This window comes from Somniosus microcephalus, chromosome 7 (assembly GCF_052327205.1).
Source record: "Somniosus microcephalus isolate GS21.2 chromosome 7, FLI_Smic_1.0, whole genome shotgun sequence".
NCBI classification, from domain to species: domain Eukaryota; kingdom Metazoa; phylum Chordata; class Chondrichthyes; order Squaliformes; family Somniosidae; genus Somniosus; species Somniosus microcephalus.
This window is the reverse complement of record NC_140993.1, coordinates 259,348,136-259,420,224: the sequence shown is the minus strand read 5'-3', so window position 1 is coordinate 259,420,224 and position 72,089 is coordinate 259,348,136. Positions and strand designations below refer to the sequence as shown.

At 47.7% G+C, this 72,089-nt stretch overlaps 1 long non-coding RNA gene across 1 annotated transcript; it reads right to left on the bottom strand.

Annotated features, from left to right (window-relative positions):
• Positions 1-23,690: 23,690 nt before the first annotated feature.
• Positions 23,691-48,983, bottom strand: LOC147115255 (uncharacterized). Its single transcript, XR_015079097.1, has 4 exons — positions 48,840-48,983; positions 33,825-33,932; positions 31,769-31,928; positions 23,691-24,102 (listed from the first exon to the last, which is right to left on the bottom strand). It is a non-coding gene; the product is annotated as an uncharacterized LOC147115255 (long non-coding RNA).
• Positions 48,984-72,089: the final 23,106 nt, after the last annotated feature.

The following is a 72,089-nucleotide window of genomic DNA, read 5'->3' as shown; positions in this document are numbered from 1 at the left end:
CCTCACAACCTTCTGTGTCAACAAAGTATTTTCCCTGCTCTCTGTCCTAAATCTCTTGCATTCAATCTTAGATCTATGTCCCCTTGTTCTAACCCCTCAATCACACAAAACAATCTGTTTCTATCTACTCTGTCCCATCATTTCATCGAAAACTTCTATCAGATCACCCCCTTTAATCTCTGTTCTAACGAAAAGCCACAGAGAGAACGGAAATAAAAAGCAGGTCTCAGTAAAAGTGACCATGAAGCTGTCGGATTGTCGTAAATACCCAACTGGTTCACTGATGTCCTTTAGGCTTTGGGTGGGGGGGGAGGGGTGGGGGGGGTAAGGGTCTGCTCCACCGCACTTGCGCCGCCAGGTTGGGCTCGCGGGGAATTTCATGGCATGTTTGTGCGGGGAGTGGATTTGAGGTCTGGAATGGCTTTTTTCCACAGCCCTTATGTATGACTGGCGTTGCAATCTTCTGGCTTGAGGGGCATTGTGAGCATGATCGGCTGATAAAATAGCACATTATCATTCTCCTGTGATCCCTGCAGCACCTCTTCCAGATAACAGGTAATCTTCAACGCTTTAAATGCTACATTGAGATGGAATTGCAGCTGCAGAATGAAGCTAAAGACGTACAGCTGTTTCTGCAGCACTCACTAATGTTTGGTAAAGGAGCAAAGAAAGTACTTGCATTTCCATAGCGCCTTTCACAACCTCAAGACGTCCCAAAGCGCTTCACTGCCAAAGTACTTTTGAAGTGCAGTCACTGTTGTAACATAAGAAACGCGGCAGCCAATTTGCACACAGCAAGATCCCACAAACAGCAATGAGATAATGACCAGATAATCAGTTTTTTTTTTAGTGATGTTGGTTGAGGGATAAATATTGGCCAGGACACTGGGGAGAAATCCCCTGATCTTCATTGAACTAGTGGCCATGGGATCTTTTATGTTGACCTGAGGGGGCAGATGGGGCCTCAGTTTAACGTCTCATCCAACAGTGCAGCGCTCCCTCAGCACCGCGCTGGGAGTGTCGGCCTAGATTTTGTGCAAAAGTCTCTGGAGTGGGACTTGAACCCACAACCTTCTGACTCAGAAGCGAGAGTGCTACCCACTGAGCCACAGCTGATGGAGGGGTTTACGCCCATAGCCTGGAAGGAAATCTATATAATGACAGAAAGACTTGCATTTATAACAGCTGCGATTTACCCTACCTCGACGGGTCTGAGGTGGGCGATGTCGGTGGTGGGTTTCGGCCCTACTGCTGGCTCCATCCCGGCCTCCAAAATCACTTTCTGATGATCGGGCTTGTTAAACCCGCTGACGTAATAAAGACTCACGACGCACTTGGTTGAACATAAAGCAAGGCTTTAATCAACTTGTAACAAAACATGGAGGTCTAGTTAGTAGTCACTAGCTTTCTGTTTCCAGATTGTCTCTGGCCAAGTTGGGCCCACGCCCGAGTATTTATACTCCTCGGACGGCGCCCTCAGCTGGCCGTCCAGTAGTACTTCCTGAGTTACTTCTTGTAGAAGTTGCGATTTATGACACCCGCCCAGCGCATTTTGCCAGCCAATTGAAGGAAGCGGGTCTGATGACGTCATTTATGACGCGTCATCAGCCGGTTCCCTTAAAGGGACCATGGCCAACTTTAGTTTGACATTTGTGCTGTCAGTGTTCTACAAAATTGAGGTGCTGCAAACACTGACAATCACTGCACAGAGGTGCACGGCTGCACCCAGGCTCTTCCAGCACACAGGGAGGTCCTCTTCCCTTCCCAGGACACCAACGCAGCCTGGTTGCACATTGCACAGGAGGGCACAAGCAGACATATGGTCAGGAGGACCAGGCTGCAGTGGCGCAAACCTTTCAATGATCTCAGTAGATCACGAAACGTTAGTACAAAGCCACACTCAACCTCATCCTGCTGTGCCACTCATCACATCCCAATCACTTTGCCTTCCCTGCCCTACTCCTGCACATCCTTACTCACAACAACTTACCTTGCACCTCCACCCATCCCTCTCTAGCTACATTATTACATCCCCATCTCACTAACCACCCCTCACACTCACCCTCATCCTAGTGCAATCTTACCAACTAACAAAACACAGGGGTAGGCACTTGGATGTTTTAGCGAATGTTCATGTGAAGTTTCTGTTAATGTGCTGTTAAACATTGAAATCTTTTTTTTCAACACTTTGCGTTCTTGGACAGATTTATGTGCATCTTTGGAAGTGGCTTAGTGAGTTGCAGTGAATGGTGAGACATAATGGTACCCCCCACAATGGTGGTGAGTGTGAAAGGAATGGCTTGGACATTGTAGGGATGTTTTATGGTGTTGGTGTGGGGTGGTGTCAACCTGGCGTATCATGTGGCAGCCAGGGAGTACAGCGTCAAGTGAAGTAAATCTGGCCATGGTGAGGCCTTCCCTGGCCTCCCGGGCAGCAGTGTGGTCGGGTGCTGATGCCCTGTGTCCTGTGCAGCATCAGGTGATTGCGGAGAAGGTTGGTGGTGATGTTGGTGCTGCTGGTGTACCTGGTGCTGCTGGTGTTGGGGCTGATCATGATGGGATTCTGAGGACCAAGGTGAGAGAGTTTCAAGGGCACCCATGCTGATGGAATAGATGGCAGGTGAAGTAGAGATGACAGAAGTGATCTATCAATGGTGGGAGAGGTAATGAGGTCAGAATGGACGGAGACTTGTGTAAAGACTTGCAGCATGGTGAATCTGTAGTGGAAATGCAGTTTAGAGAAGCCAGTGGTTAAGGGAACATTTCTCAATCAGCTGGGAGCTTTGACTTGACATTTGAAGCTGTCAACTCATCAGCTGATTCAATGGCCATTGACCTCCCGCCTCAGCTTCACAGTCGAGGTCTAGGCACAATGGGAAACCGGTGGGTGATCTGTCAAATCCAAAAAGCTGGGAAAAAAAACATTGATAAGTAGTTGTAAACAAGCTGGCAGACCTGACATCGGGCGAGTCCAGTGTGTGCATTTGGACAGCGTGTTCCCGACCCGCTGTCAATCATTTAAAATTTACCAGCTGACCCGCCACCCATCCCGTCCGCTGAGCGCTAGCAAAATTCCGGCCATAGTGTCTTTCACTAAGGCCGGCCCAAAGCACTTGACCACCAATGAAGTGCTTTTGAAGTGTAGTCACCGCTGAAACGTAGGAAGTTGCAGCCAATTTGTGCACAGCAAGCTCCCACAAGCAGCAACCAGATAATCTGTTTTAATGATGTTGGCGGCGGACTTTATTTGCAAACGTCACACTGGCGAACTGCTGATTATATAAAATATTAGAAAGCTTTTTAAAAAAAAATAAAATCCAGTTAAAATTGCTAAAGATACTATCAGATTTGAATGGCACTCTCTCTTTTCTTCTCCTTAGGCAGTCCCTCGGAACCGAGGATGACTTGCTTCCACATTAAAAATGAGTTCTCAGGTGACTGATGAGTCCGATACGGGACCTACAGTCTCTGTCACAGGTGGGGCAGATGGTGGTTGAAGGGACGGCTGGGTGGGATGCTTGGGTTGACGTGCGCTCCTTGCGCTGCCTGCGCTTGGCTTCCGCTTGCTCCCGGCGAAGAGACTCGAGGTGTTCGGCGCCTTCCCGGATGCTTCTCCTCCACTTTGTGCGGTCTTGGGCCAGGGATTCCCAGGTGTCTGTCAGGCCTGGACAGACTAGATGCAGGAAGGATGTTCCCGATGGCCGGGGAGTCCAGAACCAGGGGTCATAGTCTAAGGATAAGGGGTAAGTCATTTAGGACTGAGATGAGGAGGAATTTCTTCACCCAGAGAGTGGTGAACCTGTGGAATTCTCTGCCACAGAGGGCGGTGGAGGCCAGTTCATTAAATATATTCAAGAAGGAGTTGGATATATTTCTTAAGGCTAAAGGGATCAAGGGATATGGGGAGAAGGCAGGGACAGGGTACTGAATTTGGATGATCAGCCATGATCTCATTGAATGGCGGAGCAGGCTCGAGGGGCCGAATGGCCTACTCCTGCTCTATCTTCTATGTTTCTATGTGTCGGTGGGGATGTTACACTTTTTCAAGGAGGATTTGAGGGTGTCCTTGAAGTGTTTCCTCTGCCCACCTGGGGCTCTCTTGCCGTGCCGGAGCTCCGAGCAGAGCGCTTGTTTTGGGAGTCTTGTATCGGACATGCGGACGATGTGACCCGTCCATCGGAGCTGATTGAGCGCTCTCTACTGGTATCATCACACTCCAAAGGAAATGATGGGATTAGGCCCATCAGAGAGAAAGTATGTCATGGTAACAAGTGGCACCCATACAGCTAGGCAGGAAGTCTACCAACTCACCTTAGAAGATTCCTCATGCATAAATAGAGGGCAAGCAACAGTCTTTACTGCAGCCCACTGCATCCGCCAAAGGACAGAGGATAGAAAACTGGGTCTGCAATTGGGAAAGTCTTAAGAGGTATTTATTTGTTGGTACGTTTTGCTTTTTAGACGTCATGATTTGTCAATAATCTGTGGTTATAAATGCATTTTAAAATTTTGCATGCATTCTGATTCCTCTCTACCTCTCTCCTCCTTTAAGACACTCCTTAAAACCTGCCTCTTTGAGAATTTTTGTCCCTCCCCCCGTTATTGTGACACTCCTGTTTAATCGTCCCCATCCTGTCATTTTTTTCCCTTTCGCTTTTAGTCTGCTCTTTAAATCTGTCCGAATTTAATCCAGGAAAATTGGGTATAAACAGCCCCGGCTGCATTTCAATCACCAATAGCCATTCTGGCGGTAACAAAGGCAAAAGAAGAAAAAATAAATAAACTAGGTCCCCCCGACCCAGGGTTGAGCTCAGCTGTGGTGCCTCTTGCTGTCGAATAGCCCACAACACACACACACTGCGCAGGTCCAGGTACAAGAGTCGTCACTTGGGCCGAGGTATTGGAGGGCTCCTGGCAAAAGTGGCCAGCGTGAATCCCACCTTTTGAGAGGCGGTAAATGGGAAACAAGTAAGGCCGAGGCCTCCGAGCGACGCGGCAAGCACGTCGCCCACAGCGTTAGGGGGCGGGGGCAACCACACTCCCTATTCAGATGAACTGTTGTTCACTCTCCGTCCGTGGCTAAGAGAACTGGTTGGAGGGGACAGGTTGAAAATGATTCACTCGATCGCACAGTTATTGGCAGCAATTTATTATCACTGTTACATAAGTGCACACCGAGTCAAATACTGATCAACATTTGGCGTGTTTGTGAAAGAGTTCCTTTTTTGCGAAGGCATCTGCCAAGCACAGTAACTAGAAATGGCACACAGATAGGAGTCAATCTCCAACTTAACTGGGGGGTGGGGGTAGGTGGTGGCAGACATCGGGCTCTGAAGCTTGTTAATTACCAAACGCATTAATATTTTATTAGTCTCTTATCAGTAATTAATCAACCACTTTGATGTAAAGTTCAACTTGCAAAAGCACTAGGAAATTGTCCCTCAGAAATTAGCCAGCTTTCAGCAATAGGTTGAAATTCACAAGATTTGGGTTAATCCCTTAGAGTATTTAGGATTTTTTTTTTAAACGACACTGTGTAAAGACCTTAGCAACATAAAGCTGAACTAATACTGCTCAGGTGCACAATTCAAATGAAAATGCAAAACAGAATGCTCTTCTACAGTAAATATTATCATCTTTATTCACTCATTAATTAAGTTGCTTAATTGCTGCTGTCAAAAGACCCTTGAGTTTGCAATTGGGGTTGTTGCGTTGCTTGTGGAGAAATATTGTTTCATTTGCTTTTCCTCTGCTGGGTAGACAGAGAGAGAGAGCGAGAGAGAGAGAAGCACATACACACATGTGCGTGCTTCATTTGAAGCTCTTCATAAAGAAACCAGCAGAGTTTACACAAGAAAAATCGTTTACAATAAAAAACAAAATGACCAATTTTATGAAACCCATCACGTTTTATTTCATCGGCTGATTGATACGCCTTCAGCTGTGCATTATCATTTTAGTCACTCGTCTAACCGTTGCTGTATGAAATCCATTTTTATGCAAAGTGGTTCCTTTTTAATGTCGTTCCCACGAGGGGTCTGTTTAATGGAAAATAGACTCAAGCCTTTGTGAATTCTCTCCGTTATAAATATTTTTACTTTCCTTTTAATAGGATTCTGTTATTTGTACGTTTTTTTTGTCTCGTGTGTTCCTTTTCTTCCTGTCGGAATCTTCTGGGAAAAGTGTGTGTTTCGAATGGCCAGTTCAATCCCCACCCCCTCCCCTGTAACTACAAGTAGCAGGCTGCCCAGCGAACTGAACTTACATGTGTAGGGACAAGTGTCTGCAGTAGCGGGGGGTCAGATTGTGTGCTCGCTGGTGAGCTCTTACTGCTGTCGTTACGGAGACCGGAGGCTTCACTGGTCGCTAGGCCCCACTTTAGGTCACACTTTTTATGTTTGCCTGGGTTGAGGCAGAGGTCAGCGGGGGTGAGAGAAAGTTCAGGGAGAAGTTGACTGATTGCCACCCTGCCACGTCTAGACCCCGGAAAAGTCACTCGAGGTTCAGACTGCTGCAGAAAATGCCTCTCAGCAGCCAGCCAGCCAGCCAGCCAGCCATTGATGAATTGGCCTGTGCCCTTCTGTGGACAAGACTGGCAGTGCTTGCTCATTTTTTTTTTTGCACAGCTGTTGAAATACGGTCCTTTCAAACAGATGTGCTGCCAGGTTAGCTGCTAAAGACCGGCAGCCACCCAGTGTGAAAAAAAAAAACCGATTGTACCTGGAAGATAAATGAAAAACAATGAACCTTGTCGAAATAACTGTGTTTTTTTTTCTCTATTACTGTAGAAAATAAATTAATAATTCAACCTGCTGCTTGGCAGAAGATGGACTCTTCTCTGTGGAAAATAAAATGCAAACCCTTTGAATAATTAAAATGCTGATTAAGTAGGGACTGGGACTGAGAACATACTGTTTCCAGTAGAGCACGTACCTGTAGGCTTTCTGCTGGTCCTGCTTGATCTTTTTGTAGATAAGCTTTATACTGGGATACGGCAGGAGCTAAAAATATCAGAGTGCAGTGTTTGTGCACCAAGGGTGTTGTTATAGTTGCCGTGATGGAACATTGAGCTTCTTACTTCTGTGGCTCCCAGATTTTATGTCAGCGCTGAAACCTAGGCCAGACTGCTCTCAGATGTGCAATGTGCTTTGTCAGTGTTTATCCTCTCTTTTAATATCATGCCAGCTATGCTAGCTGGGGCTGGGGGTCTTTTAGGATACATGGGCTAGATTTTTGCTGAAAATTCAACAGCGTCTGAGCGACGCACGGCATCATTAATGCGCATATTGGCCAGCAACTTGTGGTGAGGAACCCTGCGGATCGCAGATCGCCGCGGGTTGCTGGACAATTTGCGCCGCTCCACCGTCAGCCTCGCGAAAACGCCATCTTGACCTCAGCCTCCCCGTGAGTTTCATGAAGTTGCTGCATTTGTGCATTAATTGCCCATTAAACTCGCCACAGAAAGTCAAGTCTAGTAATTATCAGCGTAAGTCCCCTTTTCACGACATGATAATTGTTAATGGCTGCCAATCAACCCCTCTGGCCCAGAAAGTGAACAATTAAAAGTGCAGCGTCTCATTCCTTCAGGTTGTGAATTGCTTTAGGAGACTTTAAAAATGTTAAATAAAATAAAAATTCTTACTTTTCCATTCTGTCTCTTTTTCTCTCTCTCTCTCCCTTTTAATTCAATCTTTCTTTACACACCAAGGAAAACATAGCCCCTGTAGTCTTGTTGATATTGTGTACAATAAGATCACAGCCACGAATATGGGTCATGATAATAAAGATGAAGAATGGCGAGACTGGGTCCTGAAACAAGAGCTCGCTGATGAAGTGTGCTGGTTGGGTTCGAAATCCCTTTCCGACTCTCAAGCATTCTTGTGTCGTAAGGGGTGGGGGGGGTTGGTGGTGATGGTGTCTGTTGATTAACATTGGATAACAATCCAGCCGCATCGCAGGAACCATCAAAGCCGGGAACCTGTAAACATGTTAGGAGAGCCCTTTATATAGTTTTAAAACATGGTGAACTTTGCATAATGTCAGGTTGGAATGCGTTCTGCTTCAAGGCTGTAACCCAATCATGGGACATCAGAAGAGGTCACGAGAGTGCAGGTCTGTGAGTGTCATCTGACTCCTGGGATAATGTTGCAACCTATAATTCACCTTAATATGACGGCTCCTTTTCTGCGATATATGGTGGTTTTGTTATTTTTGTGTGTGTGTGTGTGTGTGTGTGTGTGCTCCTGAGCAGTAGCCGGGCTACAACGTCCACCGTATCCGTGGAATCTGCCACTGGCCCTCACAAAAAGCCTCCTACGCATGAGGGCCGTTATCATGCCACATAAAAGGGGCGAGGGGAGGGGCGGGGGGGCACAGCAAGACTATGATGAAAGACCTAAGCTACACTAACATTACGTGAGCAGGAAGGGTCAGTGATAGTCATAGAGTCATAGAGTTAAACAGCACAGAAAGAGGCCCTTCAGCCCATCGTGTCCGCGCCGGCCATCAAGCCCCGTCTATTCTAATCCCATTTTCCAGCACTTGGTCCATAGCCTTGTATGCTATGGCGTTTCAAGTGCTCATCTAAATGCTTCTTGATGTAGGAATGCTGCTTTTTTTGAACAATAAGGGAGTGATGGGTTATGGGGAGCGGGCAGGGAAGTGGAGCTGAGCCCAAGATCAGATCAGCCATGATCTCATTAAATGGCGGAGCAGGCTCGAGGGGCCAAATGGCCTACTCCTGCTCCTATTTCTTATGTTCTTATGTACTGTACAACTGGAAAAACTTCACCCCCCCCCCAACCACCACTTATTTCTGTACAGTGCGTTGGATGAAAGACCTCGGCGAGGCCTGATGCTCTGTTAAATATGTTTACAAGAACACGGAGATTTCCACACCTTAACAAAGAAATAAAATCATTCCTGTTTACACAGCAGCACAGACAAGTTTGACTTATGTAGGTCAGGTAGGTACTTGTTCTACAATTCCTTATGAACTAAATGGTCAGATTTAAGCAGAGGTTACAGGAAGCAGCTGGTTATTACGTAGAATTTACAGCATAGAAACAGACCATTCGGCCGAACTGATCCATGCCGGTGTTTATGCTCCACACGAGCCTCCTCTCACCCCTCTTCTTCATCTCACCCTCTCAGCATATCCTTCTATTCCTTTCTCCGCCATGTACTTATCTAGCTTCCCCTTAAATGCACTTAAATTCTCTTCGAAACGCCTGCTTGTTTTTGTTTTCCTGAATTGAGAAAATAGACGAGCCTTTTATTGTAGAATGTCTGCCTTCCTGTTCTGTGTTTGGAATGGTGTGTTAGCTATTGGCAGATAATACATGTTCCCCATGACAACTTTACCCATTGTTAATGTGTAAAAACATCAGCACTAACAGAGCTTTTAGAGTAATCACCTGCAAATGCTTTCCAGATATGATCATTGGTGTCACTGACAAATAAAGTGGCATTTCTGTGGTGCCAAGTGTGTGACTATAGGAACCTTCATATTTTTTTGTATACATCTGTCATAAAAACAGATAGACTCACCAAATGGGAATGCTTGCTGTCTATTCCTTAATTTAGTTAAAAGCTTATGACTTCTCCAACATTTACTCCAGTGTTTACTGTAATTTTTGTATTTTAAATTGTTCCAAAATGCTACTATACCCAACTCACCATGAAGATTTCCCCTTAAACAGGCAATAAATTCCTGGCTGAGCCTTTTGGTTTCTCACCTATGCTTTTGTCACCTCCCGACACGACTGTGGCAATGCTCTCCCAGCTTTCACCCTTCATAAACTTCAGCTCATCCAAAACTCTGCTTCCCCGTATCCCAACTCACACCAAGTCCTGTTTACCCATCACTCCTGTGCTCGGTGACCTACCTTGGCTCCTAGTCCGGCAATGCCTCAAGTTAAACATTTTCAACTTAGTGTTCAAATCCCCCCCATGGCCTCTCCCCTCCCTATTTTTTTTTAACCTCCTCCAGCCCTCCGCCCTCCGCGATCGCTGCATTCCTCCAACTCTGGTCTTTTTTGCATCCCTGATTCCCATCGCTCCACCATTGGCGGCCGTGCCTTCAACTGCCTTGGCACTAAGCTCTGGAATTCCCTCCCTAAACCTCTCAACTTCTCTCTCCTACTTTAAGATGTTTCATAAAACCTACTTCTTTGACCAAGCTTTTGACCATCTGTCTTAATATCTCCTTATATGGCTCAGTGTCATTTAAAAAAAAATCACTCCTGTGAAGCGTCTTGGGATGTTTTACTACGTTAAAGGCGCTATATAAATACAAGTTGCTGTTAGGATGACTTGAGGAATCTGCACTGGCTCAAGGCTTGGTTTCTGATATAAACTGCACATCAGGCACTTTCAAGATATTAAAAAAAAACAAATGGCCAATGGTGGAAATCCGAAATAAAAACAGAAAATTCTGGAAATACACAGCTGGTTTATTGAGGGAAAAGAGGGGCCATGATGTTTTGGGCACCTACCCTTCATTGCAGTCAAATAGTCTTCAGTACTGGTGAAGAGCGCTCACCTGAAACATTATAACCTCTGCGTATTGCCAGCGTTTTCTGTTTTCATATCAAGCACTTTCCTGTAGGTTATAGCACGGCCAACCTTAGAGTAAAGCTCCCACTTCATTTGTAACCGCGTGCTTCAACCAAACAAGCGCCCCCACTGTGCCCATGTTGACGTTTGTATTATTCTTGGCAGCCAATCACATTGGCTCCCTGCGCCAAATTGCGGTGAATTAGATGCGGTTTTGTGATGCGGAGCTGCATCCGCCATGGGTGGATGGTGTCGCGTAGGGATCAGCCACGATTGAATTGAATGGCGGAACAGACTTGAGGGGCCAAAATGGCCTGCTCCTGTTCCTATGTTCCGACTTGCTCAAACTCATTTCATTCCATCAGTCAAGGGTAGATTCAAACACCAGTGAAACAAGAGTTCTCACCCAGTATAGCATTCAGTCCCTCCGATTTATTGAATTTTTGTAACTACATTCCTACTTCTCTCAATCTGCTTATTGGAGTCCCTCAAGCCTGGCTTCCACATATCAACAGTATCGAAACCGTATTGGTAAAAGTCATAAACAATATCCTGTGCAAGTGTGCCTCCTTATCTCTCCTAATCTTTGCCATGTCAGCTGTGGCTCAGTGAGGTAGCATGCTTACCTTTGAGTCAGAAGGTTGTGGGGTCAAGTCTCACTTCAGAGACTTTAGCACAAAAATTTAGGCTGGCACTCCAGTGCAGTACTTGAGGGAGTGCTGCACTGTTGGAAGGTGCTGGCTTTCGGATGTGAAGCTAAAGTGGGGCTCCATTTGCCCTCTCCGGTGGGCATAAAAATCCCATGGCACTATTCTGCAAAAGATCAGGGGAGTTCTTCCTGATGTCCTGGCTAATATTAATCCCTCAACCAACATCACTAAAACAGATTAGTTGGTCATTATTATATTGCTGTTAGTGGGAGCTTGCTGTGTGCAGATTGGCTGCTGTGTTTCCTACATTACAACTTTGACTACACGTCAAAAGTACATCATTGGGACATCCTGAGGTCATGAAAGGCGCTTACAAATGCGAGTCTTTCTTTTCTTTCATCTGCCTCATCCACTTTGCCATCCTTCTCCAACATCTCCTCTGCCGGCCACCTTCTGGGGCCCTGGTTTCTCTGGGTTCTCCTCTTAATTGAGCTCAAACACCAGGCATTACATTGCTGCCAACTGTTTCTCCTCTTCCGCTCGCACAGTCTTCTCTAGTGTATCCTAGCGGTCAGTCGTTGGCCCTCTTGTCTCTTCTATCTACACACCATTCTTTAAGACATTATCCAGAAGCATGTGGACCTTGGAACATGTGGTGACATATGTGCTGACACCAGTTCTATTTTGCTGCCTTCTCCAGTGACCCAAAGGTAGTTGCCACACTCCTAAATTGCCTAATTTCATGACCTGAATCAGCCAGAATGTCCTTCATCTGAATGTTGGCAAAAACGAGTACATCCTCTTCAGCACCTCTGGCCTCTAGTCCATTGACCTCCTCAGCTGCTGTCTTGAACTGAGCTAGGAAGTGTTGGAATTTTCATGTCCTGCTTGGCCACGTGATCATTTTCCTCCCCCGATATCCAAAACCATTTTCTTCCACCTCTGCAGCACTGCCTGCCTCTGGCCCTGCCTCTGCTCTTCTGCCACCAAAACCACAGTCACGAATTTCGTGACTTGCCTTATCCAATGTCCTTGCAGCTGGCCACCACTGCAGTCATGTTCTCATGCGCACTACGTACCAAACTCCCATCACTCCCATATTCTCCAAACTCCATTGGCTCTGGTAGGGAATTGGTTTGAAGGTAGGAGACAGAGAGTAGGGATAATGGGTATGTACTCAAATTACCAGGAGGTGACTAGTGGTGTCCCCCGAGGATCTGTACTGGGGCCTCAGCTTTTCACTATATTTATAAATAACTTAGATGAAGAAATAGAGAGCCATATATCCAAGTTTGCTGACGACGCCAGGTTAGGTGGCGTAGTGAATCGTGTAGAGGGGAGCAGGAAGTTGCAAAGGAACATTGATGGATTAAGTGAGTGGGCAAAACTATGGCAGAAGGAGTTCGGTGTGGAGAAATGTGAGGCCATCCACTTTGGACCTAAGAAAGATGGATCGAAGTATTTTCTAAATGGTGAGAAGCTCAGAACTGTGGAGGAGCAGAGAGATTTGGTGGACAGGGACAAATAAATAATTTAAAGGGTTAATGGGGGATTGGAATGCAAGGGGCAGAAGTTATGTTACAATTATACAAAGCTCTGGTCAGACCCCACCTGGAGTATTGTGTTCAGTTCTGGACACCACACCTCGGGAAGGATATATTGGCCTTGGAGCGGGTGCAGTGTTGAATCAGCGGAAAGATATCGGGGGTTAAATTATGAGGACAGGTTGCATAGACTAGGCTTGTGTTCCCTTGAATATAGAAGATTAAGGGGTGATCTAATTGAGGTATTTAAGCTGATCAAAGGAGGTGATAGGGTAGATAGAGAGAAACTATTTCCTCTGGTGGGGGGAGTCAAGAACAAGGGGGCAGAACCTTAAAATTAGAATTCGGCCATTCAGGGGTGATATCAGGAAGCATTTCTTCACACAAAGGGTAGTGGAAATCTGGAACTCTCTCCCCCAAAAAACTGTTGAGGCTGGGGGGGGGGGGGGTCAATTGAAAATGTCAAAACTGAGATTGATCGATTTTTTTTAGAAAAGGGCATTAAGGGATACGGAACCAAGGTGGGTAAATGAAGTTAAGATACAGATCAGCCATGATCTAATTGAATGGTGGAACAGGCCTGAGGGGCTGAATGGCCTCCTCTTGTTCCGATGTTCCAATCTACCAGCGGCAGATGCTTATCCAGCCATTGTTCTCCAATTGTCCACTTGGCTCCCTCTGCCTCGCCACCTGCCTCCCTACTTTTGAAAACCTCAAAGTCCTTGCCTTCATTAGCCGAGGTATAGAATATAAGAGCAGGGAGGTTATGATGGAGCTGTACAAAACGCTAGTTAGGCCACAGCTGGAATACTGTGTGCAGTTCTGGTCGCCACACTATAGGAAGGATGTGATTGCATTGGAGAGGATGCAGAGGAGATTCACCAGGATGTTACCTGGGCTGGAGCGCTTCAGCTATGAAGAGAGACTGGACAGGCTGGGGTTGTTTTCCTTAGAGCAGAGAAGGCTGAGGGGGAACCTGATTGAGGTGTACAAAATTATGAGGGGCATAGATAGGGTAGATAGAAACTTTTCCCCTTAGTAGAGGGGTCAATAACCAGGGGGCATAGTTTCAAGGTAAGGGGCAGGAGGTTTAGAGGGGATTTGAGGAAAAGCCTTTTCACCCAGAGGGTGGTTGGAATCTGGAACGCACTGCCTGAAAGGGTGGTAGAGGCAGGAACCCTCACAACATTCAAGAAACATTTAGATGAGCACTTGAAATGCCATAGCATACAAGGCTACGGACCAAGTGCTGGAAAATGGGATTAGAATAGACAGGGCTTGATGGCCGGTGCAGACACGATGGGCCGAAGGGCCTCTTTCTGTGCTGTATAACTCTATGGGGGAAAAATTCCCCTTAAGAGGGCGCTAATGGGGCGCAAAGCAACTAGCGCCCGGGCGTGGCGATGTTTGCGCCGCTCGCGAAATTAACTAGACATTTTGCGGCGGCGCTAAACACTACCGCCACGATCTCCTGCGCCGGCAGATTGTGACGTCAGTCGAGTGCGCAACGCCCCGTTAGTGCCCCAGACCGGATATTGAGTGGCGCCCCCTGCCTTACCGCCTGCCGCTAGCAATGACAGGGGAGCGTTTTTCAGTCAGGAAGGGACTGGGGGAGCGCTATTTAAAGCCGACCGCTTCCTGCCTTTTTTTGTCGGTGACATTTTTGCACCACGCATTCTGAGAGAGAGAGACTTCTGGAGAGATTCAACGCTGTGTGAAGGAGTTTTGAGTACTGAGCAGCACTTTGCAGGTTTATTTTGATTTGCCCTTCTTTGCTTCGCCAGCGCTCTGAGGTAGCGCCTCGCTCCTCGGCCTTTGCACCTTAAGACAGGTGTGAAGAGCCTGATTTAGCGCTCCAATCACCTCCAGGGGCGATAAAAGCCAAGTTTGCTGTCGGAGGCGATAATTAGCGCCAGGCGCTAAACTTTGCGCACGGCCGATAATGGCGCCCCAAACGGGGCGATACTGAATTTTTCCCCTTGTGACTATGACTCCTCCACCCCTTGCCTTTTGGGTCCACATTCAAGGTTCTCCATTCACCCTCCCCCTTTTCCTCTTGCTCGATGTTCATCTACAGCTCTTGCCCCCCTAAATGCTCTGAGAGGTTGTCCTACACACAAAAAGTGCTGTATCAAGGCGGGCTGTTGGTAATTGTTGGCGTTGCTGCTTTTCATTGCTGTGCTGTTCATACTGCTACCTGTCAATCGTAATGTCACCCATGTCAGGGGATCTGAACCAGCAGTGTTTATGTTTTAAACTGGCTGTAGATCATATATTCCCTTCTGCGATCTCTATGCGTGGATGACTGTCTCTCAAGTCATTCTATTTTGGGAGGAAAGGAAGTATTTGCAACAACATTCTTTTTAAAAACAAAAACAGTGAAAAATGCTGGGAAACACTCAGTGGGTCGGGCAGCATCTGTGGAGAGAGAAACAGAGTCAACGCTTCAGGTCGAGGTCCTTTCCATCAGAACTGGAAGATGTTAAGAGATGGACAGCTTTTAAGCAATTGCAGAGCCAGGGGAAAGGGGGGCAGGTAAGGGACACAAGGCAAAGGCCTGTGATAGGGAGGGGGCAGAAGTGATTCGATTACAAAAGGGATGAGGCAAAAGAGGGGCGGCAACGGGACAAGAACGGAAACAAAAGTTGGGTCGAGAGGAGATATAAATGGTTGCAGCAGAAGAGCAGAGGGGGAGGGAAGCGATTATTACCAATGTGAGTTTTGAATCAACAGTAAGTACAGGAAACTTTTTTTTATCCGGCACCGAGGGGACCGACGTGGTGCCGGTTCATCAAAAATTCCGGCTAACCGAAAGCTATAGTAAAAGATACGGAGAGCTGAGAGCTCCGTATAAAGCAACAAACCCTGTTGCTTAGCAACAGGTTCAGAACAATGGCCACAAGTTCCAAGCGTCTCTGTAGCTTAGCAACAGCTGCAGCCACACCCTTGCACAGCAACAGATCGAGGAAGGCAAGTACAATATGAAGTAAAACTTACCTGAACCTACTCCTGAATTTTGCCGGTTAACCGAGATTTCCGGTTATTTAGGTGCCGGTAAATCGAAAGTTTCCTGTATGAGAACAAAGTGAAAATGAATTGAATCATATGCATACATATATCTTTTCTTTAATTTCTACTTTTTCTCTCTCTCTCTCTCTTTCTCTCCCTTCTCACTGTTCTCTTGAGGAGGGTTTCTGATCCTACTCGGCACCAACAACAACACCTTGCATTTATCTAGCGCCTTTAACGTAGTAAAACGTCCCAAGGCGCTTCACAGGAGCGATTATCAAACAAAATTTGACACCGAGCCACATAAGGAGATATTAGGGCAGATGCAAAGAGGTAGGTTTAAGGAGCGTCTTAAAGGAGGAGAGGGAGGTAGGGAGGTGGAGAGGTTTGTGGAGGAAATTCCAGAGCTTAGGGCCTCGGCAGCTGAAAGCATGGCCGCCAATGGTGGAGCAATGAAAATCAGGGATGTGCAAGAGGCCAGAATTAGAGCAGCACAGATATCTCATTCCAAGACAGTCGGGATCATTTTAGGAACTGAATGTGTGGAAAACCTATGGCCGCGATTTTCCCTACCTCGGCTGGTCCATGGCGGGCGAGGTTGGTGGTGGGTCTCGGCCCCACTGCTGTCACCATCCCCGCCTCCATCATAACTTTCCCCTGATTGAGCTTGTTAAGCCCACCCAGCGTGTTTCCCGGTCCAATTGAAGGAAGCGGGTCTGATGACGTCATTTGATGACATGTCATCAGTTGGTTTCCTTAAAGGGACCATGCACAAATTTACTTTTGACATTTGTGCTGTCAGTGTTCTACAGCATTGAGGTGCTGCAAACACTGCACAGAGGTGCACGGCTGCACCCAGGCTCTCCCATGAGTCACAGCACACAGGGAGGTCCTCTTCCTTTCAAATGGGTGGAAGAGACCTGCCCAGGAGACCAACGCAGCCTGATTGCACATTGCACAGGAGGACACAAGCAGGGATGTTGTAAGGAGGACCAGGCTACAGTGGCGCAAACCTTTCAATGATCTCAGTAGATCACGAAACGTTACTACAAAGCCAAACTCAACCTCATCCTGCTGTGCCACTCATCACATCCCCATCACTCTGCCTTCCTTACCCTACTCCTGCAATCCTTACTCACACCAACTTACCTTGCACCTCCATCCATCCTTCTCTATCTACATTATGACTTCCCCATCTCACTAGCCACCCCTCACACTCACCCTCATCCTAGTGCAATCATACCAACTAACAACACACAAGGGTAGTCACTTGTGTGTTTTAGCCAATGTTCATATGATGTTCCTGTTAATGTGCTGTCAAACATTGAAATATTTATTTTCAACACTTTGCGTTCTTGGACAGATTTATGTGCACCTTTGGAAGTGGCTTAGTGAGTTGCAGTGAATGGTGAGACATAACGGTACCCCCTGCAATGGCGATGAGTGTGGAAGGAATGGCTTGAGCATTGTAGGGATGCTTTATGTTGTTAGTGTGGGGTGGTGCCAAACTGGCACATCATGTGGCAACCAGGGTGTGCAGCGTCAAGTGAAGTAAATGTGGCCATGATGAGGCCATCCCTGGTGTCCCAGGCAGCAATTTGGTCGGGTGCTGTTGCCCTCTGTCCTGTGCAGCATCAAATGATTGTGGAGAAGGTTGGTGTGGTTGTTGGTGCTGCTGGTGTGCCTGGTGATGCTGGTGTTGGGGTTGATTGTGGTCAGATTCTGTGGACCAAGGTGAGAGAGTATAAAGGGCACCGATGCTGATGGAATAGATGACAGGTGAACTTGAGATGACAGAAACGATCTAACAGTGGTGAGAAAGGTTGTTCCAATGAGGTGACACTGGATAGAGAGTTTGCTCCAAACACTTGCAACCTGCGTAAAGCTCAATCTCTCTTCCAAATGCAGTAAGCAACAACTTCTGAGCTTGGAAAGTAAACAGCTGTGAGATGGGAGCTTTTATAGCACATTTCAAGCTGTCAAGTAATGAGATGATTCCATGGCCATTCGACTCCCGCCCAGCTTAACAGATGTGATCCCCGAGCAGCATGGACTCCGTGGGCGAGCTGGTAAATTCTGAAGGTGGGCTCAAAATTGTTGTTAATCCTCTGTTAACAAGGTCATAATGACCTGAATTGTCTCCCCCGCCGCTGCGTGTTGGGTCTGCTCAGCGCTGACAGACCCGACATCTGGTAAGGGCGCATGGCGGCGGGTTTAATTGAGGTCCCGACCCGCTGGGAAAAAAAACACTTTCCCACCCGACCCGCCACCGATCGCGTCCGCTGACCCCCCGAAAAATTTCCCCCTATGTTTCTATATATTTGTGTGTCTATATAACATAATTTATCCATCCTGAATTATCCAGGAAGTTTCTGCTTCACCTGCACAAGCTCCATACTTTGCACGCCAGCCTTCGGACTGCATTGCTGCCTTGTCAGGTGCAGTGCAGGAAGGAAATGTATTTGAAAGTCTGGGAGCCAACGCAGGTGATGCTGGATCGTCCTCGGAGACACGTGTAGGAGCTGCAAGGGTTATCTGTCTGCAGTGGGTAAGGCAAATATGACATATTTATTTTCCATCCAGACCAATCAAAAAAACACTTCAATGTCTCGAAGAAATGTCTTTCTAAATTGCTTGAGTGGAAATGTGCAGCTCTCATTCACGTTCATACTCCATCTACATCCCCCCTTCTACAGCAGCAATGTGACTCTCCAGAAGCAATGCCATGGTAGATCGCTATTCTTTGCCTGCACACCATGTGTGCATGTACCTGCGTGTGCCTCATACGTGCATGTGCACCATGCATGTGTATGCGTGCGTGTGTACCATGCTTGCATGTGCACTGTGCATGGATGTTCGTGCGTGTGCACCATGCGTGGATGTGCATGTGTGTGCACCATGCGTGTGAATGCGTGCATGTGTACCGTGTTTGCATGTGCATGCGGGTGTACCATGCGTGCGTGTGCACTGTGCGTGGATGTTCGTGTGTGTGCACCATGCATGTGTGTGCACTGTGCGTGGATGTTCGTGTGTGTGCACCATGTGTGCGTGTGCACCGTGCATGGATGTGCGTGTGTGTGTGCACCATGCGTGCATGTGCACTTTGCGTGGATGTGCGTGCGTGTGTGCACCATGCATGCGTGCACCTGCGTGTGTACCATGCGTGCGTGTACACCGTGCATGCCGTGCGTTCGTGTGCACCATGCATGGATGTGCGTGCGTCTGCACCATGCGTTCGTGTGCCTGTGTGTGTACCATGCGTGCGTGTACACTGTGCATGGATGTGCGTGTACACCATGCATGGATGTGCGTGCATCTGCACCATGCATTTGTGTGCCTGCGTGTGTACCATGCATGCGTGAGCACTCTGCGTGGATGTGCCCTGCATGTGCACCATGCTTAGCTACCACACTTCAGGGGTCACACGTGCAAATTTCTGTTACATTTTTTTAATCCTTAGTTCACCTGTGCATCTTTTAAGATTAATCAATTAATCTCTAGTCGTTGATATGGTGAGATGAAGTAAGGTGCGAGAAAGCTCGTGTGGAGCATAAACACCAGCATAGACCAGTTGGGCCGAATGGCCCATTTCTGTGCAGTAATTTCTATGAAACCCTGTCTTACAAGTCAGTGACGTAACACATTAGAGCATAAGTGCAGCAGAATCACCTGTCGAATATACTAGAGAAAAATAATGTGGGATTGGAAAGCTCTGACATTGCTGAACAAAGTCCTTTATAAACAGACAGACAAAGTGGGGAGAGGAGGAGGGAAGAACACAAGGGGTCGAGAGTGCAAATGAACCAACTTCTTTTCCACAAACAGGATGGAAAGGGGATTACATTGAGAGTGAGCAAAGCAAAAGGGACAAACAGAAATTATGAAGGGGAAATAAACAGGGAATGTTTTCAAGGCTGGAAAGTTGGAAGAGAAGCGGCAGTAAATTAGAGCTAAAAATATAAAACAACAAGGGAAACGGGTTTCAGTATTCGCACATTTTCTTTTTATCCCTGGCGTATTTATTCTTTGCAGCATACATCTAGAAGATTTCCACAGAGGTGCTCTCAGTATTAACGGTCATAGTCATTAGAGTAATATTTAGAGCAGAATTGTGTTGGTGGTACTTTTCTTTCGAAGCACTGGGGATTAATTGGGAAAAGCTGTTTACTTTATCTTTCCTCCTGTCTTGGGGATGACTAGGCCCCGTCCATCAGGACTAAGCCTGAACAGCAGGCCACAACAATACATGTTTTTACCAAGCTCAGTATACAAGAGTTCAAAGAATGCAAGAAAAATGCATTTATATAGCGTCTTTCACAACCTCGAGATGTCCCAAAGCGCTTTCCAGTCAATGAAATACGTTTGAAGTGTAGTCACTGTTTAAATGTAGGAAATGCAGCAGCCAATTTGCACACAGCAAGGTCCCACAAACAGCAATGTCACAATGACCAGATAATCTGTTTTAATTTTAATCTGTTGGTTGAGGGATAAATGTTGGCCCAAGGACACCGGGGTGAACGCCCCTGCTCTTCTTTGAAGTAGTGCCATTGGATCTTTTATGTCCACCGTGAGAGGGCTGACAGGGCCTTGGTTTAACTTCTTATCCAAAAGACGACACCTCCGACAGTGCAGCGCAGCTTCAGCACCGCACTGGGAGCGTCAGCCTCGATTTTGTGCTGAAGTCTCTGGAGTGGGACTATGAACCCACAACCTACTGACTCAGATGCAAGAGAGTGCTACCCACTGAGACACAGCTGATACTGTCCTAAGGGCATAGAATATACAGCACAGAAACAGGCCATTCGGCCCAACCAGTCCATGCCGGGCAGAAGGAGGGAACTAATATAATCAACTACCTGTACTACTAAAGAACTTTTATGCAGGCTTAAAAGAAAACAAATTGACCTTGAAAACACATAGCAAAGAATCAAAAGGGATGCTTTTTCTTTAATAATTATGCACACAATATTGGTTATAATCCAATTAAAAAGTATATATGCCATTAGAACATGAGTGGTTAAAACTGTTGTGTGCTTGGCTTCCAGCCAGAATGCCATCAGCTGGAACCGGAGCTCCTGGTCACTAATAACGGCTTGTCTCAGTGGAGAAGCAACAACAACTTGCATTTATATAGCACCTCAAACGTAGCAAAACATCCCAAGGCGCTTCACAGGAGCGTTATCAAACAAAAATTTGACACCGAGCCACATAACGAGACATTAGGACAGGTGATCAAAAGCTTGGACAAAGAGGTCGGTTTTAAGGAGAGTCTCAAAGGAGGAGAGAGAGGCGGAGAGGTTTAAGGAGGGAATTCCAGAGCTTGGGGCCTTGGCAGCTGAAGGCATGGCCGCCAATCATAGAATCATAGAATAGAATCAGGGAATGGTTACAACACAGAAGGAGGCCATTCGGCTCGTCGAGCCCGTGCCGGCTCTCTGCCAGTGCACTTCAGCGAGTCCCACTCCCCCGCCCTTTCCTCGTAGCCCTGCAAATTTTTTTCTTTCAGGTACTTATCCAATTCCCTTTTGAAAGCCACGATTGCATTCCAGATCCTAACCACTCGCTGTGTAAAACATTTTTTCCTCATGTCGCCTTTTGTTCCTTTGCCAAGCTCCTTAAATCTGTGTCCTCTGGTTCTCGACCCTTCCGCCAGTGGGAACAGTTTCTCTCTATCTACTCTGTCTGGACCCCTCATGATTTTGAACACCTCTATCAAATCTCCTCTCAACGTTCTCTGCTCTAAGGAGAACAACCCCAGCTTCTCCAGTCTACCCACGTAACTGAAGTCCCTCATCCCTGGAACCATTCTTGTAAATCTTTTCTGCACTCTCTCTAAGGCCTTCACATCCTTCCTAAGATGCGATGCCCAGAATTGGACACAATACTCCACTTATGGCCGAAGCAGTGTTTTATAAAGGTTCATCATAACTTCCTTGCTTTTGTACTCTATGCCTCTATTTATGAAGCCCAGGATCCCGTAAGCTTTTTTAACCGCTTTCTCAACCTGCCCTGCCACCTTCAACGATTTGTGCACACATACCCCCAGGTCTCTCTGTTTCTGCATCCCCTTTAGGATTGTACCCTTTAGTTTATATTGCCTCTCCTTGTTCTTCCTACCAAAATGTATCACTTTGCACTTTTCTGCGTTTAATTTCATCTGCCATGTGTCCGCCCATTCCACCAGCCTGTCTATGTACTCTTGAAGTCTATCACTATCCTCCTCACTGTTCACAATACTTCCAAGTTTTGTGTCATCTGCAAATTTTGAGATTGTGCCCTTTAACCCAAGTCAAATCTTTAATATATATCAAGAAAAGCAGTGGTCCTAATACCGACCCCTGGGGAACACCACTGTATACCTTTCTCCACTCCGATAAACAACCGTTCACCACTACTCTCTGTTTCCTGTCACTTAGCCAATTTTGTATCCATGCTGCCACAGTCCCTTTTATTCCATGGGCTTCAACTTTGCTGACAAGCCTATTATGTGGCACTTTATCAGATGCTTTTTGGAAGTCCGTGTACACCACATCAACCGCATTGCCCTCATCAACCCTCTCTGTTACCTCATCAAAAAACTCAATCAAATTAGTTAAACACGATTTGCCTTTAACAAATCCATGCTGGCTTCCCTTAATTAATCCACACTTGTCCAAGTGACTGTTAATTTTGTCCCTGATCATTGTTTCTAAAAGCTTCCCCACCACCGAGGTTAAACTGACTGGCCTGTAGTTGCTGGGTTTAACTTTTCACCCTTTTTTGAACAAGGGTGTAACATCTGCAATTCTCCAGTCCAATGGTGGAGCGATGAAAATCGGGGATGCGCAAGAGGCCAGAGTTGGAGGAGTGCAGAGACCTCGGAGGGTTGTGGGGCTGGAGGAGATTACAGAGATAGGGAGCAGGCGAGGCCACGGAGGGATTGGAACACAAGGGTGAGAATTCTAAATTTGTATAGAAGCACGGCAGCCCATCTTTACAGTACTGAGTAGCGTTGAGAATATAGATGTCAACATCCTTTTTAATTGGTACTATGAGTATAGAAGCTTAGGGTACTAGTAAAAAATTAATTAGCCTCCAGCAAGACTATAAATGCAAAGAAATTTATTTTCCCACAGAGTAGTCGATCTATGGAACAGACTGTCAGCTAATCCAATTGATGCTGTGTTGATTAATTCCTTCAGAAAGGGATTGAGAATGGGTTTGAAGCCCATAGTGGTAAATATAGAAAGGAAAGAACTTGCATTTATATAATGCCTTTCATGACCTCAGGACGTCCCAAAGTGTTTTACAGCCAATGAAGTATGTTTGAAGTGTAGTCACTGTTGTAATGTGGGGAACTCGGCAGCCAATTTGCGCACAGCAAGCTCCCACAAACAGCAATGTGATAATGACCTGACCATCTGTTTTAGTGACGTTGGTTGAGGGGTAAATATTGGCCCAGGACACCGGGGAGAATGCCCCCTGCTCTTCTTTGAAATAGTGCCACCGGATCTTTTATGTCCACCTGAGAGGGCAGGCGGGGCCTCGGTTTAACGCCTCATCCGTAAGGCGGCACCTCCGACAGTGCGGCACTCCCTCAGTACTGCTACTCGGAGATCGACAGAGAAAATGAAATATTTATGGTATATTATCAATGCTGCCAGGACCATGGGATGTCATTTTTGAAAAGCAAATAGCTGGGCTTCAATAACGTGTGACCATTACGATGATTTGGGAGTTTTTCCTTGTTTCCAGCGAGTCAGTGAGAAATTCTGCAGAACTTTTCATCAAGAAATTAAATAAAGAGCGGGGGAGTGGGACTAACTAGATGGCTCTTTGAAAGAGCCGGCGCAGACGCGATGGGCCGAATGGCCTCCTTCTGCGCTGTACTATTCTGTGATTCTATGAAATGGGATACTGTCCATGATAGGTAGTTCAATTAAAGGAGGACTGGTGGGCCAATGAATTACGTTTATTTGCTCCATACTTCCTTATGTTTTAGCGAGGGGAAAAAAATTGCCAGGGCTACTTTGCCAACATAACGGAGGTTACTACACAGCAAGGCACCATGGCCAGGGGCATTCCTTGGGGGTTGCTCCTCTCTCCGCCGCCGTCATTTGTTCAGAAGCACGGCAGAAGCCGGTGTAGACCTCCTGGAGAAGCAACGCTGGTAGAACGAGGAGCAGCTCTGAGGAACCTCCCGGCCTGTGTTTATGAATGCAGGTACCACCAGGACTGCTGGAACCATGACCGTTAATGGCTTGTCGATAATGGTAGCGATAGCGGCATTTCTTTTTACAACGGCTGTTGTCCAGGCACCCTTGAGAAGACTTCCTGTCTGAGGGAGGATATAATGGACACGCCTGGTTGGGAAACAAAAAGACATCACTGAAGCAAGCAAGTGGAATTTATGTTACAGCTGTACAGAGCTCTTGTTAGACCCCATTTAGAGTATCCAGGAACCACACCTCAGGTAGGATATATTGGCCTTGGAAGGGGTACAGCGCGGACTCATCAGAATGATTCCGGGGCTATAAGGGTTATATTATGAGGACAGGTTTCATAGACTAGGCTTGAGTATGGAAGATTAAGGGTGATCTAATTGAGGTGATTAAGATGATCAAAGGATTCAATAGGGTAGATAGCAAGAAACTACTTCCTCTGGCGGGAGAGTCAAGAACAAGGGGGCATAGCCTTCAAATTAGAGCCAGGCCGTTCAGGATAATATCAGGAAGCACTTCCTCACACAAAGGGTCGGGGAAATCTTGTACTCTCTCTCGCAAAAAGCTGTTGAAGCCGGGGGTCAGTTGAAAATTTTAAAACCGAGATTGATAGATTTTTGTTCGGTAAGGGTATTAAGGTTTACAGAACCAAGGCGGGTAGATGGAGTCAAGATACAGATCAGCCATGATCTAATTGAATGGACGCACAGGCTCGAGAGCTGAATGGCCTCCTCCTGTCCCTATGTCCCTATAATCCTTATGTTCTTGCGCAATTGGGCTTTTAAAAGAAAGTGTCACTGGCAAAGTCGCAAGGCCGAATCCAGGTGGAAGTTGAAACTCCCAAGACTTTGCGTCCTCAATCTCTTAACTGTGATCAGTCCACAATCAGCGGTGCATGTTTGGCGCAGTGCATTTGGGATTAATCCAGGGCAGTCACAGAGGTTGATCTCTGCTTTGTGCTCGGCCAGCAATTCGTGAGATGTGATTTGATCCACACATCTGCCGTACATAAACCATGAGGCTTCACAGTCCTTGTTTTGAATTGAATTGCCAAACATCCGAGAGCTTGAGAAATGTTACGCAGAATACATGCACTCCTGTATCAATTCCACAATCCTTTGTGTCAGGGCAATTCGACTTATGTCTATTTTGATTTATACTTAAAGTGAGGAGAATAAAAAAAAAAGCGAAAAAGAAAAATAAGGCAAATAACAAAGCAAATTGTAGAAAAGAAGGTACCATTAAATGTGAATTACAAATTGCCCTCCTGTCTTACATGGTTGGTATTTGAGTAAATGTGTTTTTACGTCACTGTCCCTATATTTATAAGGAAGAAATGAATATGAGTGAAACAACACGAAACAATTGGATTTTACAATTATTGTCCAGTTGTTTTTTTTGAGGGGATAGGGATTGTATTTTGTGCTAATTAAGCGTAGGGTTACCTTTACTGGGAATCGAACATTTTATTATAGAATCATTGAATCTTACATCACAGAAGGAGGTCATTCGGCCCATCGTGCCTGTGCCGGCTCTTTGAAAGAGCGATCCAATTAGTCCCACTGCCCCCTGCTCTTTCCTCGTAGCCCTGCCAAATTGTCTCCCCTTCAAGTATTTATCCAAGTCCCTTTTGAAAGTTACTATTGAATCTGTTTCCGCCACCCTTTCAGGCAGTGCATTCCAGATCACAACAACTCGCTGCGTAAAAACATTTCTCCTCATCTCCCCCTCTGGAGAGGCAAGGGGGGAGATTGCAGGGGCTCTGGTTTGATATGAATTTTCAGAACCTCTCTGGCCACAGGAGAGGTGCCAGAGGACTGGAGAACAGCTAACGTAGTACCATTATTCAAGAAGGGTAGTAGGGATAAACCAGGGAATTACAGGCCAGTGAGCCTAACATCAGTGGTAGGGAAATTATTGGAAAAAATTGTGAGGGACAGAATTAGTTTCCACTTGGAGATGCAAGGATTAATCAAGGATAGTCAGCATGGCTTTGTCAGGGGGAGATCATGTCTAACTAATTTGATTGAATTTTTCGAGGGGGTGACTAGGTGTGTGGATGAGGGTAGTGCAGTTGATGTAGTCTACATGGACTTCAGTAAGGCTTTTGACAAAGACCCGCATGGGAGACTGGTCAAGAAGGTAAGAGCCCATGGGATCCAGGGCAACTTGACACATTGGATCCAAAATTGACTTAGTGGCAGGAGGCAGAGGGTGATGGTCAAAGGTTGTTTTTGTGACTGGAAGCCTGTGTCCAGTGGTGTACCGCAGGGAGCAGTGCTGGGTCCCTTGCAGTTTGTAGGGTACATTAATGATTTAGATATGAATGTAGGAGGTATGATCAGTAAGTTCGCAGATGACACGAAAATTGGTGGAGTGGTAAATAGCGAGGAGGGAAGACTTAGGCTACAGGGCGGTATAGACGGGTTGGTTAGATGGGCAGAACAGTGGCAAATGGAATTTAACCCTGAAAAGTGTGAGGTGATGCATTTTGGGAGGACTAACAAGGCAAGGGAATACACAATGAATGGTAGGACCCTAGGAAGGACAGAGGATCAGAGGGACCTTGTTGTGCATGTACATAGATCCCTGAAGGCAGCAGGACAGGTAGATAAGGTGGTTAAAAAGGCATATGGGATACTTGCCTTCATTAGTCGAGGTATAGAATATAAGAGCAGGGAGGTTATGATGGAGCTGTACAAAACACTGGTAAGGCCACAGCTGGAGTACTGTGTGCAGTTCTGGTCGTCACACTATAGGAAGGATGTGATTGCATTGGAGAGGGTACAAAGGAGATTCACCAGGATGTTACCTGGGCTGGAGCACTTCAGCTATGAAGAGAGACTGGACAGGCTGGGGTTGTTTTTCTTAGAGCAGAGAAGGCTGAGGGCGGGGGGGACCTGATTGAGGTGTACAAAATTATGAGGGGGGTAGATAGAAAGGAACTTTTCCCCTTAGTAGAGTGGCCAATAACCAGGGGGCATAGTTTCAAGGTAAGGGGCAGGAGGTTTAGAGGGGATTTGAGGAAAAACCTTTTCACCCAGAGGGTGGTTGGAATCTGGAACTCACTGCCTGAAAGGGTGGTAGAGGCAGGAACCCTCACAACATTCAAGAAGCATTTAGATGAGCACTTGAAACGCCATAGCATACAAGGCTACGGACCAAGTGCTGGAAAATGGGATTAGAATAGACAGGGCTTGATGGCCGGTGTGGACATGATGGGCCGAAGGGCCTCTTTCTGTGCTGTATAACTCTATTGGGGAAAAATTCAGTTGGTTGCGCCTCCCATTAGCGCCTTAAGAGGGCGCTAACGGGACGCAACTAGCGCCCGGGCGCGGCACTGCCCACGCCTCCCGCAAAATTCAGCGGGAGGTTAGTGGTGGCGCTAACTGGTAACGCCCTGCGGCATTGCACCGCTGGCGATGACGTCATTGGCATGCGCAGCGCCCCGCTCACGCCCTGGCCACAATCTTCAGGAGCGCCCCCTGATTTACTGCCCGACGCTATGTCCGACGGGGTCAGGGGGGTGTACCTGTGGCCGGGGAGGCGCAATTTAAAGGCGAGGTGTGGGGCGGCCATTTCTGTTGCTGGCCGCCTGCCAGCACCTGCCTGCACTCCCGTCCCAGACCTCCTAAAACGCACCCCCCCACGCAGTGCTGGCAGCGCTCCAAGAGCCCGGCACTTCTCTTGAGTGCCTGGCTCTTTTGCCTGCACTCCCGATCCCCGGGGCCCAGCTGGGCCCCAGGTCGCGCTGCACAAGGCCCCTCCCCTTTAAGAAGGGGAGGAAGGCCTGCAATACCGCAGTGCGACGTGCCGCAGCGTGTGGCGCTGCGGCACATAGCGCCACGATATTCACTCGCAGCGCCCCAAGAGGGATGCGGGGCGCTTCCAGTAGCGCCCCGCTTCCCTCTTGGGGCGCAACCACTCAATTTCCGGTGCGAGGACGCTAATTTTTCCGGGGCGCTACTTTTAGCGTCCCGTTGAAGTTAGCGCTCCAATTGGGGCGCTGTTCAATTTTTAGCCCTAACTCTTTTGCCAATTACCTTTAATCTGTGTCCTCTGGTTACCGGCCGTTCCGCCACTGGAAACAGTTTCTTTTTAGTTACTCTATCAAAACCACGATTTTGAATGCCTCTATTAAATCTCCTCGTAACCTTCTCTGCTCTAAGGAGAACGATCCCAGGTTCTCCGGTCTCTCCACATAACTGAAGTCCCTCATTCCTGGAACCATTCTAGTAAATCTCTTCTGCACCCTCTCCAAGGCCTTGAATTCCTTCCTAAAGTGCGGTGCCCAGAATTGGACACACAATACTCCAGCCGAGGCCTCGCCGGCGATTTCTAAAGGTTTAGCAATAACTTCCTTGCTTTTGTACTCTAGGGGCTCCATTCTTTAAATTCTCCTGACGGCGTCAAATTTTCTTGCAGCTTCAGCCTCAGAAGAGGCCCTCATCGCCGTGCCAGTGAGTGCGCCCATTTCTATCTCCGACACAACTTATCCTGCTGGTGGCCTCCTTGGAGCACGCTTTGCCCAATCAGTGCCGATCTAGTCGAGCAGAATTAAGCGCAGTTTGTGCTGCGGAGTTACGTTCAAGTGGAATTGCATTTATGGCAACCGAAACCCTTCTCATTCAGGACCCTCGACAGCTGTACAGGAGGGTCGGCAGGTGCATTCCATCTAATACAAAAAAAAATACTGCAGATGCTGGAAATCTGAAATAAAAAAACCAGAAAATGCTGGAGATACTGGGCGGGTCAGGCAGCATCTGTGGAGAGAGAAACAGAGAAAGGTCATCGACCTGAAACGTTAACTCTGTGTTTCTCTCTTCACAGATGCTGCCTGGCCTGCTGAGTATCTCCAGCATTTTCTGTTTTTTATTTCGTGCATAGCATCTGCCTGGGCTGCCTCTGAAGTCCATTAGTAACTTCTTCAAGAGGCGCAGCAACATCTCTACCTGACGTGGAGAAAAATAATATTAGATCACCCTCGCTTTTACGTTGCCTTGGACTCGGCTTATAAATGATAAATTGCCCTCTTTTAAACTCTGTGGCCTAGAAATTCACTAGCCTTAGCGCCGCTTTTGAGGCGCTAGAGGGACTAGCGCCAGAGTTATGGCCAGTTGAAAAATTCCCTGGGGCCCTAAAGCGGCGTTGCACCGGTAGCGCTGCGCCGGCACCGATGACGTCATCGGTGTGCGCAGCGTCCCGGTTGCCATGCCGACGGGCCCCAGCGCCGAAATTCAGTTGCGGCCGCCTCACCCGTGGCAGCCGCAACTAAGACTCTGGCAACAGAGTCCAACATGTGTTTGCGCCGGCGCATTAAAGGCCCCGCGGCGGCCGGCCGCTTTCCCGCCGGCCGCCTGCCCCCCGCCCCCCGGAACAGATGCAAGCCCGGCACTTGTCCGAGGTGCCGGGCTCATTTTTAAACAGATTTGCGCGGGCCGCGGCCGGGTGCAGGCAGCTCCTCCTTAACGGAAGGAGGAGGCCTGCACTTCCCCAGCCTGCCGCACCGCATCGGGTGCCGCAGCGCCGGAATTGCGGCGCTAAACGGCAGTTAGCGCCCTTTTCCAGGCGCTAAGACCCTTCAGTAGCGCCGGCAGCCGTTTGGGCGCGGCGCTACTGAATTTTTGGCGCGCGCAGGGGGACTTAGCGCCGGCACTAACTTCCGGCGCTAAAGCCCTGGCTAAGCCAAAACCCAATTTCTAGGCCTGTATCTTTGAGGTTGAAATTCTGAAGAAGTAACATGGGATTGTGCGCTCTTTGGAAGCTGCTGAGTGCCCTTTTGACCCTCCGAGATGCTTCGTATTTCCCCCCCCCCCCCCAAGCTGCTAGCATGTCTGCTCGGTCTGAGTTGGCTTCTGTTAACATTTTAAATTTACTGTTCGCTACGCGGTGAAAAGAAGCGATTTCTTTAGTGAAACCCAAATTACCAAGGAAAAGCAGGAACTTGCATTTCTGTAGCGCCTTTCAAGACGAGCTCAGGACGTCCCAAAGCGCCCCGCAGCCAATGAAGCACTTTTGAAGTGTGGTCACTGTTGTGACGTCGGGGGAATGAAGGAAGCAATCCGCATGTATTTACAAAATGAGTCGAGAAACCACTGGTTTTAACGGCGAAAGAATACAGTTAAAAAATAAAGGTACACTCCGCAGCCGAATGTGTGGTGCTAAGAGGGTTAATTGCATATCAAACAAATATTCTCCTTACTTTGAAATTTCCCCTGCTAGTAGAAAATATAATGAAAGCCCTGGAGTATACAATAGCATTTTGAAAACATGAATTTGTGACTACTTTGAATCATCATTCACAGCGTGGAGACAAAAATGAGCATTCTGGGAGTAGTGTATGGTGGCTTTTTCATGTTTGTTTTTTTATTTTCCGCATATTAGAGAGTTGTTTCATCTGTAATATTTTGATTCTGTCAAACATGGCTGCATTGTGGAGGGTTTGACACGCATTTCCTTTTTGCGAAGAACATTTGTTGCCGTGTGATTTCTTCCCCCCCCCCCCCCCCCAACCTTCTCTCTCCTCTGTAAAATGATCTCAGTGCCGGTTGTGTTAAACAAACTCTTGTGTCGTTTCTGAAACCTGTCAGCGTGTTTAAAGCTAACTGCCCTTCCTTCCTCTCACCCGCTAAAGAGCCTGATTGCATAGAATCGAGGTCACTACAAAGCGTCCAATATAATCAAAATCACATTTAATATTATTTTGTTATCATTTATTTAGTGCCCAGCTGAAACACCTCAAAGCGTTCTACATACTGAATTACTTGTAATATTTTAATGCAGTTTCCGCTGCTGTAAGACCAAAAAAAAAAATCACAGTTAACTTTGTGAGGAAAATGGGACTGGATTTCAGCTGTTTGATGTATGGGGTGAGAGGTTTAGCTGACTAACTACTAGGATTTATTGCTTTTTCTCACTGCTCCTCGGGCTCTGACTGTTTTACTTTGGAATCCGCAGATGCTAACTTAAAACCGTACGAAGTCTTACAGGTAAAAGGAGCTTTAAGTATCAGTCAAAATGGACATGAGTAGAATTGACCGAAGCCAATTTAAGGAGTGTCTTAAAGGAAGAGAGGATGTAAACCACCCATTGACGGAATTCTGCAAATCGCACCGACTCTAGCTCGCAGTGGAGTCAACACACGGGGCGATTTTAACCCTACTCGCTCAGCAGAAACCCGGCGGGCGAGCAGTTAAAATCGCCCCTGTCCGAAAGCCGCCATGATGGCAACATCTGCAATTTTAACCTGTTCTCCTGAGCAGGCATCAAGGACACATGCCCGGAGCCAACAGGGTCCTTCTTTACACATGCATGTTGCGGCCCGATGACATCATTGAGACCCGCCTGTAATTTTAGCTCTGGCCTGAGCGGGGAAATCCACTTGGAGTTAAAATCAGGGCCACGTACGTCTCAGGTGAGTGGAGGCCCCACACTCGCCCACTCTCTCACCTGGATAACGACCCTGCGAAAATTCCAGCCCAGCTTCTATAGCGAAGAAAGAGATTTTAATAACAGAAAGGTTTATTGTGTGGACGGAAATCCACTTGAAATTTATTTGGCTTCATTATTAGAACTGTACATAGAGCTGAAAGATTCTGTAAAGTCTTAACTGAGTCAACTATTGAAACAAATGTAGGGTTAATTGAAGTCAGTTTTTATTCTAGGTCAGGCCTCTGAAAAAAGTATGACTTCATGTCCAGACGTTGGAAGTGAATTATAAAACATCAAAGAGCAGCAGTTACTCACTGTCAGCTGACATTTTTTATTATTTTATTTAATGTAATCCATTAATTCCTTTTAAACTCACAAGTTCATGACAGTAGGAGGCTGCGGTGGTTCAGAGTGATGGCTGTTTTTGAGTTTTGTTGGTTCCAGTCAGTTCATCGTTAACAATGACCTGCGGACTGACAGGCTTGGAGCCAACCTGCCTGACCCCTCAATTGACCACCCTCATCCAAGGACCTCTTCTTAACATGGAAAAAAAAACAAAGCGAGGGGTCAGGACACACAGTGCAGACATCACCAAGGTAGGAAAGAGTAAGAGAAAAAGCGAGTTAAATCGAGAGGCAACCACAAGGGCAACTTACATTTATAAATAGCGCCCTTTAATGTACTAAAACGTTCCCAGGTGCTTCACAGGAGTGTTATCAGACAAATTTGACACCGAGCCACATAAGGAGATATTAGGGGAGGGGGTGACCGAAAGCTTGGTCAAAGGGGTAGGTTTTAAGGAGCGTCTTAAAGGAGGAGAGAGAGACAGAGAGGTTTAGGGAGGGAATTCCAGAGCTTAGGGCGATGGCAGCTCAAGGCACGGCCGCCAATGGTGGAGCGATGGAAATTGGGGATTCACAAGTGGCCGGAACTGGAGGAGCGCAGAGATCTCGGAGGGTTGTAGGGCTGGAGGAGGTCGCAGAGATAGGGAGGAGGGGCGAGGGCCACGGAGGGATTTGAGGTACAGATGCGAGTTAAACCCAAGAGACACGTCCATCATTCACGCCATCCCCTGCCTTTCTCAGCTGGATACGTTGTCTCCTGTTATGTGCAGCCTTCGCGTACAAGCAGATAGAAAAGGGACTTACGATGGATGGAAGGAAGGAGGAATGCATGAAAAGATGTGCGCCACCCAAATGTCCGGGCCACCAGCCACCTCATTTGAGTGTGTGAACATGGTACATTCATGAACCTTGGACTTGGTGCTTGTTGCTTGCCACATTTAATGAGACACCTATGAGCAAGTTGGCATGGCAACATTACACAGTGTCCTGGTACAATATTTAGTATGTCAGTGCATTCAGAAAGCATGCGAACAGTTGGCAAAGTGCAGTGCGTTCTCCCTCTGTGTTAATGGTTTAGAGTGAAATGTAGTTAAGATGCATTGTAATGCAACATTGAGCCGCATCCACCCCTACATGTCAGCACATTTACATTGGCAACCTTGCATAGCACTCTCTTGCCTCTGAGTCAGAAGGCCGTGGGTTCAAGCCCCACTCCAGAGACTTGAGCACAAAATCTAGGCTGACACTCCAGTGCAGTACTAAGGGAGTGCTGCACTGTCGCAGGTGCCCTCTTTCAGGTGAGACGTTAAACCAAGGCCCCGTCTACTCTGTAAAAGATCCCATGGCCACTATTTTGAAGAAGAGCAGGGGGGTTCTCCCCGGTGTCTTGGCCAATAATTATCCTTCAACCAACATCACTAAAAAAAACAGATTATCTGGTCGTTATCACGTTGCTGTTTGTGGGACCTTGCTGTGTGCAAATTGGCTCCTGCGTTTCCTACATTACAACAGTGACTACATTTCTAAGGTACTTCATTGGCTGTGAAGCGCTTTGGGACGTCCTGAGGTTGTGAAAGGCGCTATGTAAAGGCAAGTTTGTCTTTCTTTTTAGTTCAACAAATGACTTCCTTGTTTGCACCACTCTTGGGCCACAGGTGAGACTGTGTTCATTTGTTCCATCATTTTCATCCTTGCCGCTCTGATGCTTCTCCTTACTGCAAGGTGGCCCTCATCCTCATCCTCACCCTCACCTTCCAGGAGAGCCACCCTGCTCTGCAGGACCTTCTGCAACAAGATGTCTTCAAACTGTATCCCTGAATGATGCATGTTTCTGCTTCCTTGTCTGCCTTTGGCCATTCTTCCCTTTCAGTTTTCGAACGTGGGAACAGGAGGAGGCCGTTCAGCCCCTCAAGCCTGTTCGGCCATTCATTGAGATCGTGGCTGATCTGTCATACATTTGGTGCAACTGAAATTATTCTGCAACTGAAAGGGGACAATATGATCCCCTGGACTGTTGGCGCTGGATAACCCATTCTCTGACCCTGTGCGTGCTCCCAGTGCCTCATTCTCTGTATGTCAGGAGCTCACCTTGCATTGTATACAATTCGGGACTCTTGAGCATCCCCGATGTTAATCGCTCCACCATTGGCGGTCGCCCCTTCAGCTGCCTAGGCCCTGAGCTCTGGAATTCCCTCCCTAAACACATCAATAAAAAAAGGAAGGTTCGGATGTGAATAGGGCCATTAAGGGAGAGTCAGGATAATACCACAAGTAACGATAGAGAGATGGCAGAAATATTAAATAATTATTTTGCTTCAGTATTTACCAGGGAGATAGAACAGGTGGACATGACATTGGATGATGAGATTAGTAATGAGATAAGTGCATTTAAAATAAAAAGAGAGGATATATTAAATAAATTAATCAAACTCAAAGAGGATTAAAACCCCTGGTCCGGATGGATTGCATCCACACATTTTAAAAGAATCTAGGGAAGAGATAGCAGAGGCATTATTACACATATTTAATAATTCGTTAGAAAAAGGTGTAGTGCCAGAGGACTGGCAGATAGCTAATGCATAACTGATATTTAAGAAGGGAGATAGAACATATCCAGGGAATTATAGACCAGTCAGCTTAACATTGGTGGTAGGAAAAATAATGGAATCCCTACTAAAGGAGAAAATAGAAGAACATCTAGAAACCAAAAATATAATAATGAATAGTCAGCATGGATTTCAAAAGGGAAAGTCTTGCTTGACCAGCCTCATTGAATTTTTTGAAGAGGTAACAGAGAGAGTAGACAAGGGTAATGCAGTAGATGTAATTTATCTAGATTTTCAAAAGGCCTTCGATAAGGTACCCCATAATAGACTGATGAACAAGGTCAGAGAATGTGGCGTTAGGGGACAAGTAGCAGAATGGATTGCTGGCTGGCTTCAGGACAGAAAGCAGAGAGTGGGAGTAAAGGGTAGCTATTCACAGTGGCAGAAGGTGGGTAGTGGTGTTCCACAAGGGTCAGTGCTGGGACCACTGCTGTTCACAATTTACATTAACGATTTAGACTTTGGAATCAAAAACACAATTTCTAAATTTGCGGATGACACCAAATTGGGGGACATTAATAAACTTGCAGAATGGGCATATAATTGGCAAATGAAGTTCAACACAGATAAATGTGAGGCATTACATTTTGGTAGGAAGAATAGGGAGGTCACTTATTACTTGGAGGGTGCGAGTCTAGGTGGGGTGGAGGAACAAAGGGATCTCGGAGTACAAATACACAAAACACTAAAAGTTGCGACACAGGTTAGCAAGGCCATAAAAAAAGCAAACCAAGCACGAGGGTTTATTTCTAGAGGTATAGAATTGAAAAGTAGGTAAGTTATACTAAACCTGTATCGAACCTTGGTTAGACCACACTTGGAGTACTGCGTACAGTTCTGGTCGCCATATTATAAAAAGGATATAGAGGCACTGGAGAGGGTGCAGAGAAGATTTACAAGGATGATACCAGAAATGCGAGGGTGTACATATCAGGAAAGGATGAACAGGCTGGGTCTCTTTTCTCTTGAAAAAAGAAGGCTGAGGGGTGACCTAATAGAGGTCTTTAAAATTATGAAAGGTTTTGATAGAGTGGATACAGAGAGAATGTTTCCACTTGTGGGGAAGAGCATAACTAGAGGCCATCAATATAAGATAGTCACCAAGAAATCCAATGGGGAATTCGGAAGAAACTTCTTTACCCAGAGAGTGGTGAGAATGTGGAACTCGCTACCACAGGGAGTGGTTGAAGCAAATAGTATAGATGCATTTAAGGGGAGGATAGACAAGCATATGAGGGAGAAGGGAATAGAGGGTTATGCTGATAGATTTAGATGAGGAAAGACGGGAGGAGGCTCGTGTGGAGCATAAACACCGGCATGGACTGGTTGGGCCGAATGGCCTGTTTCTGTGCCGAATATCCTGTGTAATGTATGTAAACCTCTCCGCCTCACTACCTCTCCCTCCTCCTTTAAGACGCCCCTTAAAACGTACCTTTTTCCTACATTACAACAGTGACTGCACTTCAAAAAAGTAATTGATTGGCTGTAAAGCGCTTCGGGACGCCTGGTGGCAGTGAAAGGAGCTCTATAACTGCAAGTCCTTTTTCTCATTTTCTCTTTGACCAAGCTTTGGGACGTGTGTCCTAATATCTCTTTGTGTGGCTCAGTGTCAAATTTTTTTGAATAAGCTCCTGTGAAGGACCTTGGGACGTTTTACTACATTAAAGGCGCTATATAAATGCAAGCTGTTGTTGTTGTAGCACCAGAGCAGCAAGAAGTATGAGAGGCGCGCAGTGCCGGAGGAGCAATGGTCCTGGAGCCAAGGTGCCTGGACACCAGAATCGGACCAATGACGTCGTGGACCTGTTTAACTGGTGCTCGCAAGTTTGTTTTAAGATTTGTAAGATATCAATTTTCAAATCTAATCAGTGTATATTTTAGTGATTGTGAGTTAAATGTAATTCTGCAGTCTTCTGTATTAATTTTTTTTGAATTCCCTCTCCCCTCTTTTCCTCAGTTTATGGCTCCTTGGCAGGATATGTTTCCATGGGGCATCAGTTGCCCAAATCCTTGTGAGTGAAGCCAGGCTATTGGACAGTGAGGCAAGCCCAATCCTGCCCTCAACTGATACTCACACACACTCGCACACACCCCCCCCACACTCACACACACACACACACACGCACTCGCACACACACACCTCCACACTCACCCACCTCCACGCTCACACACACACACACTCTCACACACACACTCGTATGCACACACACACTCGCACACTCACACACTCGTGCACACACACTCGCACACACACACACTCGCGCACACACAAATGCACTTGCACACACACACACACTCGCACACGCACTCGCACACACACATACACACACTCGCACACTCATACTTGCACACTCACACACACACACACTTGCACACACACACACTTGCACACACACACTCGCACACACACTCACACACGCGCGCACACTCGCACATACACACTCGCACACACACACTCTCGCACATTCACACACACACAAACACTTGCACACTCACATTCACACACACACTCTCACACACACGCTCACACACTCGCACACACACTCACACACATACTCGCACTCACTCACACATACACTCATACTCGCACACTCACACACTCGCACACACACACACACACTCGCACACACATACTCACACACACACACTCGCACATACACACACACTCGAACATACACACACACTAGCACACACTAGCACAATCACAAACACACTTGCAGACACACTCGCACACACACACTTGCACACACACACACTCGCAGACACGCACACACACACACTCGAACACACACACACTCACACACACACACACTCGCGTGCACACACTAGCGCACAAACACTTGCACACACACTCGCACACACACACTCGCAGACACGCACACACACACACTTGCACACACACACACACTCGAACACACACACACTCGCACACACTCGCATGCACACACTCGTGCACACACACACGTGCACACACACTCGCACACACACACTCGCACACACACACACTCGCACACACTCACTTGCACACACGCACTCGCACACACACTCGCACTCGCACACACACTCGCACTCGCACACACACTCGCACTCGCACACACACACTCACACTCGCGCACACACACATACACTCACACACACTCGCACACACACGCTCGCACACACACACACTCACGCACACAAACACTTGCACTCGCACCCGCACACACACACACACACACACTTGCACTTGCACACACACACACACACACACTTGCACTCGCACCCACACACACTCGCACACACACACTCGCATTCACAAACACACTCGCACACACACTCACTCTCGCACGCACACACATTCTCGCACACACACACTCGGACACACACACACCCATGCACACACACTTGCACTCGCACACACTCGCGCACACACACACACACTTGCACTCGCACACACACTTGCACTCACACCCGCACACACACACTCGCACACACACACTCGCATTCACAAACACACTCGCACACACACTCACTCTCGCATGCACACACATTCTCGCACACACACACTCGGACACACTCACACACCCATGCACACACACTTACACTCGCACACACTCGCGCACACACACATACACTTGCACTCGCACACACACACACACACTTGCACTCGCACCCACACACATACACTCGCACACACATACTCACATTCACAAACACACTCGCACACACACTCACTCTCACACGCACACACACACTCGGACACACTCACACACCCACGCACACACACTTGCACTCGCGCACACACACACAAACACTTGCACTCGCACCCACACACACACTTGCACTCGCACACACACACACTTTCACTTGCACTCGCACCCGCACACACGCATTCACAAACACACTCGCACACACACTCACTCTCGCACGCACACACACTCGCACTCACACACACTCGCACACACACACACTTGCACTTGCACTCGCACCCGCACACACACACTCGCATTCACAAACACACTCGCACACACACTCACTCTCGCACGCACACACACTCGCACTCACACACACACTCACACGCACTCGCACCCGCACACACACTCGCACAGACACTTGCACTTGCACCCACACACTTGCACTTGCACCCACACACTCGCATTTGCACTCGCACCTGCACACTCGCACTCGCACCTGCACACTCACACTCGCACTCGCACCTGCACACTCGCACTCGCACCTGCACACTCACACTCACTAACACACACACTCACACACACACTCACACTCGTACACACACACTCGCACTCGCACACACACACACACACTTGCACAGACACACACTCGCACACACACACTTGCAGACACACACTCGCTCACACACATTCGCACACACACTTACAGACTCGCACACACACACTTGCACACACACACACTTGCACACACTCGCACATACACACTCACACACACACTTGCTCACACACACGCACACAAACACACACGCTTGCTCAAACACACTCGCACTCACACACTCGCACACACACGCGCGAGCGCACATTCACACACGCATACACTTGCACACTCACACACACACTTGCACTCACACTTGCACACTCACACACACACTCACTTACACACACTCTCACACATGCACTCACACACACACACACATGCACATGCGCGCACACACTCATACACTTGCACACTCACTCACACACTCATACGCACACACACCCACTTGCACACACACGCGCGAGCACACATTCACACACACACACTCGCACACTCCTACACATACACTCGCACTCACACATACACTCGCACACACACACAATCGCACACACGCACACTCGCACACACACACACTCGCACACACACACACTCGCACACACTCGCACACACACACTAATGCACACACTCGCACTCGCGCACACACACACTCACACTTACACTCTCACACACACTTGCACTCACGCACACACTCACACACTCGCACCCGCACACACACAGTCGCACACACACACACACACTTACACTTACACACTCTCACACACACTCGCACACACTCACACACTCACTTGCACACACACACACTTGCACACTCACACAAACACACACTCACACACACTCGCACACACACTCGCACACTTGCACACTCACACACACACTCATACACTCGCACACTCACACACACACTTGCACACTAACACACACTTGCACACTCACACATGCACACTCACACAAACACACACACTTGCACACTCTCACACACACACACACACACACTCGCACACACACTTGCACACTCGCACACACACACACTTGCACACACACACATACTAGCACACACACTCACACACACTCGCGCACACACTCGCAGACACACTCGCACACACACACTTGCACTCACCCACACACTTGCAGACACACACACTCGCACACACACACAAACACACTCGCACACACACTCGCACACACACTCGCACACACACACGCGCACACACACGCGCACACACACACACTCACACACACATGCACACATTCACACACACACTTGCACACACGCTCGCACACACACACACTCGCACCCACACACACACATGCACACACTCGCACACCCACGCTCGCACACACACACTTGCACATGCACACACACTTCTGCACACACACACACTCACATACATTCACACACACACAAACTCACATACACACACTCACATACATTCACACACACACACATAAACTCACATACACACACTCACATACATTCACACACATACACTCACACACATACATACACACTCACACACACACTCGCTCACACAGACACACTCACACACACACACTCACACACACACTCACACACACACACTCACCCCCGCACTCACACATGTACTTCTCTGTATAATGATCAGGCGTTGGAGACCTGCCAGATTATGCACATCTTATTTCAAGTGCAATGAGGAGATTTGTGGTGTTCACACTGCAACCTCAGAGGAAATGAGCTATCTCAGTACAGACAGAGCTGTTAAAGCCCATGGCTTAGGCCTTTTCCCCAACACTTACAGTGTTTCCCTTGTTGCACCCCTCACTTCTTGACCTCCAGAAGAATGTTGGGAGGGGAAATTGGAGAGGGATATCCTGTCTGGGTAACGCTTTATGCTGGCAAATGCTCAACAAAAGAGGGTTTTGGTGGCGGTCTGAAATTGCAAGCCTGTTCTCTCAGCAAAAGAAATGAGGCTTCAGGAGGATTTAAAAACATGGCGAGAAATGAAGAGATCAGAAGATAAATGAAGACGAGAAAGGCCATGCCTGCCTGTCCCAGTTCAATGTTATGGTTCCTCCATTACAGCAGTTAACTCTTCCTTAAGTGATTCTGGGATTTTTTTACCTTCGCTTCCCTACCTGGAAGTCCGTCGCATGAGTTGATTGCTCTGTCTGAGGAAGAGCTTGCTGACATCCGTCCTAAATCTGCCTTTCACCAGGTTGAACTAGTGACCTTCAGATCCTACCACTGTAGGAATGGACAGGTCATGGAACATAAGGTTGATTGGTTATTGTCAGCTTGATGCGTTTTAGACTGGAGGGAGACAAGGCCAGTCAGCCACGAGCGGCTTATCCCAACCGGCCAATTTCTTTAAGAGACAGAACCTTGTCCAAAGCTACAGTGATTAAGGTGAGGCTGGTCGACCACGAGCTGCTTATCTCAACACCGCATTCTTACTAAATTCTTTTAAAGACGTTACCTAAGATGACAACATTTTAGTTTTAAATTCAGGAGGGGGAGAAAAGGGTTGCGGTTCATTCAGATATTACTACATTTAGTTTGATTGTTTTTTGATGGTTTGCTTATTTTTCTATCGTTTTACTACCTCGTTATCACCATTAGAAAATTATAGATACTTTGCAGATTTGATATGCTAGGAAACTTTGGCTAAATAGCTGCAAGAGAAATGATGTATTGAAAAGTTAAGAACCTTGTATTGTGGCGTGCAGTATGCTTACTATCAACTCACTCAGTTCAGTGTTTGAAAGGTACATTGACCTATTAGTGCATATACCACAGAGCAGAAAGCTGATGAATAGTATCCAGAGCCTTTCTAGTGCCTTCAGGAGTCTCTTATAGAACCATGGAATAGTACAGCACGGGAGGCGGCCATTCGGCCCATCGAGTCTGCGCCGACTCTTTCGAAGAGCAATCCAGTTAGTCCCACTCCCCCGCTCTTTCCCCATATCCCTGCAATTTTTTTCCCCATCAAGTATTTATCCAATTCCCTTTTTGAAGGCAACTATTGAATCTGTATCCACCGCCCTATCAGGCAGCGCATTCCAAATCCTAACCACTCGTTGCATAAAAAAGTTTTTCCTCCTGTCGTCTCTGGTTCTTTTGACAATCACCTTAAATCTGTGCCCTCTGGTTATCGACCCTTCAGCCAATGGAAACAGTTTCTCTTTATTTACTCTGTGTAAATCCTTCATGATTTTAAAGACTTACATTGATCTTACACTGAAGGGCTCCTGTTGGGCATTCCCTGAACTGGCACTACTTTGTGCAATTTCATTGGAGAGTCGCTGATTGCAGTGCTTCCTGGCAGAATTCTCCCTACGAGCCTCGACCCATCTCTTAGGCTTATTGATGTCTTCAGGAGGGAATCCTGTAATCCTCTTAAAAGAAAGAAAGACTTGCTTTTATATAACATCTTTCATGACCTCAGGACGCCCCACAGCGCTTTATAGCCAATGAAGTACTTTTGAAGTGGAGTCACTGCTGTAATGGAAACGCAGCAGCCAATTTGTGCACAGCAAGCTCCCACAGACAGCAACGTGATAATGACCAGATAACCTGTTTTTAGTGATGTTGGTTGAGGGGTAAATATTGGCCAGGACACCGTGGGATCTTTTACATCCACCTGAGCGGGGCAGACGAGGCCTCGATTTAACGCCTCATCTGAAAATTGGCATCTCCAACAGCGCCGCACTCCCCAGCACTGGCGTTGGATTATGTGTCAGCCTGGATTTTTTTGTGCTTAAGTCTCTGGAGTGGGACTTGAACCCACGACCTTCTGACCCAGAGGCGAGGGTGCCCCATCTTATGTCCCGCACCAACCCCCATCATTACAAATCTAGGAATTCGATCATGGAATTAAATGGGGGCTGGGCAGAAATGGCATACACACCTGCCCAACCCAAGATTGTTTTCAATTTACCAGTTGGTACTAAAATCAATGGTTTTCTTTAATAAGGAATTGATAAAATGCCATTTGATTTTTGTTCCCACAATATGCTCTCAATGCCACTGTAATTACTGTTGTAGTCTGTTGGGGGTTAGCAGGGCAGTATAACTCATGGGGGCAAAGAGTTAACAGCGTGGATCCTGTGTTTGTCCTCTTGACTCCTCTGCAGTATTAGGATATATTCGGTTCCGCCCCCCCACCTCCCAGATTAAACTGTGCATCTACAGGTTAAGTAAGCAGAATCTATGCTCGTCATATATCAGTTGGCTGTGTGGCAACTGTAAATACAGACACTAATGGCCCTATTAATCTAGTGCATACAGCAGGAGCTGTTTTTCATTCAACAAGTATAATTTGAAAATACGCAGGCATGTAATAAGGTTATTTGTATTGTCTGCCAATTTTCATTAGCCACTGTTTGAGACCTCTTAGTTCATAATCTGGTAGAGAGTGACCATATATATATATATATATATATATGTGTGTGTACCAACTTTGTGCAGAATAGGTGCACAACATAACCAATCAGTGTTCACTCTGTGCGCATGACTGGAAGTAGCAAACTTCTTGTCACAAAATGTTCATTTTAATTAAAATGTTAATTGAATTCTATAATCTAAATTCTGGGCGACCCATCGTAATAGTAAAAACATATCTGAAATTATAGATACTAAATAGAGCTATATCTATGTGTGGATGGAGTATCTAGTTATATATAAAGAGATCTGTATTAATGTATAAAGAAAGATGTATAAATGTCACGAGATCTCCGTATAGTTAGGTGTTTACATAGGATTACATAGAATGTCCAGCAGAGAAACAGGCCATTCGGCCCAACTGGTCCATGCCGGCATTTATGGTCCACACCAGCCTCCTCCCACCCCTCTTCATTTAACCATTTCAGCATAACCTTCTCTTTCAGGATGAGACGTTAAACCGAGGCCCCGTCTGCTCTCTCAGGTGGATGTAAAAGATCCCACGGCACTATTTCGAAGAAGAGCAGGGGGTGAGTTATCCCCGGTGTCCTGGGGCCAATATTTATCCCTCAACCAACATAACAAAAACAGAATTATCTGGTCGTTATCACATTGCTGTTTGTGGGATCCTGCTGTGCGCAGATTGGCTGCCGCGTTTCCCACATTACAACAGGTGACTCCACTCCAAAAAGCACTTCATTGGCTGTAAAGCGCTTTGGGACGTCCGGTGGTCGTGAAAGGCGCTATAGAAACGCGAGTCTTTCTTGCTTTTCTTTCTATTCCTTTCTCCCTCATGTGCTTATCTAGCTTCCCCTTGAATGCATCTATGCTCTTCGCCTCAACCACTCCCTGTGGCAGCGGGTTCCACGTTCTAACCATTCTTCCCTCTATGGATTTAGTAGTGGCTCTTTTTATATTTCTGACCTATGTATTTAGATCTATATGGAGGTGCAACGTGTAGATTTAGATGGAACTAAATAGTGATAGATGTAGAAATACATATGTGTCTGCAGAGCCTGCTCGGGGCCTGCTTCCTGTATGACGATCAGATGGTGAATGGGGAGGATGAGCCACCTTATCCTCCAGTCGCCCCTGCTCCTCCCAGTTTAGAAATAATCAGAGGAGTCCGAGTGGCGGTGGGGTCGTTTTGTATATTCATGAAGCTGCTCATCAGCCGTCAGAAGAATGTGCAGTAATTCTTGGATGAAATAAGGCCAATCAGTGGAATAATGAGCAAGGTAATATCTCCCGAGAGGCCTGGAGTGGGTTTTCATCAGGGGAGAAAACCACCCCCCCCCCGCCGACTACAACTCTCCAACCGTTTGCTTTACAAATTCACCCTTTGATCCATGATTTGGGAAGTAGGGGCGAAGCATTGTCCAGCCTGAAAGGATTACAAACCGAGACTTCGCTACGAGCAGGGACAATTAAAAAAAAAAATTATTTCACAGACCGCATAAGGCTGTTACTATTTAATTTTTCTCTCTTCCCTTCCTCTTTACATGACAATGAGTGTGAAGTCTCTGTAGTGAGCGAGGAGGGGTGTTGGTGGGGGGCGGGCAAGGGGGGGGGGGATAACAAAAAAAAGGGCTTCAGGCTTCAATGCTTCCTTCCAGGTGCCTTTGCCTGCATGATTTCATCGGTGCACCATAATCAACTTCCTTAATGAAATACGTAATTAACATATTATAATTGTGGTAAGGATGATTTTGACAGAAATCATTTTCCATATCTAATACTATGCTAATTTAATCTGTTCTTCACTCCCCGACATGACCTTTCATGATTAAGTTTCATGGAGGAATTTTTTGATGGATTGATTTATCCACGGTGGTTAGGACCCAGCATTGGAATGGCTGTCAGTTTCTTTTTCTTTACCACAGAGAGCCGAGTGATGAGCAGGCAGGTGGCAGTGCGAGAGGGGCTGGGGGGGGCTGGGGGTAAAAAAAATTAAAGACCGCATCATATCCTACCACCTCTCTGTGTGGCCCGGGGAAGGCAGTGTAATTAACAGAAATCTCAAAGCTGCAATCGCACCACCCTTGTAGGCTGCTGTCCATCAGATTAAGCTAAACCATTGCTGTTCCCGAACTGTTTATATCCATTTTGAATTTCAAAATATTTTGGCGTGGAGGTTGGGAGGGGGGTGGGGGTGCATTTTATCAACACGATTAAATTCTTACAGATGACAAAAATAGTAATACTTCGCCGCCCCCCCTCACCCCTCACCCCTTTCAAAGTCCATTCGGAAAAAAATAGGAGGAATTTAACAAAATGCCTTTTTTTTTCGCTAAACAAATTCAAAGATTCTGACGGTGAGATTGACATGTTTGTGGGGATACAGTGCCACTCTAAACAGCAGGTGCAGTAAGTATATGCACACAGACTGCTCTGTAACAAAGGGAGTGAAACCTATATTTAAGGTCACCTGCGTTAAGCCCTACCTGTCTTAAATAGTTGCTTTCCCCGCATCCAACTGCACCTTGAATTCAGGAGCCATCTGTCACTTCAAAGATTGACTGCTTAACCTTTCACTCTCAGCAGAATTGTTTGACCAACTTTTTAAAAACCAGCCCAATGTTCAGGTTACTAGAAGGGCCCCCCTCCCTACCCTACTTGATTGTAGAGTGCTGGAGCATTGGAACATGAGCAGGCCATTCAGCCCCTCAAGCCTGTTCTGCCATTCAATTAGATCATGGCTGATCTGTACCTCAACTCCAGTTACCCTTAATACCCTCGCCTAACAAAAATCTTTCAATCTCAGTTTCGAAATTTTTAATTGACCCCCGGCCTCAACAGCTTTTTAGGGGAGAGAGTTCCAGATTTCCACCACCCTTTGTGTGAAGAGGTGCTTCCTGACATCACCCCTTGAACGGCCTGGCTCTAATTTTAAGGTTATGCCCCCTTGTTCTGGATGCCCCGCACCAGAGGAAATAGTTTCTCTTTAACTACTTTGTCAACTCCTTTAATCATCTTAAACACCTCAATTAGATCACCCTTTAATCTTCATAGGGTTAATAGACGCCTCACTCGATTGAACAATGCTTTGAGTCTGGGCTATCAAACCTTTTAGTGACCGATTTTCTTAGGCAGCTCACTGGGAGGCAGTGGTGTATGTTTAAACATTTTCTTGCTGTGGCTGATTTAGTTTAATGGTTCCCTATCTGAACTCTCATTGTGCACAGAGCATTAAACCCAGGTGAGATGAGTGCACCATCAGGACAGGCTCCATAACTCTGCACAGAATCGTTGGCAGGAAGAAAGATACACCCCTCTTCTCTTCCGCCCCCCTCACCTCACACAAATGTTAGCATTGGTGCACTTCGCAGCGAAAGGTACTTGCTATAGATGCTCCCTCTAAGCTGGGCGCATGCGTGGCTGTGCAGTAATCTGCATGGTCTTCTCCTTCTTCTTCTTAGGCAGTCCCTCGGAACCGAGGATGACTTGCTTCCACACTAAAAATGAGTTCTCAGGTGACTGATGAGTCCAGTGCGGGACCTACAGTCTCTGTCACAGGTGGGGCAGATGGTGGTTGAAGGGGCGGGTGGGATGCTTGGGTTGACGTGCGCTCCTTCCGCTGCCTGCGCTTGGCTTCCGCTTACTCCCAGTGAAGAGACTCGAGGTGTTCAGCACCTTCCCGGATGCTTCTCCTCCACTTTGAGCGGTCTTGGGCCAGGGATTCCCAGGTGTCGGTGGGGATGTTGCACTTTTTCAAGGAGGCTTTGAGGGTGTCCTTGAAGCATTTCCTCGGCCCACCTGGGGCTCTCTTGCCATGTCGGAGCTCTGAGTAGAGCGCTTGCTTTGGGAGTCTTGTATCGGGCATGCGGACGATGTGGCCCGTCCATCGGAGCTGATCGAGCGTGGTCAGAGCTTCGATGCTGGGGATGTTGACCTGAGCAAGAACACTGACGTTGGTGCGCTTATCCTGCTAATGGATAACCGCGCGGGTTGCTCACAAACTCTCCCATGTGAAATACTGCGCATGCGCCGAAATTTAAAGAGGACCGCGCACTGAAATAAACAGGTCGCGCACAACAAAGCGCAGCTTTGAGGGAACATTGCTGGCTATCATGCATCACTTTTTTGTTTGGATGGTGAGTATGCCATCCATCAATCTCAATGCGACCAGGGAAACACTGCAGACGGCAGAACTGCTGCTGATTTAAGAATCGGAGCAGCGTTCAAGAGCAATCAGCCCAAACTCACTCATGCTACTTTATGGATTGGGTCGCAGTTACTGTGAGCCATCGTCGCTAACATTGTGATCAAAGCAACGAGCGCCATTTTCAGGTATCCCGCAGTAAACGCACTCATCGATTATTCATTTATTCTTTTTCATTCTTGGGATGTGGGCATCGCTGGCGAGCAATATTCTCTGTCATTTTTTTTTCTTGTGGGCGACCCCTTTAATTGGCTGATGTAAGAAAACTACTAGGCACTTGGCCTGAGTATTAAACAAGGCTTTAATCAACTGTTTCACAACATAGAGATCTAGTTGTGTCCTTCACTAGTTCCTGTGAAAGAATATCCTGAGCAAGCTGGGCCCATGCCCGAGTATTTATACTCTCCCTGGACAGCGCCACCAGCAGGCCGCCCAGTATTATTACATATGTAATTTTCACATGAATGACAAGATTCCTGTCACGGCCCATTCAGATTTTCGCACATGCGCGGTTTCTCCCACGTAGATGCCGGTGAACGGCCTGCGCGAGACCTCCAGACCGCCGCGCGGCCACGCAGCTTAACGGGATTGTTGCTGGCAAGGCCGGCATTTATTGACCACCCCCTAGTTGCCCTTGAGAAGGTGGTGAGCCGCCTCCTGGAACCGCTGCAGTCCGTGTGGTGAAGGTACTTTTTAAACCACTTGGCTTACGTTTTTTGGACCTTTTTATATCCAACCCTCAACTGAAACCGTTTTAACTCGATCGTGTCTTCATATTTTAAAATACAGGGCCTGAAATATTTATTAAGAGAATTAATTATCGAAGTGACAGTACGGATATCGTAAAGAATGTACCTTCAGCGTGAAAGGAACTTATTGTGCAATCAGATCATTTCTTATAAAATATTCAGGTTTAGCTTTTGCAAAAGGGTCCTATAATCTTTAAGAGTTGCAGGGTGAGGTTCAAAGTGTATATTTTTGAATAGATTGACTTGTAACTTCTCACTCTGATAACTGTAGAAGTGATTGAGAATGCATTGAGAATCATTGCATTACCACACACCCTGGATTCTACCGTGAGTTACTGTCAGCTTTGAACCCAGTGCTGCGCTCTCTGATATTTCCCTTTTAATGGCCCTGAAATTAGGATCGGGAGCTTGCCGCGCGTGCAAGCCCCCGATCTGCACTCACCCTGCGCGCCGACATTTGAAGCCCGGGCCTGCTCGCATTTCCTGTCACAGGCCCAGTTCAGCTGTCGGCGGGATGTGCTTACCTGATCCAGCGGCGTAGTTAGTGCGATGTGCCGGCTGGGATCAGGTGAGCACTGTGCAGCCAATCAGGGGAGGGGAAACTCATTCATGAGTTTGAGAGTAAGAACTGTCAAACTCATGAAAAGTATGGGCTGCCAAAACACTACTTTAACTTTAAATAAATTTTTTATAAACATCCCACTGGTTATATTAACTATAAATAAGTTTTAAAAAATGTTTTAAACAATTAATCAATTTTTTGAAAAAAATACATTTAAAAAAAATACGGTCTAAAACTAAACTTACTATCCTGTAAATTCTTTAAAAATAACAAACCTGTGGAAAAAAAAATTCTACATTGTACTAAAAGCCCACTTACCTGAAAAACTAAATACTTACGTCTGGTTTTTCCACGCGTAAAAACCGGAGGCCTTTACACTCGGGTAACTCTGAAAAAAAAAAGGAATTTCACTGCGCACGCGCTGCCTGTGCAGTCGCACGCGTTCTGCCTCTTAACCCCTTGGGTCAGAGGACAGGAAATGCCGGTTTTCAGCGCATGCGCTGTGCATGCTGAAAACCGGCAATTCCTCCGGGCACACGCGTGAGTACCCCGTCCTTACTCACGCGTTGTGCCCGGAATTACTGGGCCATTACCTCCTTCTTTGGCTCAGTGTCAATTTTTGTCTGACTGTGTTTCTGTGAAGCACCTTGGGACGTTTTTATACAGTTAAAGGCATGATATAATCCAGGCTGACACTCCCAGTGCCAGTACTGAGGGAGCGCTGCACTGTTGGAGGTGCCGTCTTTCGGATGAGACGTTAAGCCGAGGCCCCGTCTGCTCTCTCGGCTGGAAAGTAAAAGATCTCGTGGCACTTTTTGAAGAAGAGCAGGGGGAGCCTTGGACCAATATTTATCCCTCTACCAACAGCACTAAAAAAGATTATCTGGTCATTTATCTCATTGCTGTTTGTGGGAGCTTGCTGTGCGCAAATTGACTGCCGCGTTTCCTACATTACAACAGTGTCTACACTTCAAAAAGTACTTCATTGGCTGTGGAGCGCTTTGGGACGACCTGAGGTTGTGAAAGTCCCTATACAAATGCAAGTCTTTCTTTCTTTTATGAATGAAAAGTTGTCGTTGTTGATGGTCATCAGGTGGAGATACACAAATACCCACTTGCGGTCACCTTCTTGTGGACATTGCAAGTGGTGTGGAGGAAGTGAAAAGAAAGTTTGCCCAATTGGTGTGAGTATGTCAATGAGTAACCTGGGTTGCAATGAAAGTTTGCTGAGCCCTACCCCACCCCACATGCAATGCGACATTTGGAATCCTGTCTGACTGAAATTGGGGCAACGTCCAATGGAAGTGAGACTCTTGTAAAAACACAACAGTGCAGAAATAAGGCCAACCCTAGATTTCCTGATCAGGGACATCAGAGTTTTGTGCACAAATTGGGCAGGCAGACCCAATTACATAGAATTTTACAGCACAGGAAGAGGCCATTCGGCCCATCGGGTCTATGCTGGCGTTTATGCTCCACACGAGCCTCCTCGCACTCCTCTTCATCTCACCCTATCAGCATAACCCTCTATTCCTTTCTCCCTCAAGTACTTATCTAGCTTCCCCTTAAATGCAGTTTCCCGCCCACGCACAAAGTGAAAATGACCATCCGTGATCTCGACTGCCCGCGTGCAACACCGCAGTAACACACAGACTAACATAAGAACATAAGAACATAAGAAGTAGGAGCAGGAATAGGCCATACGGCCCCTCGGGCCTGCTCCGCCATTCAATAGGATCATGGCTGATCCGAACCTAGACTCACGTCCACATCCCTGCCCGCTCCCCATAACCCTTAATTCCCTTATCAGCTAGGAAACTGTCTATCTCCGTTTTAAATTTATTTAATGTCGCAGCTTCCACAGCTCTCTGAGGTAGCAAATTCCATAGATTTACTACCTTCTGAGTGAAGAAGTTTCTCCTCATCTCAGTTTTGAAAGGGCAGCCCCTTATTCTAAGATTATGCCCCCTAGTTCTAGTCTCACCCATCAGTGGAAACATCCTCCCTGCATCCACCCGATCAAGCCCCCTCACAATCTTATATGTTTCGATAAGATCGCCTCTCATTCTTCTGAATTCCAATGAGTAGAGGCCCAACCCCCTCATCTCCGGAATCATCCGAGTGAACCTTCTCTCAACTGCCTTGAGAGCAAGTATATCTTTTCTTAAATATGGAAACCAAAACTGTACGCAGTATTCCAGGTGTGGCCTCACCAGTACCCTGTATAACTGAAGCAAGACTTCCCTGCTTTTATACTCCATCCCCCGTGCAATAAAAGCCAAGATTCCATTGGCCTTCCTGATCACCTGCTGTACCTGCATACTAACCTTCTGTGTTTCATGCACCAGGACCCCCAGATCCCTTTGTACTGTAGCACTTTGCAGTTTCTTTCCATTTAGATAATAACTTGCTCTTTGATTTTTTCTGCCAAAGTGCATAACCTCACACTTTCCAACATTACATTCCATCTGCCAAATTTCTGCCCACTCACTTAGCCTGTCTATGTCCTTTTGCAGGTTATTTATGTCCTCCTCACTCACTGCTTTCCCTCCCATCTTTGTATCGTCGGCAAACTTGGATACGTTGCACTTGGTCCCCTCCTCCAAATCGTTAATATAGATTGTAAAGAGTTGGGGTCCCAGCACTGACCCCTGCAGAACACCACTAGCTACTGATTGCCAACCCGAGAATGAACCATTTATCCCAACTCTCTCTTTTCTGTTAGATAGTCAATCTTCCACCCATGCCAGTATATTACCCCCATCCCGTGATTTTTTATCTTGTGCAGTAATCTTGTGTGTGGCACCTTGTCAAATGCCTTTTGGAAGTCCAAGTACACCACATCCACTGGTTCCCCTTTATCCACCCTGTTTGTTACGTCCTCAAAGAATTCGAGCAAATTTGTCAAACATGACTTCCCCTTCATAAAACCATGCTGACTCTGTCCGATTAAATTATGCTTATCCAAATGTCCTGTTACTGCTTCCTTAATAATGGACTCCAACATTTTACCAACCACAGATGTTAGGCTAACTGGGTCTATAGTTTCCAGCCTTTTGTCTACCTCCCTTTTTAAATAAGGGCGTTACATTAGCAGTTTTCCAATCTGCTGGGACCTTTCCTGAATCCAGGGAGTTTTGGAAAATTACCACCAATGCATCCGCAATCCCTACCGCTACTTCCCTCAAGACCCTAGGATGTAAGCCATCAGGTCCAGGGGATTTATCCGCCTTAAGTCCCATTATCTTACCGAGCACCATCTCCTTAGTGAGTTTAAAGATAAGTAGTAAAACCTACAGCAAATTAGGAAGTAGAGTTGGTTGGAGCACAAGCGTCTGCAGTGAAGGCTGAAAATCCAGGAGATGCCAAACTGAGGTGCTGATTACATAGATAATTACAGAGTGACAAGATTACAGAGGCACGTTCTATTGCATTTGTGGATACAGGAATTTATGATGGAAAAATGTTGACTCATAAGGTGTGGTAAAAACATGACAACAGGAAGTAGGGTTTAGTAGACAGGAAGTGCATGCAAGTGTAAGATTTTTTATATATTATCGATTTCAAATTTATTGCAAAGTTAGCTTTGGAGTTATGATTGCAATATAAGGCGCTACCACTTACTTGACAACATCATCATAATGGGGAAAATTGGGGCAGGTTCAAAGTACATAAAATATTAAATAGTCCTGATAAATCCAAACTATTGTTTCAAGGTAGGGTAAGAATATAGGAACTAGAGGGCATAAAGGGAATTCAATGAAAAGTAAATTTAGAACTGATATAGGAAAAATATTTTTACTCAAACAGAAAGAAATATTTGAAATAGTCTGCCGAGGCAATTATAGTAAAGGCAAAAACATTGGGGTTATTCAAAATACGAAGAGATGCTATGATGTGAGAGTTGATATGCTAGAGGGACGAGCTCTTTAAGACAAGAAATAGCAACTGTGTGCTGAATAACATATCCCTATGTCTTTCTGTACCATTTTCTTTTTTAAAGGATATATGTACCTTCCATGGCCTCGCCCCTCCCTTTCACTGCAACCTCCTCCAGCTCGACAACCCTCCTCCAATTCTGGCCTCTTGCACATCCCCGATTTCCATCGCTCCACCATTGGTGGCCATGCCTTGCTGCCTAGGCCCCAGGTGCTGGAATTCCCTCCCTAAACCACTCCGCCTCTCTACCTCTCTCTCCTCCTTTAAGATGCTCTTTAAAACCTACCTCTTTGACCAAGGAAGGAGATGGTGAGGGATTGAGAGCTGGAATAAGTTATAGACTGTTTTTGCAGTGTCCGTAGTCACATGTTGCTATTCTACTGCTCTGTGATATCACCCATAGAAAGCTATCAGCTACTTCAAAAAAAATTAAATGATTTATTCATTCATGGGATGTGAGCATGCTGACAAGGCCAGCATTTATTGCCCATCCCTAGTTGCCCTTGAGAGGGTGGCGTTGAGCCGCCTTCTTGAACCGCTGCAGTCCGTGTGTGCTCCCATAGCGCTGTTAGGTAGTGAGTTCCAGGATTTTGACCCAGCCACGATGAAGGAACGGCGATATATTTCCAAGTCAGGGTGGTGTGTGACTTGGAGGGGAACTTGGAGGTGGTGGTGTTCCCATGCGCCTGCTGCCCTTGTCCTTCTAGGTGGTAGAGGTTGTGGGTTTGGGAGGTGCTGCCGAAGAAGCCTTGGCGAGTTGCTGCAGTGAATCTTGTAGCTGGTACACACTGCAGCCACGGTACGCCGGTGGTGGAGGGAGTGAATGTTTAAGGTGGTGGATGGGGTGCCAATCAAGTGGGCTGCTTTGTCCTGGATGGTGTCGAGCTTCTTGAGTGTTGTTGGAGCGGCACTCATCCAGGCGAGTGGAGAGTATTCCATCACTGACAACAGTTATCTGGCAATAGTAAGAACTGTTTTTAAACATGTGATGGTCTTTATCCAATCACTATCAACATTCTTTTTTGGCAAAGCTCATAACACAAATTAACATTTCAGTAGTTTTTTTGTATAAATTATGCATCGGTTTGAGTTGTATCCTAGGAGGACCTTGCTTCCTCTGAGTTATTCAGCTCTGTGGTCACTAACTTACATAGTAAGTGTTTATTTTTTTACACAAAGAAGACATGTGCCATTGTGTCTCTAACACCGAATTAGTTGAATTGTGGCACTAGGACTGTGGTAGTTAATGACCGGAAGCATTTCTAATATTAATGACTAGAAATATAGGCCTAGAAATTCGGTTGACTGCGCCACCAGTTAGCGCCCAAAGAGGGCACTTAGTGGCTTTAGCGCCTCTGGCCATGCCCCCCGCGAAATTTAGCGGGGCGCTAATGGCAGCGTTAGCCTGTAGCGCTGCGCCGCCACCGATGACGTCATCGGTGTGCGCAGCGCCCTGCTACCGCCCTGATCGTGATATTGGGTCACGCCCCCCCGCTGTAACGCCGGTCGCAATCTGCGACCGGTTCAGGGGAGCCGACCTGTGGCGGTAGTGGCGCTAATTAAAGGGGAGGTGCAGGGCGGCCATTTTTTTTACTGGCCGCCTGCCAGCACCTCCTCGCGCCGCCGTCCCTGGCCTCCCGAGCCACTCCCCCCCCCCCCCGGGCAGTGCCGGCTGTGTCTCAAGAGCCCGGCACCTCTCCTCGGTGCCGGGCTCTTTTGCCGGCACTCGCGATCCCCGATCGCGCTGGTGCAGGCCCCTCCCTTTTAAGAAGGGGAGGAAGGCCTGCAGTACCGCAGCGCGCCGTGCCGCAGCGTGTGGCGCTGTGGCACGTTGCGCTGCGATATTCAGTTTCAGCGCCCCAAGAGGGACGCGGGGCGCCTCGAGCAGCGCCGCGCTTCCGTTTGGGGCGCTGAAACTGAATATCGGGCTGGCGCAAGCAGCTCCGCCCGGAGCGGTAATTCCGGTGCCCAGTCGAGCTTGGCGCCCCGACCGAATTTTTAGGCCATAGATTTTAAAAGTCGCCGTATCAAATTTTAGCAGTGAGATTATTTCCCCCCTACCAACCTTGGAATTTAAAGAGGATTTATGAGAGACATTTGCACCATATTTGTTGTGGATTATTTTTGCCCTCCAGAAACGCTAATGGGAGTTTGTTGCATTAACAAACAGCACCGACAGTGTCTGGATACATGTACTGAAACCGTTGTATTGGGCCACATTTTGATGGAGCGGGGTATCTCGCGGTGTGCCCTGTTAGTTTGACTTGTTCGTGCTCGTTTAGGTTTTAAAATCTTTTGCCCGCAAAGTTGCTGGAAGTGCGAGCTGATGACAGCGCGGCGAGGGCAACGGGGCATCTGGGACCTTGGTGAATGACGGGAACAACAGTCTATCTCCTTAACCAATGAGATTAAAGGATTGAGAAACAAGCAGAGGACTGAGAAGGAGGGTGAATGAGGGTGAATTCAATGTCAAATCAGGTACAGAAAGAAAAATAAAGAGGAGGAAAGAAAGATTGGATTAAGAGAGAAAGAAAAAAGAGACAGAAGGGAAAAATAATAATTAAAAAAAAATTGATATTTTTAAAACCTCCTAAAACAATTCACAACCTGAAGGAATGAGACTCCACTACTTGTTTACTTTCTGGGCCAGAGAGGTTGATTGGCAGTCATTAACAATTATCATAAGAACATAAGAAACAGGAGCAGGAGTAGGTCATTTGGCCCTTCGAGCCATTAAAAGGATACTTACACTGATAATTATTAGGCTTAACTTTCTGTGATGAGTTTAAGGGACAATGAATGTGCAAGTGCAACAACTACATGAAACTCACAGGGAAGTTGGGGGCAAAGTGCTGTTTTTGCCAGGCTAACGGTGGAGCAACGTAACGCAACGCAACTGGTGGCGATCCACGATTCAGGGGGTATCTATTCCTCACCACAAGTTGCTGGTCGATTTGCGTCGTTCAGGTGCCGTTCTATTTTTTTTTCTCTCGGCAAAATCCAAAGCCCCATTTGTGACGGCGCTGAACTTGGCCCCGGCTCCCCACCTCCCGCAGTCGGCTGCTGTTTGATTGACAGGTGTACGCGGATGGCACACGTCAGCTGCCAGTATGTTATGAGACCACAGTAACAATGGCGCATCTCTGGGGACCTGAGCCACAACCATTCCTCGCTATCAGACATGAAAGAAACAATTTCAGGTGCCAGAAAATGTAACTCTGATATATAAAAAAAACATTTCAGATCTGCAGCGTCTGTGTGACTCGCCAGAGGCAGGAGCCTTGATAAAAAAAAGTGTCCTTTTTTTTTACCTTCACAATTAATCCATGATTATCTGCAGTAAACTGAAGCAGAGAATACTGACAGCTTTTTTTTTTGCAGTGTGTGTTCTGTAGATGAAATGACTGTCATTCCCGATCCATCTGGCAAGCAGCTTTTAATTTCTGGGTTTTTTTTTTAAATAAAGAAATTGATGGTACACTTTCTTTTAAAATTAGGAGCATTTTCCATCCAAGGTTGTCACAATGGGACCAGTTTCCTAGTGTGGGGTTCGGGAGTGGGGGGGGGAGAGACGAAAGAAGTCTATCATCAGCTTTTAGTTTGAATCGTTGAAAATTTGAACATTCTTCTGTCGTTGCAATACTAATTTGTCCCGTTGCCACAATGTCTTGTCTAAAGCCAAGCCCGGCACAGAGACAGAGAGAGATAGAGAGAGACACACACTGTGCAGATCTCTCTGCTTGCAGGAAAAGGGGTGAGAGAAATCAGGACATTGTAACTGAATTGGCACCGCGAAGGATCGACAAGGGTTTATTATTCTGAGCAGTACTCAATCAAATCTGGCCCCGATGAACAGAGAGTAATGTCGGCGAATCATCCTGGGGGCCTTTTTCTGTGTGTGTGTGTATGTGTGTGTGTGTGTGTGTGTGTGAGTGGTATCCATCTGTCAGCTGTCAGTGCCAGTGAGAGATATACAGAGCTGTCACTTCTCGTCAGCTCCTGTTTTGTGAGGCCTTTTTTTTTGTGTGTGTTGCAGCTGCTGTGTAACATACTGTCCCCTTATTGAAGGCCAGCTCGGAATTGAGCAAATAAAAAAAAACACTACCCAGATAAAGGAAACAAGGCGAGGAGGGGGGGAAAAGCCAGTTCTTTTACTCGAAGGTTTTTTTAATGTTTGAGGAGCACAAGGCGGTGCATTTTCTCGGGCACCACCGATGAGGGGCGTTCCGGTTATTTTTTTTTGGAGCCAGCCAGCTCAGCAAAGGGGGGGGGGAGCGGGTGGGGGAGTGGGTCAGCCTCTGCAGCCAGGAAAATGCGGCCGAATGTCCCAAACTCTGAAACTTGTCTGCAGCCACGTCGTATATCAATCTCCGAGAAGCCGCTTGCGAGGTGCATAATTATGAAGAGCCCGGCTCCTGATAATTGCTCTGCAGATGCCTTAAACAAGAAGGGAGCTGTCATTTTGGGTTCAAATGTCACTTAAAATGCCCTCATTATTAAACTGTGGAAATATCTCATTGTTGCGGTTGGCGGGCGGGGAGGGGAATTTTTTTTTAGCTTTCTTCTCCCAATCAGGGATTAAAACATTTCCTTTTTGGTGTTGTTGGTGGACCCTGTTTTTTTTGTTGATGTTGCGTGCGCGGGTGCTTTTTTAAAAGCACCTCCATCTATATAAATAATAGATGTTTTTTAATAAGCCTCACTGTGAGAATTTTTGAACATCAAACGTGCGTTGCAGCTTAGAGGCAAAAGATGGGCATGTGTGATCTAGCTGGAAGAGAGACAAATGGTTGATGGGAGCAACTCCATCTAGGGATTGCTGACAAGAGAATGCCATTCTAAAGCTTAGACATCTGTCGGGGTGGAGAATATTGGCACCTGTCACGCAGTTTCAGTCATGACTTTTAATAAATCTGCTTTCCCTTAGGTAAAATTGGAACTATGTGTAATATTAGCTGTAAGCGTATCTTGTTTTCCCTTCAAAGCCCCTTCCATGTACGTGAGGTGCTTAAAATGAATATCAGGAAGATAACATGGTGCTGGGTTCCATTTCATCCATGCGGTTTGCATGGCTGGGCATTTTATTTTCGTTTTAGGGAGGGAGGCGGGGGGGGTGGGGAGAAAGGGGTCGGGTGGTGGGTGTTTTTTTTTTAATGGGGTTTTTAAGCCAAACGTTTCCCCTTGCCTACAAAAAAAAATCAGATGATGCCAACATATTGCGAGAGAGAGAGAGAGAGAGAGAGAGAGAGAGCCCGTTGTTAGAGTAAATTTAGCCTAGGGAAGTATGAATGTCATAAAAAGCTGGGTTGGGATTTGTTGGTGTCAGTCAATAAATCAGTCAGAGTTTAATTACCAGGCATGTGATGGGGAGCAGTGACAGGCACCAAGTCTGTGGGATAGCATTCCATCTGGGCCAGCCTGTACCAAGCAAACAAGACATTGGGAAAGGAGCGCTGGGGGTGGGGGCTGATAAAACCGACGGCGGGCTTTACATTTTTGAGATTTGTTTCATTTTCCCCCGTTTTATTTTTTTTGTTGCTGTTTCCGACGATGCTTTTATTCCCAGCTGTTTCTTTCCACAAGTCAAATTTGTGCATCATCCATATAAGGGTGCAGAAAATTGTATTAATTTGCATAGTTAACCCTCAAATTAGGCCACCTTCATTGCTGTCTCCCACCCACCCAACCACCCCCCCCCCCACCACCTCCTCCCCCACAAAGACAGGAAATTTGCTGTCCGTGTAAGACTGTAGGTCAAGTTTGATCGTCTACAACCTCAGTGAAGTTGGCTCCCAGTCCGGCAACGCCCCGATTAAAAAAATTCTCATCCTTGTTTTCAAATCCCTCCATTGCCTCACCCCCTCCCTCCCTATCTCTGTAACCTCCTTCAGCCCCACAACCGCGCCACCACCCCCCCCCCCGAGATCTCTGCGCTCCTCTAATTCTAGCCTCTTGAGCATCCCAATTTTAATCGCTCAACCGTTGGCGGCCGTGCCTTCAGCTGCCAAAGGCTCCAAGCTCTGGAATTCCCTCCCTAAACCTCTCTGCCTCTCCAGCTCTCTCTCCTCCTTTAAGACAATCCTCAAAACCTACTTCTTTGACCAAGCTTTTGGTCACCTGCCCTAATATCTCCTTATGTGGCTCGGTGTCAAATGTTGTCTCCCGTGAAGCACCTTGGGACATTTTACTACAACGCAAGCTGTTGTTTATACGGCATATATATGACCAAATATTCCATGCTGGCAAACAGTACCCTCTATATTCACACCATATATTTCACCATAGCAGTTGGACTTGCTATTGTTCTTCAAACTAAAATAAATGACACTAACTTGTAGCCATATGGTTTATTGAGGGGTGGATGAGCAGGTTTGCCAACCCTCCAGGGTTGGCCTGGAGTCGCCAGGAATCAGAACATAAGAACATAAGAAATAGGAGCAGGAACAGGCCACTTGGCCCCTCGAGCCTGCTCCGCCGTTCAATAAGATCATTGCTGATCTTGGGCTCAAAGCCACTTCCCCGCCCGCTCCCCATAACCCTTCACTCCCTTATCTTGCAAAGATCTGTCTCTCTCCACCTTAAATGTATTTAATGACCCAGCCTCCACAGCTCTCTGGGGCAGAGAATTCCACAGATTTACGACCCTCTGAGAGAAGAAATTCCTCCTCATCTCAGTTCTAAAAGGGCGACCCTTTATTCTGAAACTATGCCCCCGAGTTCTAGATTTCCACACAAGGGGAAACATCCTCTCTGCATCTACCTTGTCGTGCCCCCTCAGTATCATATATGATTCAATAAGATCACCTCTCATTCTTCTAAATTCCAATGAGGACAGGCCCAACCTGCTCAACCTTTCTTCATAAGTCAACCCCTTCATCTCTGGATTCAACCTCGTGAATCGTCTCTGAACAGACATTAATCTCCAGGACACGGCCACAAGCAAACCTGGGAGAAAAGTCATGGAGGCATGACATTTTTTTTTCATTTTCATTGAACACTTTCATTTATTACTTATAAAAAATATTGGAGATGGGAGGAAAATTGCTGTTTGACTAACAGTCAAGAATCATCCAATCAGTAACATTTACTTTCCAGTTGCCGTGGGAACCGTGAGTGGATGGATCGGGCGACCAATGGCGGGAGTGTGGTGGCGCGGCGGTCAGCCAATGAAACCTCCTGGAATATTTCCAAGAACCTTGGGGGGGAGCAGTGTGGGGCGAATGGAGACAAGCTCTTCCGATATCTGTCAGCATTCTACTTCTGCTAAATAGATTTGTAGCAGGAAAAGAAGGCATTAGACCTGTCTCCTCTGATAATGGTCTGGTTTCTGATTTCAAACTGGTATAAAGTAAACACATCACGGCTGATTTCTTCGACTCTTCAAGAGCTTCTGGTTTCAGATTAAAATATCAACAACAACACCTTGAATTTATATAGCGCCTTTAATGTAGTAAAACTTCCCAAGGCGTTTCACAGGAGTGATTATCAGACAAAATTTGACACCGGACCACATGAGCTATTAGGACAGGTGACCAAAAGCTTGGTCAAAGAGGTAAGTTTTAAGGAGCGTCTTAAAGGAGGAGAGAAGGGGTAGAGAGGCGGAGAGGATTAGGGAGGGAATTCCAGAGTTTAGGGCCCAGGCAGCAGAAGGCACGGTGGAATGATTAAAATCGGGGATACGCAAGAGGTCAGAATTGGAGGAGCACAGAGATCGCGGAGGGTTGTAGGGCTGGAGGAGGTTACAGAGGCAGGGAGGGGGGGCGAGGCCATGGAGACATTTGAAAACAAGGATGAGAATTTTAAAATTGAGGTGTTGCCGGACCGGGAGCCAATGTAGGTCAGCGAGCACAGGGGTGATGGAACGCAGCGGGGTATTAGCGAAGAAGATGGGAAAACTATTGTTGTTTTATGCACCCCATGAAATGTTACATTATAAAAGTTGATAAAATGATCTTAGCACTTTCAAAGTGTCAAAATTAAAACAAACAAAAACCCGGTTTCATCCGTTACATCTTTCCTTTCACCTTTTCTTCTTGGAGGAGTTTGTTCTAGGAAAGAAAGTTAGGTGGTCAGGGGAGAGAGTTGAGGGGAGAATGGAGATCTGCCGTGACCTTAATCTGGAAGTAAAGCCCCACTGAACTGACCTCGCTTCTTGTGATATGATTGGTTCAGCGTTAGAGGTGATTTGCTGTCAATCATGTGTGACACTGAATCTGCCCTTGGCTGTCTGCTGGGTGCTTAGGGAAAGTGAGAACAGATGGAAATTGATTATTTTATTCTTTCTTCGGATGTGCTACATTATATAAAAGAAATAATAAAATAAAATACCAGTCATAGGTCCTTGAAAAAGGTTACAGGAGCTTTTTCACCCCTCAAACTGTATTTATCCAGTTTAGTATTCTTGTCGGCCATTATTTTATTTAAAATGAAACCGGTTCATAATGCAGCACGTCATACAGTGGGGGACGTTAGGCTAAACTATCAGAAAATACATTGGAGGGTGGGGAAGGGGGAAATTTGGGCCTGAACTAGAAGCTGGAGGCCCAAGGCTTACCCAAAGTTCAGCCTCGGACCTCTTCACCATATTGTCTCCCCGGCAACGGCCCTCAGGTAGGTCCTGGGATGGAGGTGATTGCAAGGAAGGTGGCGATGGGGAGGGAGGGAGAGAGGGATGGAAGGATGGTGCGGGCGATGGGGAGGGAGGGAGAGAGGGATGGTGGGGCGAGGGGGAGGGAGGGAGAGAGGGATGGTGGGGCGATGGGGAGGGAGGGAGAGAGGGATGGTGGGGGCGATGGGGAGGGAGGGAGAGTGGGATGGTGGGGCGATGAGGGAGGGAGAGAGGGAAGGTGGGGCGATGTGGAGGGAGGGAGGGAGAGAGGGATGGTGGGGCGATGGGGAGGGAGGGAGAGAGGGATGGTGGGGCAATGGGGAGGGAGGGAGAGAGGGAAGGTGGGGCGATGTGGAGGGAGGGAGGGAGAGAGGGATGGTGGGGCGATGGGGAGGGAGGGAGAGAGGGATGGTGGGGCGATGAGGAAGGAGGGAGAGAGGGATGGTGGGACGATGGGGAGGGAGGGAGAGAGGGATGGTGGGGCGATGGGGAGGGAGGGATGGTGGGGCAATGGGGAGGGAGGGAGAGAGGGATGGTGGGGGCGATAGGGAGGGAGAGAGGGATGGTGGGGCGATGGGGAGGGATGGAGAGAGGGAAGGTGGGGGCGATATGGAGGGAGGGAGAGTGGGATGGTGGGGCGATGGAGAGGGAGGGAGAGAGGGAAGGTGGGGCGATGGGGAGGGAGGGAGAGAGGGATGGTGGGGCGATGGGGAGGGAGGTAGAGAGGGAAGGTGGGGCGATGGGGAGGGAGGGAGAGAGGGATGGTGGGGCGATGGGGAGGGAGGGAGAGCGGGATGGTGGGGTCAATGGGGAGGGAGGGAGAGAGGGATGGTGGGGCGAAGGGGAGGGAGGGATGGTGGGGCGATGGGGAGGGAGGGAGAGAGGGATGGTGGGGCAATGGGGGGGGGAGGGAGAGAGGGATGGTGGGGCGATGGGGAGGGAGGGAGAGAGGGAAGGTGGGGCGATGGAGAGGGAGGGAGAGAGGGATGGTGGGGCGATGGGGAGGGAGGGAGAGAGGGAAGGTGGGGCGATGGAGAGGGAGGGAGAGAGGGATGGTGGGGCGATGGGGCGGGAGGGAGAGAGGAATGGTGGGGCGATGGGGAGGGAGGGAGAGAGGGATGGTGGGGCGATGGGGCGGGAGGGAGAGAGGGATGGTGAGGCGATGGGGAGAGTGGCAGAGAGGGATGGTGGGGCGATGGGGAGAGTGGGAGAGAGGGATGGTGGGGCGATGGGGAGGGAGGGAGAGAGGGATGGTGGGGCGATGGGGAGGGAGGGAGAGAGGGATGGTGGGGCGATGGGGAGGGAGGGAGAGAGGGATGGTGGGGCGATGGGGAGGGAGGGAGAGATGGATGGTGGGGCGATGGGGAGGGAGGGAGAGAGGGATGGTGGGGCGATGGGGAGGGAGGGAGAGAGGGATGGTGGGGCGATGAGGAGGGAGGGAGAGAGGGATGGTGGGGCGATGAGGAGGGAGGGCGAGAGGGATGGTGGGGCGATGGGGAGGGAGGGACGGTGGGGCGATGGGGAGGGAGGGAGCGAGGGATGGTAGGGCGATGGGGAGGGAGGGAGAGGGATGGTGGGGGCGATGGGGAGGGAGGGAGAGAGGGAAGGTGGGGCGATGGGGAGGGAGAGAGGGATGGTGGGGCGATGGGGCGGGAGGGAGAGAGGGATGGTGGGGCGATGGGGAGGGAGGGAGAGAGGGAAGGTGGGGCGATGGAGAGGGAGGGAGAGAGGGATGGTGGGGCGATGGGGAAGGAGGGAGAGAGGGATGGTGGGGCGATGGGGAGGGAGGGAGAGAGGGAATGTGGAGCGATGGGGAGGGAGGGAGAGAGGGATGGTGGGGCGATAGGGAGGGAGGGATGGTGGGGCGATGAGGAGGGAGGGAGAGAGGGATGGTGGGGCGATGGGGAGGGAGGGAGGGAGGGATGGTGGGGCGATGGGGAGGGAGGGAGAGAGGGATGGTGGGGCGATGGGAAGGGAGGGAGAGAGGGATGGTGGGGCGATGAGGAGGGAGGGAGAGAGGGATGGTGGGGTGATGGGGAGGGAGGGAGAGAGGGATGGTGGGGCGATGGGGAGGGAGGGAGGGAGGGATGGTGGGGCGATGAGGAGGGAGGGAGGGATGGTGGGGCGATGAGGAGGGAGGGAGAGAGGGATGGTGGGGCGATGGGGAGGGAGGGAGGGAGGGATGGTGGGGCGATGAGGAGGGAGGGAGAGAGGGATGGTGGGGCGATGGGGAGGGAGGGAGGGAGGGATGGTGGGGCGATGGGGAGGGAGGGAGAGAGGGATGGTGGGGCGATGGGAAGGGAGTGAGAGAGGGATGGTGGGGCGATGGGGAGGGAGGGAGAGAGGGATGGTGGGGCGATGGGGAGGGAGGGAGAGAGGGATGGTGGGGAGCGATGCAGAGGGAGGGAGAGAGGGACGGTGGGGGCGATGGGGAGGGTGGGAGAGAGGGATGGTGGGGAGCGATGCAGAGGGAGGGAGAGAGGGATGGTGGGGGCGATGGGGCGGGAGGGAGAGAGGAATGGTTCGGCAATGGGAAGGAAGGGAGAGTGGGATGGTGGCGGGTCGATGGGGAAGGAGGGAGGGAGGAATGGTGGGGTCGATAGAGAGATAGCGATGGTGGGGTCGATGGGGAGGGAGGGAGTGAGGAATGGCGAGATCGATGGGGAGGGAGGGAGGGATGGCGAGGTCGATGGGGAGGGAGGGAGGGAGGGATGATGGGGTCGATGGGGAGGTAGGGATGGTGGGGTCGATGGGGAGGGAGGGAGTGAGGAATGGTGAGATCGATGGGGAGGGAGGGAGGGATGGCGAGGTCGATGGGAAGTGAGGGAGGGATGGTGGCGGGACAATGGGGAGGAATTGGTGGAAGGGGTTGAAGGTGATGCTCGGGTGGGAAGGCTGCGATTGGGATGGGGCCAAGCGGAGGATGGCAATGGCCTGGGTAAGTGGAGCCTGGGGGAGATCTCCTCTTGGTCCCATCTCCACATTCAGGTAAGTAATTGTTAAAAACCATATCTTGTTGATTGTGATCTCCAGTGGTCCCTTTAATGGAGATATGGTTATCCTGAACGGCTCCAGCTGTGTTCTGGGCAGCCCAACTTTGGGAAGATGGTCTCAAACAGGTATTAAGCCCTCTATTTGCACGTGCAATGCTGACTTGATGCCATGCTCTACAAACTTGGACCTTTGCACAGAAAAGCAAGTGTGCAGCAGACCTACAGAGATGCTGTCAGCGCTGCTTAAAGGGACACAAACATCTTTCAGGTAAGTTTGTACTTAAGCTCTTGGACTGGGTTTCTTATATGTTATTGAAGCAGTGGCTTGGTGCAATAGCTGTTAAAAGTTTTTAAAGTGTACAGGGAGTGCTGCTGGATGCTTGTAAGGCCTTGGATGGTAAAGGAAGGCCTCTGAAAAGATAGAAAATGCTGGAATTACTCAGCAGGTCAGGCAGCATCTGTGGAGAGAGAAACAGAGTTCACGTCTCAGGTCGAGATGCTGCCTGACCTGCTGAGTATTTCCAGCATTTTCTGCTTTTATTTCAGATTTCCAGCTTCCACTCGCAGAGGGAAGAGGAAGATACAGAAGAGGAAGATGCAGAAGAGGAAGACGCAGAAGAGGAAGACACAGAAGAGGAAGACGCAGAAGAGGAAGATGCAGAAGAGGAAGACGCAAAAGAGGAAGACGCAGAAGAGGAAGACGCAGAAGAGGAAGACGCAGAAAAGGAAGAAACAGAAAAGGAGGAAGCGGAAGAGGAAGAATCAGAAGAGGAGGAAGCAGAAAGAAGGATTCAACCCAGACAGCCCCATCTGGCCGGCATATCTGGGATGGAATCATCCGCCTGCTGTACCAGTGACCACAACCTCAATTCCCCTTTCAACATTTTTCCCACATCTTACCTTCCTTCTGTTACTGACCATCACAGCATCCTCTTGGCCATGATGCTGAAATAAAAGCCACCACAAAGCAAGCTTTCTAATCCAACTTTGTACATCTATCCATCCAATATGATATCAAGAAATCAACTCATCAGCCTTATGCATTTGCTTAGTGACTGTCTTGTGTGTGCCTTTGTCTATCCTACTGATGTCATGCAGTGCTACCACAGAGGTTGCAGCATGGCTGGTGGAAGGCTGCTGACTTTCAGTGGGGGACACTGCAAATGGCCTTGCAGGGCGACCTTGAGGTCACTGCTGGTAGTGAGAGCCTCGGTGATCTGGTCCCACATCCTTCTTTGTGGAGGGCCTCCTGGCCCCTGTGGGTAGAGGACCTCTCTTGCAGTGTTAACCGCCTGCACAAAGCTGGAGTGCTGTGTGCAAGACCCTGGGTGCCCCTTCCCTGGCTTGCTGAGCCATTTGTGTTAGTGCTGAAGCACTTTTACCATTTTTTTAGGTGCAGAAGGGAATTCATTATTTTTAATGTTTATGTTTTTTCAGAAGGCAGTTGAGCTCTAAGGGCTAAAAACTGCCTATTTTGAATGATTTTTATATTTTTCATTTTAGAAGGCAGTTACCCTTTAAAGGACCAACACTGCTTTCTAATATGACAGGCGAGCTTTAAGATAACGTTGGTCCTGCTCTAGGGATGCTATGGCCACACTATATTGGGCCTCCTGCTGAGAGTAGCACCCATAAACCATCCTTACACAGTAAATTTAGCGGTGCGTTAATGTTAAACAGTAGGCAGCACCAAAATACCGGTGCTGTCTGCGCTCTTAATTCGGGCGGCCCTTAACTGTGGCCCGCACTGGCACCGGCAGGTTTTTGGCGCACTGGAATTTTTAAGCTCTGATTCCTAAATTTTATTGTAAAATAGAGATGGGAAAATAGTCAAGTAGTGGTGAAGCAATTTTATTATTAAATAAGTTACACCCGGAGTCCAAAGCATGACTCACACAAAACAACAACAACTTTCATTTATATAGCGCCTTTAATGTAGTAAAACGGCCCAAGGCGCTTCACAGGAGCGTTGTCAGACAAAATCGAGCCACATAAGGAGGTATCAGGACAGGTGACCAAAAGCTTGATCAAAGAGGTAGGTTTTAAGAAGCGTCTTCAAGGAGGAGAGAGAGGCGGAGAGGTTCAGCGAGGGAATTCCAGAGCTTAGGGCCTTGGCAGCTGAAGGCACGGCCGCCAATGGTGAAGCGATGGAAATCGGGGATGCGCAAGAGGCCAGAATTGGAGGAGTGCAGAGATCTCAGAGGGTTGTACGGCTAGGGGAGGTTACAGAGATAGGGAGGGGGGCGAAGCCATGGAGGGATTTGAAAATAAGGATGAGGATTTTAAATTCGAGTAAGGAAAGTCACGTGGGCAGTGTAACTGGTGACTGACGTAAGAAAACTACTAGGCACTTGGTTTGAGTATTAAACAAGGCTTTAATCAACTGTTTCACAACCATGAGTTCTAGTTACATCACTAGTTCCTGGTTACAGAAACGTCCTGAGCAAGCTGGGCCCACGCCTGAGTATTTATACTTTCCCGGGACGGCGCCACCAGCTGGCCACCCAGTGTTAGCTCATGAGCCATTTCTACATGAATGGTAAGATTCATGACAGTGACCTGTCCGCTGCTGCCTGTTTTTCAGCCCTGCCGAAGTTGAATTTGACTCCCAATGTAAAGAACCAAGTATCTCCCCCGGAATAAAAAATCTAATGGGAGTTTCATCAGTGCCTTATAATGAGGTTTCAAATGTTACCTAATGCACGATACCATAGCTAACGATATCTGTTGTGAGTCTCCTAGGTGCTTTTTCAGTCACAGTTAGCCGCGGCTCAGTGGGTAGCACTCTCACCACGGAGTCAGAAGGTTGTGGGGTCAAGTCTCACTCCTAGGGCTGGATTTTTCCAACCTCGGCGGGTCCAGGGTGGGCGATGTCTGTGGCGTGTGGGGCCCCCTCATCTGTGTCGATCCTGGTCTCCATCAAGATTTTACGTTAATGGGGTTTGTTAAGCCTGCCCTGCCAATTAATAGGAAGCAGGTCTGATAACGTCATTCGATGACGCGTCATCAGCCGGTTCCCTTAAAGGGACCATGGCCACAATCATTTGACAGTTGTGCTGTCAGTGGGCTGTACCCAGGCTCTCCCATTACTCCCTCTATATGCTTATGGCGGGAGTCACAGCACGCAGGGAGGTTCTCTTCCCTTCCAATGGGCAGAAGACACCTCCCCAGGTTGCACACTGCACAGGAGGACAAAGGCAGCGATGTCGTAAGGAGGACCAGGCTGCAGTGGCGCAAACGTTACAATGATCTCAGTCGATCACTAAACTTTACTGCAACACCACACAACCTCATCCTGCTGTGCCACTCATCACATCCCCATTACTCTGCCTTCCCTAACAACACACAAGGGTAGGCACTTGTGTGCTTCAGCCAGTGTTTGTGTAAAGTGTATGTTAATGTGTTGTCAGGCATTGAAATCTTTATTTTCAACACTTTGCCTTCTTGGACAGATTTGTATGCACCTTTGGAAGTGTCTTAGTGAGTTCCAGTGAATGGTGAGACATAACTCCCTCCTCCCCACACCCCACCCCAATGGTGATGAGTGTGAAAGGAATGGCTTGGACATTGTAGGGATGCTTTATGGTGCTGTTGTTGGAAGGTGCCAACCTGGCACATCATGTGGCAGCCAGGGTGTACAGTGTTAAATGAAGCAAATCTGGACATGGTGAGGCCATCGCTGGTGTCCCGAGCAGCAGTGTGCTCAGGTGATGATGCCCTGTGTCCAGTGCAGCATCAGTTGATTGCAGAGAAGGTTGGTGTGGATGTTGGTGCTGCTAGTGTGCCCGGTGATGCTGGTGTTGGGGTTGATCGTGTTGGGTTTCTGAGGACTGAGGTGAAATTTTTTCAAGTGCACCGATGCTGATGGAATAGATGGCAGGTGAGGTAGAGATGACAGAAGTAATCTGTCAGTGTTAGTCATAGAGTCATAGGGCTCGAATTTACGAGTCCCGTGGAAGCGGGTTTGGAGGCGGGAGTGGTGGGAAAATTGCAGAATCGGGGGGCACAAACCGATCCCGCCCCCAACCCGCCTCCGTGCCAATGTCCCAGGAGGCGGGTATCCGACCTGTGCTGGGAGCTGCCTCCCCGAGGCGGGAAGGGGATTAGTGCCAATTAACTGCCTGTTAACAGGCAGTTAACAGGCAGTTTTTTGCCTAATCCCTATTTTTAGCCCTGAAGTGTGGGCTTCCCGACGGCTCCGAACCACGCCAAGTTAGCCAGGCGGACCGTCGGTCTGAAGGGGTTGGAGGGGTCGAGATGTCCGTTGTGCAGGTGAGTGATGGGTGCATGTGTGCAGAGGTAAGTGTGTGAGGTAAGTGTAAAGTGTTTTAATAAGTTTTACTTACCTTTACTTTCTCCTGCAGGCTTCCTTCCTTCAGTTCTCGGGAGTCCCCCAGTTCATCGGCACAGAAAGCAGAATGGCAACTGAAATATCAAAATCTGCAGCATTCAGCTTTCTGGTCTGGAGAGATCTCCAACTGAGTCTGAGTAGAAGGACTCAAGTTAGAAGACAGATTGTCAGTGTTTGACAGCTTCACAGAGCTGTCAAACGCTGATTTTTCATCTGTCAAAAGCTCTTGACAGATGAAGTGTTAATCACTGACATCACCAGTAACCAGGTGTCCCTTAATTGGCCTGCTGAGCCCACTGGGCGGGCTTAACAAGGTCAATCAAGGGATAATAGCGTGGGTTGGCCACAAGTCGATGGAGGCAGGACTACAACCCAAAAAGTGGGAGTCCCGCCTCCATCACATCCCCATTGACAAAGTCCAGCCCATAGAGTTATACAGCACAGAAAGAGGCCCTTCGGCCCATCGTGTCCGTGCCGGCCATCAAGCCCTGTCTATTCTAATCCCATTTTCCAGCACTTGGTCCGTAGCTATGGTGTTTCAAGTGCTCATCTAAATGCTTCTTGAATGTTGTGAGGGTTCCTGCCTCTACCACCCTTTCAGGCAGTGAGTTCCAGATTCCAATCACCCTCTGGGTGAAAAAGTTTTTCCTCAAATCCCCTCTAAACCTCCTGCCCCTTACCTTGAAACTATACCCCCTGGTTCTTGACCTCCCTACTAAGGGGAAAAGTTCCCTTCTATCTACCCTATCTATGCCCCTCATAATTTTGTACACCTCAATCAGGTCCCCCCTCAGCCTTCTCTGCTCCAAGGAAAACAACCCCAGCCTGTCCAGTCACTCTTCATAGCTGAAGCGCTCCAGCCCAGGTAACATCCTGGTGAATCTCCTCTGCACCCTCTCCAATGCAATCACATCCTTCCTATAGTGTGGCGACCAGAACTGCACACAGTATTCCAGCTGTGGCCTAACTAGCGTTTTGTACAGCGCCATCATAACCTCCCTGCTCTTATATTCTATGCCTCGTCTAATGAAGGCAAGTATCCCATATGCCTTTTAAACCACCTTATCTACCTGTCCTGCTGCCTTCAGGGATCTATGTACATGCACACCAAGGTCCCTCTGATCCTCTGTCCTTCCTAGGGTCCTACCATTCATTGTGTATTCCCTTGCCTTGTTAGTCCTCCCAAAATGCATCACCTCACACTTTTCAGGGTTAAATTCCATTTGCCACTGTTCTGCCCATCTAACCAACCCGTCTATACCGTCCTGTAGCCTAAGGCTTCCCTCCTCGCTATTTACCACTTCCCAATTTTCGTGTCATCTGTGAACTTACTGATCATACCTCCTACATTCAAAAAGAAAATACTGCAGATGTTGGAAATCTGAAATAAAAACAGAAAGTGCTGGAGAAACTCAGCAGGTCAGGCAGCATCTGTGAAGAGAGAAACAGAGTTAACGTTTCAGGTCGATGACCTTTCGTCAGAACTGGAAGAAAGCAGGAAATGGAACAGATTTTGAAACAATAGAAGAGGCTGGGAAAGGGGGGAGGGGATGAGAGAACAAAAGGGAAGGTCTCCTACATTCATATCTAAATAATTAATGTACAGTACAAACAGCAAAGGACCCAGCACCGATCCCTGTGGTACACCACTGGACACAGGCTTCCAGTCACAAAAACAACCTTCGACCATCACCCTCTGCCTCCTGCCACTAAGCCAATTTTGGATCCAATGTGCCAAATTGCCCTGGATCCCATGGGCTCTTACCTTCTTGATCAGTCTCCCATGTTGAGGTAGGTTGTTCCAAGGAGGTGACAGTGGATAGAGAGATTACTCCAAACACTTCAAAAGTGCATAAAGCTCAAAAGTGGGTTCTAAATCATTAATGCTCCAGCTTCTAAGATTGGGAAGTGAACAGCTGTGAAATGGGCGGTTTTATACCACTTTTGCAGCTTTCACCTATTCACAGCAATCCACAGTCATTGAGAATCCGACACACTTACCTGACGTGATAGCCGTCCTCCGGGAACCTTGTTGAAAACCTGGTAAAATGATAAGTACATGGGAAAATGGTTCTTAACTACCTTTTAATAAGTTTTTAACTATCTAAATTGGCTGACCCGCAGCTTGGTGTCGGGTCTGTTCAGGGATGACAGACCTGACACTTGGGAAACTGACAAGGAGGCGGGTTTACAGCTGGATACCGACCCGCTGATAATCTTTGTGATTTTGACAGTGGACCCGCCTCCAAACCCACACTCTGCGCACTGGCAAAATTCAGCCCCTAGAGAGTGGAACACAAAATCTAGGGTGACACACCCAGTGCGTTGTTGAGGGAGTGCTGCACTGTCTGAGGTGCCGTCTTTCCGATGAGACGTTAAACTGAGGCCTTGCCTGCCCTCTCAGGTGGGTATAAAAGATCCCACAGCATTAGAAGAGCAAGGAGTTCTCCCCAGTGTCTTGGCCAATATTTATCCCTCAATCAACATCACTAAAAACAGATTATCTGGTCATTACCACATTGCTGTTTGTGGGAGCTTGCTGTGTGCAAATTGGCTGCTGCGTTTTCTATATTCCAACAGTGACTACACTTGAAAAAGTACATCATTGGCTGTAAAGTGTTTTGGGACATCCTGTGGTCGTGAAAGGCACTATGTAAATACAAGTTCTTTCTTCTTATAAATACCTTAAAAAAATTACGCCATTTCTCCACCGTCACAGTTACAGCAGAGGGAGAACCTCCATGGAAATTCTACTGGTAGATATTGGCCCAGAACTTGGTGTCGGGGGCTTGCCGCGCGTGCAAGCCCGTGCGCTCACCCTGCGCGCCGACATCTGAAACCTGGCCCGCAGTGGATTTCCTTTCAGTGGCCAGGTTCTGATGTCGGCGCGCTGTGCTAACCTGACCCAGCGGCGTAGTTAGTGCGATGTGCCGGCTGGGATCAGGTGAGAACTGTTCAGCCAATCAGGGGAGGGGAAACTTCATTCATAAGTTTGAGAGTAAGAACTGTCAAACTCATGAGAAGTACTGCACCCCAAAACATTACTTAAACTTTAAATAAAATTAAAAAAAACACCCCAATCATTAAATTAAGTATAAATAAGTTAAAAAAAAAATTTAAACAATAATTTTTTTTTTGAAAAAAATAAATTTTTAATAACAAGGGTCTAAAACTAAACTTACCTTATTGTAGATTCTTTAAAATAATAAACCTGTGGAAAAAAAAATTCTAAATTGCACTAAAACACCACTTACCTGTAAAAATAAATACTTACGTGTGCTTTTTACAAGCGTAAAGACCGGAGGCCTTTACACATGCGCAAATCCCCCAAAACAGAGGAAATCCAAGACGCACGCGCTGCCCCCTACAGCGCACGCGCTAGCCTCTTCAACTCTTGGGTGAGAGGAGAGGAAATGTCGGTTTTCAGCGCATGCGCTGTGCATGCTGAAAACCGGCATTTCCTCCGGCCAGACGCGTGAGTACCCCTTCCGTACTCACACGTTTGGGGAGGAATTTCTGCCCCATTGCTGTTTGTCGATGGTAGCTTCAGGTGTTCTCATGGCATTTCCCGTCTGCTATTTTAATGGAGGCATTAATCCATGGGGTGTACAAAAGGTAAATCGTGCTTGACTAATCTACTGGAATTTTTTGAGGATGTAACTAGTAAAATAGATAAGGGAGAACCAGTGGATGTGGT